Source organism: Oryctolagus cuniculus, chromosome 2 (genome assembly GCF_051225735.1).
Source record: "Oryctolagus cuniculus isolate XC-2025 breed Fujian yellow rabbit chromosome 2, ASM5122573v1, whole genome shotgun sequence".
Taxonomy (NCBI): domain Eukaryota; kingdom Metazoa; phylum Chordata; class Mammalia; order Lagomorpha; family Leporidae; genus Oryctolagus; species Oryctolagus cuniculus.
The window spans coordinates 89,409,295-89,481,383 of NC_142868.1; the positions used below are offsets into that span (position 1 = coordinate 89,409,295).

Sequence of the window (72,089 nt, forward strand, 5' to 3'; positions counted from 1 at the left end):
GTCTCCCACATGGGTGTGGGGGCCCAAGGACTTGGGCCATCTTCTACTGCTTTCCCAGGCTATTAGCAGGGAGCTGGATCAGAAGGGGAGCAGCTGGGACATGAACCAGGGCCCATGTGGGATGCCGGCATCTCAGGCAGTGGTTTAACCTGCTACACCACAATGCCAGCCCCGAAAAGGCTTTTTAATAGGTGCTGTGACACAGCAGGTTAAAGCCCTGGCCTGAAGTGTCAGGATCCCATATGGATGCCGGTTCTAGTCCTGGCTGCTCCTCTTCTGATCCAGCTCTCTGCTATGGCCTGGGAAAGCAGTAGAAGATGGTCCAAGTGTTTGGGCCCCTGCACCCATATGGGAGACTCAGAAGAAGCTCCTGGCTGTTGGCTTCAGATAGGCACAGCTCCAGCCGTTGCAACCAATCAGGGAGTGAGCCAGCAGATGGAAGACCTCTCTCTCTCTGCCTCTCCTCTCTTTGTAACTCTGTCTTTCAAATAAATAAATCTTTAAAAAAAAATAGGTGCTCATTAAAGATTTCATGGTTAAATGCTTTGAAGAAATGTTGGCCTAAATAAGTTCTTTACTGCAGGACTTCTCAGAGCTTTTACTGTATTAATGTGTACTATGTGGGGTTTGGGATTTTTTGCCTCTAAACATTTTTTATTTATATTTTATTTGAAGTGGGGAAGAGATCATCCATCCACTGGTTCATTCCTCAAATGAGTGCAACAAGTGCAACCCAGGCCAAAGCCAGAACTCAATCTAAGTCTCCCACACGGGTGACAGAGACCCAAGCACTCGACCCAGTGGGAAGCTGGGCTGGAAGCGAAGGAGCCAAGACTCGCATCAGGCACTCGGACATGGGATGAGGGGTGCCCCAAGCGGAATCTTAACTACTGCATCTAATGCCTTCCACTCCTAATGTGCACTTTGTTTTTTAAGATGTTTATTTGAAAGGCAGAGTTACAGAGAGGTAGAGGCAGAGAGAGAGAGATCTTCTATCCACTGGTTCACTCCCAGATGGCCACAATGGTCAGAGCTGTGCCGATCCGAAGCCAAGAGCCAGGAGCTTCTTCCAGGTCTCCCACATGGGTGCAGGGGCCCAAACACTTGGACCATCTTCTACTGCTTTCCCAGGCCATAGCAGAGAGCTGGATCAGAAGTGGAGTAGCCGGGACTCAAACTGGCGCCCATATGGGTTGCTGGTGGGCAGGCAGATGCTTAGCCCACTGCACCATAGCACCGGCCCCCTTAATGTGCACTTTCAATCTCCAAGACTGTATCTCAATATTTTTAAACCAAGTAGTCTTATCATACAATGTATAGTTATATACCTAGGGACACCCATCTTTCAAGAAACACCATTTGGGAAATGCCTATCTATAGCAATCATTTCAAGAATTTTATCTTAATGAAGACAACTTTAAGAAATTGTTAATAATGACTGAATTAAGAGCCGGTGTTGTAGCATTCTGGGTAAAAACTGCCACCTATGACACCCATATGGGTGCGGATTCAAGTCCCAGCTGCTCTTCTTCCAATCTAGCTCCCTGCTAATGCACCTGGGAAAGCAGTGGAAGATGGCCCAAATGCTTGGATCCCTGCATCCACATGGGGGCCTGGAAGAAGCTCCTGGCTTCAGCCTGGCCCAGCCTTGGCTATTGCGGCCATTTGGGGAGTGAATCAGCTAACGGAAGATCTCTCTCTCTTTCTCTCCCCCCCCCTTTCTTTCTGTGTCTCTGCCTTTCAAATAGATAAATAAATAAAGCTTTAAAAAAATACAAGAAGACTCTTGCTAAATTTCAGACTTGACCCACCCGCCGTCAAGCATGAAACAGTGATCATTCTACTTACTTCTCTTTCTTCCACCTGAAGACCCACAAGGGCCGAGCTGCAGGCAAGCAGCAGCAGCTTACCAGGAAATCTGGAGGAACCCAGGAAGAGCGCAGCTCTGCAAGGCCCCGCAGGAACTGGAATAGAGAGTTAGGAAGGCCCCGGGGATGAGGAGCCTGCTCTCCGCCCCGGCCCCTTCCTCCAGCTACGCCTGCTTCCCCCCACCTGGGGCTGCTTTATACGCTCCTCGCCACGTCCTGGCCGCACCTGAGTTCGTGGGCAGCTGCCTCACGGTGGCTGCCCATCAGGTGCCTCTGCCAGGTGCTCAGGCTCGCGGCTTCTCTGGCACTGAGCGCCACGGGCGGCTTCGCGCCCTCCTGTTCTCAGGAAAGTGCTGACTGCAAAAGTCTGCTTGTCAGGGCTAGAGGCTTCATTTTTCTCCCTGAGAAAAAGCATTCTGAATCCTGGGAACAGAAGGCAGATTTTGAAGTCCTTTTTTTTTTTTTTTTTTTTTTTTCCCTATCTTGCAGACTCAAGTTGGCTTCAGGTGCAAGCATTAAAGGTTCTCGCTCCTGGCGGGATCTCTTCCCTTCCAAGCCCTTCCCCCACCGCAGCTTCTCGAAGCCCCTGCTCAGCCTCCCCCTGCCCCCCAACCACTTCCTATGGCCTTCCTTCAGGCTCTCACATTTGTGCATTTGCGTATGCCTGGAATTCTCGCCTTCCCTTGCTACCTGGTTAATTTTGGGTCACCTGAGCTCTCATCTCAGTCCTCCCTACCATGAGCTCTCTGATTCTGGTGAAACCCTCACCCACCACTCCCCACTCGCCACAGATTCTGAGGGCAGGCCACTGGTCTCCAATTTGTCAGAGAGGTTATTTCATAAATGCTTTTCCCTCTCATTCGCAGGTCAATGAGTCCGAAGCTCCAGCACCTCATGGTCTGCTATTAAATATTTTGTTACATCCATTCCATTCTCCAGCGGTCACTTCTCAGCTCTCTAATTAGTCTTTCGTAAAAGCATCATCCTTGTTTCATAATTTTCTGTTCTTGTTTCATGAATATAATGTCCTCTATTATCTCCTCAAGGATGGTCAATATATTGCACTTGGTTTTGCTATAAAGGCCTGTGTTGATGGCTCTATCTCCCAGGTTTCCACCTGTCTAAGAACCAGCTGGTCTTGTTTATCACCTCGCTCTCAACGTGTTTTCATCGAATTTTCCATAAAGTGTTCATCTTCTGTGGCTGCGGGTTCTCACACGTGGCCAGAGGGCGTCTCCTCCCTGCAGTGTCAGGACAGGGTCGCTGTTCATTGTCCTCATACTCAACACTCCGCAACACTTCCCTCTCACATACGTTACCTCCATTTGTCTTCAACAGAGCAGAGAACCCTAGCAGCAGACAGGACAAGCACCACAGTCATCTTCATCCAACAACCAAATAAACTCCAGTTCTGAGAGACTGAGTCTCTTCTAAATCAAGCACTTCGTAGACTGCCAGAACCAAACTCAACCTGGACCACTTGACTAAGCATCCCACGCCCACCACACACAACACAGCTGCCCCTCCCGTGGCTCTGCTCAGAGGTTGGGTTGTGAGACAGGGTTTCCGGTGATAAGTGGCAAAAACCCAGTCCAAGCTAAGAGAAGCAAAAGAGAACTCACAGAACCCAGGAAAGGCAGAACCTGACTATGACGTTGGCTGGGCCCTGGGGCTCCCACGCTTTCAGGATCCTCCCTCTCCAGCTCATGCCCTCTGCTTCACTCTCTGCTCCCTCATGGCCTCTCAGATCCGAGCACCCACACCTCACCAGCTCTGCCCAGCCACTCACTCCCACCCCACGCCATGCCCCAGGAGAAACCTTCAGCTTTTAAAACCCTCATTGAGGGGGCCGGCACTGTGGCGCAGTGGGTTAGAGCCCCAGCCTGTGGCGCTGGCATCCATATGGGCACTGGTTCATGTCCCTCTTCCAGTCCAGCTCTCTGCTGTGGCCTGGGAGAGCAGTGGAGGATGGTCCAGGTCCTTGAGCCCCTGCACTCGCATGGGAGACCTGGAGGAGGCTCCTGGCTCCTGGCCGTTGCGGTCATTTGGGAAGTGAACCGAAAGAATGGAGGACCTCTCTCGCTCTCGCTCTCACTCTGGCTCTACCTCTGTCTGTAACTCTGTCTTTCAAATAAATAATATAATTATAAAAAAAAAAACCTGCATTGAGGACTCAGGTTGGCCTTGCTTGTGTGTCATACCAGACCCCCCAAGTCCATCCCTGTAGTGCTGGAGATGAGATGACACCACTGGCCCTGATCCAGATCCAGGCTCATCTAAACGTCGGTCCCCTTCCCAGGCCACCTAAAGGACTTCTCGAAAGGAGAGCCCTAGTCTGCCCTTCTCCCAGTGGGCCATCTCGCAGCATCTGTGTTGGATGGGGAGGAGCAAGGGGTAGCAAACGCGTGCAGAGACAGAGCTGTGTGCTATGAGCGCTGGCCAGGCTTCAGCCTGGTGTGCTGGGCAGCCTCTGGACAAGCATCAGGGAGACTGTAGGTTCGAATCCCAGCGCTGTGATGTAAGAGTTGTATGAACTTAGAAAAGAGACTTAGCAGGAATACTAGAATATTTGTTATTCTCTTGGGCAATATATTTGACTTGGCAGATAATAAGCACTCGGCAGTTGCAGCTCTATCCCCATTAACAGCTGTACGCAGTGTGTTTCCTTGCTAACTCTCCGGAAAGCACTGGTTCACAGCCGGGGCTGGGGGGCATCCCCAGGAAAGTCTTCAGTTATTTCACGATTTGTCATGAGAGCCTAAAAAAAAAAAAAAGTTTAACAAAAATTAGTTTAGTTCTTTTAGCTTAAAAATGATTCTATCGTGCAGTTCTTTAGGAAAAGGGGGACAGGATATCAAATAAACAGAAGCAAATAATGAAAACAGGTGTTCAGGACTTGAAGAGTGTCACCCCACTCCCACCCCACCAAAATGCGTCCAGTAGCTCAGAATTTGACAAGATTTGTAGACAGGGCTTCACTGTGGTTAAATAAAGTCATATGACTGTGCCTCAATCCAATATGACTGGCATCCTGATCTAGGACACGGAAGAGCCACCCGGGGCACAAGTCCCCAAAGGGACAACCAGGTAAAGAGGCAGGGAGAGACTTGACTAATGACAACGCCGCAGGGTAGACCAACTTGATCTTGGACTTCTAGCCTCCAGAGTTATGCGAAAGCTCTCAGGGCCTAAGCCCCGTGGCCGGTGGTGTTTTGTGTGGCAGCCCTGGAAGACAGCTGTACGGGTGTCACAACGCTAACCAAGGTAACAGCACTGCCGTGGTTCAAGAAGGCCGTTTCGATGCAAACCCTACCACACAGAGCTCAGATCCCGCCCCCACTCCCTCTCAAGTCCCTTGCAAACTTTAGTTACTGGGGAAATTGCTACAGCCGGCTAGCAGGCTGTCTATGTGAGACTAAGCTGCCTCCATTAGCCACAAGGGTTGCCTCTGAGCATCTCCTTTTAGCCTCTTCTTGTCCTGGCTTTGTCATTCCCAACATCCGTAGAGGCTTCACCCAGTGTCAGGGCCAAGGGATTGCTCTTCATGGGCCAGGCATGAGTTCCTCTATTATCAAAGGTTGGTTTGTCTATTTGAGAGGCAGAGTTACAGAGAGAAAGAGGGAGAGACAAAGAAAGAGAGAGAGGTCTTCCATGCACTGGTTCACCCCTGTGCAGCAACAGCCAGAGCTGGGCCAATCTGAAGCCAAGAGCCAGGAGCTTCTTCCGGGTCTCCCATGCATGTTCATGGGCTCAAGCACTTGCGCCATTTTCCCCTGCTTTCCCAGGCCATCAGCAGAGAGCTGGATGGGAACTGGAGCGGCTGGGACTTGAACCGGTGCCCATAGGGAACGCGGGCCCTCAGGCGGAAGCTTAACCTACTATGCCACAGTGCAGGCCCCTTGTTTCCTTGTTATTAAGGGGCTGTGCCAGCAGGAGACCCATTGCTTTCCTTATGCACTCATCTGGTGATGGACACCGTGGGTGACCAGTAACTTCTTGACCCTTCTTTCCTTTGTGAAGACAGTGAGAGAGCAGCCTCTGCTGTAGATCACCAGTACGAATTATATGCAAGCACGTGAGTGTCAGCACAGTGTGTGGTACATTAGGTGCTCAAACACTGGGGGCTACCGGCGCTTCTAGCCTGGACACCACAAGTCACACGAGGAGAAGGGACAAGGACAGTGGCTTGCAGCGTGTCAGTGTCCATGGATTGTGTGTGCGCCCCCACTGGTGCAGCTGGGGGCGGGACAAGGTGATGCCCAAGTCCCTCCCATTTAGACATCTACCATCAAGAGCGGCCTGGGACCACCCAAGCAGGCGAGACAAAGATCAGTCCAAGGAGATGGAGGACAAGAGCGGTGTGGGGACACTGAGGCTCGGCAACCTGTGAGACCTCCCCCAAGAAAGTCGCAGGGTCCCCCCCCGGGGGGGCTTAGAGACTCCTGGAGACCAGTCCTGCGTCAGGGCACAGCAGCCCGTCCTCAGCTTCTCTGCTCTCTATAACGGAAGCTTCACGACGATGTCAGCTTGCCAAGGAAGGCACTGAGGCTGGCGGAAGCCCAACAGCCTGCCCAAGACCACCAGCGCAGGAGTAAGAATTGCAACCCGCATCCGTCTGCAGCGGAAGCCCGAGTTCCTCCCCGTGGGCCCCGGGCTGCCTCGCACGCTGAGCGGGGATGCCTCTGCAAGGCTGTCTCTGGTGGCCGCAGAGGGGAGCCAGGAGCGCCCCCGAAGCGCGAACACTCAGGGGACCACGCCCCAAGCCCCGAAGTTGCCCAGGAGCTTGGGACTAGAGGCGACCTCAGCTTCCTCTCCTGGCACCATCCTTCCTCATGTGTGGAGGAGTGAGGGGCGCCCAGGCCAGCTCCAGCCAGCCTCCTCCGTGCTGTCTTTGTCTCTCTTGCTGAAGGCGGTGCCGCTGCCGCAAATCCCTGGGGCTTTCTCTCCGCAGAAATCACCTGCCTGGCTGCCTGGCTGCCTGCCCGCGCCCCCCAGGGACCCTCGCCGGCTTCCCTGGGCGAGGCCATGGGGACGGTGCTCGGCTTCCTCTGCGCTCCCGAAATCTTTGAAGTGATTTTTCTCTTCCACTCCCCGAGGCCTTCGCTCTGGCCCTGGTGCTGTCGGAAGCTGTGGGTGAAGGTTTTCCGTTTAATTTCATTTTTCATCATTTCTACCTCTTTCGGATGGTTCACATCGGAGGGCCTCGGTGGATTAACTGGCCAATCAGATTCCATTATGAGCCCAAGTAGTTCTTATCATTAAACCTGTAATTTATTTCTTCTGTGTTTCATAAAATGTGAAATATGACCGTTCTCCGGGAGCTTGAAGAGTGGAGAGACGCTCCATTAAGTCCAGCATAGCTCCTCCCGTTGAGGCCGTAATTATATGCGGGTTTCTTTTCACAGCTAAGTTTCTACTCGCTGATGCTAACAAAAGAAATAAGCTTTTAATCCAAACATAATTAATATGAATTACCTCCCCAGTACACCCTAGCTTTGCACCATTAAACTTAATTTTTGTTTTGCATGATAATTGTGTTAGCATTACCGTTTATAGGAGAACTCAGGGACCCTCACCTTTGCTTTCAGTCAAGACCAAAGGGACCGGAAACGACTTGGTCTCCCCCGGGGCCAGCCCGAAGCCTGTCCCCAGACCTCCTGGCTGGTCCCATGCAGGCTCTGAGGCTGGGGGACGTCGGGGCCGTGGGCTGTATTGCCGGCCGCACACCTGGCTCCAACAGAAAAAAAAGACACAGGTTCCTCCCACATTGGAGGATTTGCTTCGCAGGAGACAGGCTCAGCTGCCCTAACCGTGCACGCCACCGCCACCACCATCATCATCGCTACCGTCACCGCCGCTGTCATGACCACGATGGCTATTATTTTTCCTAACACTAATGAGGATCTCCCTATTCCCCTGCAGCACGCCCAGCTCCCCTGCTCCTGGTGAGTTTCCACAACTCTGGGGACTCTGGGCTCTGAATGATTGAAGCAGCGCCCTGCAGAGGGAGCCCCAAAGCCCAGGTTTCTTTTCCTGTTGCACTGGGGAGACACTGTTCCGGCGGGTTTCCTCACCTCTCACTTCCGGGCACCGCCGGCTGCTTTGTCTCCCGTTCTACTTGATGAGGCTCACTCATTTCTGGTCGTCTCAGCAGTCACAGTCTTTCACTCATGAAAGACTTCTTGAAATACCTACTGGGGAGTAGGACCTGTAAGGACTGATACAAGAATACCACCAAGAGTCCACGTAAAACAGTGAAAAGGTCTTTATTTTGATACAGAAACAGCTGGTCCATGCATATTTTTCATACTATTAATCTTCCATAAGCTATTTTTTTTATTTTATTTATTTTTTTGACAGGCAGAGTGGACAGTGAGAGAGAGAGAGACAGAGAGAAAGGTCTTCCTTTTGCCGTTGGTTCACCCTCCAATGGCCGCCGCGGCCGGCGCACTGCAGCCGGCGCACCGCGCTGATCCAAAGCCAGGAGCCAGGTGCTTCTCCTGGTCTCCCATGGGGTGCAGGGCCCAAGCACTTAGGCCATCCTCCACTGCACTCCCTGGCCACAGCAGAGAGCTGGCCTGGAAGAGGGGCAACCGGGACAGAATCCGGCGCCCCGACCGGGACTAGAACCCGGTGTGCCGGCACCGCTAGGCGGAGGGTTAGCCTAGTGAGCTGCGGCGCCGGCCCCATAAGCTATTTTTAAAGACACTTATTCATTCACTAATTTATTTATTTGAAAGGCAAAGCAGCAAGGGAGGAGACACACACACAGACACACATACACACACACACAGATCTTCTATCCGCTGGTTCAGTCCCCAAATGGCCACAGCAGCCACGTCTGGGCCAGGCAGAAGCCAGGAGCGTGGAGCCCCATCCAGGTCTCCTATGTGAGTGGCAGGGGCCCACGTCCTGCTGTTTTCCCAGGCACATTAGCAAGAAGATGGGCAGTAAGCGAAACAGCCAGGACTTGAACTGGAGTTCTGATTGGGAACATGGGGGTCGCAAGCACCAGCTTAACCCACGGAGCCACGACCCTGACCCCGCCATGAACTTTGTGAAGACCCTTTTTACAAAAAAAAAAAAAAAAAAAAAAACACTTTCCTTCGCTTCTGCGTCCTTGGCTTTCTGCACCGTCTCTCACACCCAGGAAGCAGCCTTTCTTGATGCCCACATTTTTCTGACCTGTGGACAGCCCCCAGGGCTGGAGGTGGCCTGGAGGGGATCTTCAGCCTCTCCCCCTGCCTCTGGGCAGCCCCACTTAGTGAGGCCGGCCCCTGAGCCTCGTCCACATTGCCATCTACAGTCATCCAGTCCCAAAATGCTGTCAGGAAAGACGCACCTCTTACAGCACCCCCTTGAAGAAAAGCCAGAAAATAAAAGGAATATGGATGGAAAAGAAAATATCCTGGAGGCAGGACGCAGGACATCTCAGTGGAGTCTGCAGAAGGAGCTAGAGCAGCCAGCCCAGCTCCTGGCCCTTGGCGATCGGCACTGGGGACCCAGACCCCTTGTCCGCACCTGCCTTGCCTTCTCCCCTGAGCTAAGGCTATGGCCAGAGGAAGCGAAGACCCACACCTTTCCAGCTTACCAGGCCCAAGAGGAAAGGGTCCAGTGCTCTCCCTGGCAGGAGTGGATTTGTGTCCCGTGTACATCGGCCGCTGTGAGGTGCTGTATGCTGATGTCCCTAGGCCCCTGTGCAGGAGAGGCACTGGGTATCCACAGAGAGTTGGTCTCTGAAGATGGACACTTCAGGAGCATAGACGAGTCACCGCACCTCTCTGGCTCAGTTAACCCACTGTAAATGGGAGCAATTGTACAACTTACCTTGGGGAGTTGCTGTGAGTTTGCATAAGCTCACACGTATAAAGGAGTCTGAACAATGCCTATCACGCCTTTATTAGGTAGGCAGATACTAGGTCTTTTTATTTATTTTTTATTTATTTTAATTTTTTTGACAGTCAGAGTTAGACAGTGAGAGAGAGACAGAGAGAAAGGTCTTCCGTTTTCCGTTGGTTCACCCCCCCCCAAGTGGCCACTACGACCAGCGCATTGCGGCCGGCACACTGCGCCAATCCGAAGCCAGGAGCCAGGTGCTTCTCCTGGTCTCCCATGTGGGTGCAGGACCAAGGACCTGGGCCATCCTCCACTGCACTCCCGGGCCACAGCAGAGAGCTGGACAGGAAGAGGAGCAACCGGGACAGAATCCGGCGCCCCAACTGGGACTAGAACCCAGGGTGCCGGTGCCGCAGGCAGAAGATTAGCCTAGTGAGCCGTGGCGCCGGCCAGCAGTTACTAGTTCTTAAAACACTTTTTCTATTTGTTGGCAATGAACTGGGTTTTTCCCAAGTTCACTTTCATATTTTGAAATTGCCATGATGTCAGGGCCAGTGCTGTGGCTTGGTGGCTAAAGCCACGGCCTCCAGTGCCGGCATCCCATATGGGTGCTGGTTAGAGTCCTGGCTGCTCCATTTCTGATCCAGCTCTCTGCTATGGCCTGGGAAAGCAGTAGAAGATGGCCCAAGTCCTTGGGCCCCTGCACCCACGTGGGGGACCCGGAGGAAGCTCCTGGCTCCTGGCTTCGGATCAGCGCAGCTCTGGCCATTGTGTTATTTGGGGAGTGAACCAGTGGATGGAAGACCTCTCTCTCTCTCCCTTTTTCTTCCTCTCCCTCTCTCCCTCTCTTTGTAACCCCGACTCTCAAAGAAAATAAATAAATGTTTAGAAAAAAATGTCATGGTGCCATAGTAAATACTAGGCCATCAGACTCTTATCATACATCCTATTGCATAAAGACCCAAACTTGTTTAGACAGGGACTTTAATGAAATCCTCTTCTTAAAAAAAATATGTTTGTTTGCTTAAAAGGCAGAGATACAGAGACAAATCTTCATCCACTGGTTTGCTTCCCAATTGGCTGCAACACCTCAGTCTGAGCAAGACCAAGGCCAGGAGCCAGGAACTCCATCCAGGTCTCCTACGTAAGTGGCAGGGCCCCAGGTACTTGCACCACTTTCCACTGCCTTCCCAGGCACATTAGCAGACTGCTGGATCAGAAGCAGGGCAGCTGGGACTCAAGCCAGCCCTCCAATATGGGATGTCAGAGTGGCAAGCTGCAGCTTAACTCACAGTGGTGCCACAGTGCCAGCCTCTTTCTAGTAAAGTAGGGGTCAGCATTGTGGTGTAGTGGGTAAAGCCCCAGCCTGCAGTGCCGGCATCCCACATAGGTGCCGGTTCAAGTCCCAGCTGCTCCACTTCCCATCCACCTCCCTTTAATGGTCTGGGAAAATCAGTGTAGGATGGCCCAAGTGCTTGGGCCCCTGCCACCCACATGGAAGAACCAGATGAAGCCTCTGGCTCTTGACCTTGGCCTGGCCAGGTCTAGGCCATCAGCCATCTAGAAAGGGAACTAGTGGCCGGCACCGCGGCTCAATAGGCTAATTCCCTGCCTGTGATACCAGCACACCAGGTTCTTGTCCCAGTCAGGGCACCAGATTCTGTCCTGGTTGCCCCTCTTCCAGGCCAGCTCTCTGCTGTGGCCTGGGAGTGCAGTGGAGGATGGCTCAAGTGCTTGGGCCCTGCACCCCATGGGAGACCAGGAGAAGTACCTGGCTCCTGGCTTCGGATCAGCGCGGTGCGCCAGCTGCAGCGGCCATTGGAGGGTGAACGAACGGCAAAAGGAAGACCTTTCTCTCTCTCTCTCTCTCTCACTGTCCACTCTGCCTGTCAAAAAATAAAAAAAAAAAAAGAAGCATCCTATGTGTTGCCATTTCCCAAAACTCTGTTCTGCACAAACGTTAATGCTTGGGGATGGTAATAGATGATGATGGATAAAGGACTCCAGGGTGAAATAAGCTGAGAAGCAAAGATTGCGCCACACAACTGCTCAGACCCTCCGCGCTCACACAGCTGTGCAGAGGGCCTTGTCAGGGCCGGTGCTGTGGCGTGGTGGGTCAAGCCACGGCCTTGCCTACGGCACCAGAGATTTCCCAAACACATGTGACACGGATTTGAGTAACATCCCCCAAAACACACTTGGAAAATCACCACTCCACAGTTTGTATTCTCCCTATCATAAGCATGTCTGTATTCTCCATACACTCCTTTATCGCATCCTTTTAAGTCACTCACTGTATAATAATCCACTAAGAAGATGTGACCCAGATTAATTAACTACTCTGCGGTCATTAGGCATGTAGGTGAATTTCAAGTGTGTGCCAATATGAACAAAGCTACAACTGACATTGCTTTTTTCTTCTCCTTCTCCTTAGGCTCAACAGCAATGCAACCATGTTCAGGTTTGATTTCCGGGGCCAGATTCCTGGAAGAATTACTAGGTCAAAGGAAATTGCCTGGTGCCGATGTGTGTTCGGGCAGCTCTGTATCCATTTTCGCTCCCCAGCACTGTGTGACAGAGCCCACATATCACACCCATGGGGAAGCAAGTGGCCAACGGGCTCCAAGTGGGGCGCTGACGGTCACTTTCAGCACCCTTCATCGGCACCGCCCCGATGACAGCCTCTGCAGCTGTCAGAGCCAATGCCAGCCCTTCCCCGTGCGCGTGCTCCTCAGTCTCTCTCTCCCCCAGAGCCCAAGGCACAGACACGCAAGCAGCTCCAGGTTCCGGGTTGATCCCACAGGGTGAAGCCTGCACCAGCATCAGTGTTCAACCCACAGCAAGCCAAGGGGGAGAGACCCTGATCAGTCGCATCCGCCCTCTTCCGTGATGTAAATTCTCCCATCTGTCTGTGCAAGGTCTCTGAACTTGGCCTTGGGAAAAGAAGTGCACCACAGGCTCCATGGCTCCATACCCAGGCCTGGATTCTGCACCCACACCCCGGGTTCCAGGATGCCCCAAGCCTGGGCTGGAGTGCTGCCTACTCATCCAGTACGGGACTGCAGCTAGATTCGCTACTGAAGTGGATGGGGTCTAACAGCCAAGGACCCCGGCCCAGAGACACCTTGACCTGTGTCATCAACTCAGGCTGACCAGCCATGCAGCAGCTCTCTCCCCCTCCCCTCCATTCTGGCTATGACGTGCCTCCAGCCTCTCCTCCTCTTCCACATCACTTTGACACTCACGGGGCTCCCGACCCCACTTTTTTTGCTTCCAGTTTCCCACGGAGCATTTACCCCAAGGAAATGATACCACATTCAATTTTACTAGAGAACTACTTAGGATAAGCTTTTTATGGCATACTCTCTCGCTCGCTCACTCTCGCTCTCGATTTCTTTCTCTCTCTCCTCTGCCTCCTCCCTTGCAGGTGCACCCGTCTCCTGATCACTCAAGCCTGTGGGTGGACCCTGACCCCCTGCTGCCTTCCATTCCTGGGACAGACCAGGTACCGCTGTCCCCAACTCAGCGTGGCCAGCGTGTCCTTAACTCCAGAGCTGACACTGTCAGATTTCAACCGAATTCTTAGCCGGAACACCTTGCTGTGTGCACCACCCATCTAGCTAGATAAGCCACAGCTTCCTACTCCAAAATTACCGCTGGGATTCACCCAGGTCCCTTGGGAACCCCTGTTGCCACCCAAGCCCTGTCATGAAGGCCAAGTGGAGTCTCAGCAAGAAGCCGTCTCGCCAGCACAGCACACCCTTTGGCCGGGGGGAGAAGGGGGTCTCTGCGTCTTCCCTTGCTTCTCACAGTCAGTGGGGTCCACCTTTGAGGTGTGGTGTGTCCACCTCCGCCAGGAGGAATGGCTGGGATCATGGAGGAAGAGGGCAAAAGCCAAGCAAACAAACACAAAGTTCAGAGTGTTACAGGCCTAGGTGCCTTGAGCTTCATCCCAGGTGCTTGGCCCTGCAGAGGCAGGCTTTCAAAGCTGACGCACACATACAGTACACAGGTAAGAGCAGCGTTCATTTAAAAGGAAAGGAGAGTGACTACGCATTCGGGCAGGAGTGTGGCTGCCCCACACTGAGAGCCACCTGTCTCTAGTAGGTCAGTGAGATGCCTGGGAGGATGGGGTGGGGGTGGGGGAGGGGGCAGAGGAGGATCCAGAAGCCAAGAGCAAAAGGAGCCCCCCCCCCCCGTTACCGGTCTTTTTCATGAGCCATGGGGTGGTCCCCTGATTGAATATACAAATGGGGTAGTGTTTACTGTGTATGCTTCTGGGGTCTCATGTGTGGTGGTTCACTCCCAAGTGGCCATCATGGCATCTCTTCCTTCCTAGGCCTGGATGATATGCAGGTGCATCATGGGAAAATGGGAGTAGTGGATTGACAGGTAAGGAGGGGGAGTTACAATACAGGGCTGGCAGATATTGGGATTCCAGCTCACCTATTCCTACCTAATCTTCCTGCCTACTTCCCCCATATCAAAAGGAAAAGGAGAAAATGGAAAGGCACAACATGAGAGGGTCTCCAAAACAGTTCATAGAAAAGGTGTACTGGGGCCGGCGCTGTGGCATAGTAGGTAAAGCCACCACCTGCAGTGTCGGCATCCCATAAAGGGCACTGGTTCAAGGCCTTGCTGCCCCACTTCCAATCCAGCTCTCTGCTACAGCCTGGGAAAGCAGTGGAAGATGGGCCAAGTCCTTGGACCCCTGCACCCACATGGGAGACCCGGAAGAAGCTCCTGGCTCCTGCCTTCGGATCGGCACAGCTCCAGCCATTGCAGCCATCTGGGGAGTGAACAGGTGGATGGAAGACCTTTCTCTCTCTCTCTCTCTCTCTCTCATTCTCTCTCTCTGTAACTCTTTCAAATAAATAAAAAGATGTACTATGAAAATAGTTTTCAAATTTTTAAAACAGATTTATTTATTTGAAAGTGAGATTTACAGAGAGAGGCAGAGGAGGTTGGGGGAGACAGAAATCTCCCATCCACTGGTTCACTCCCCAGATGGCTGTGACAGCTAGAGCTGATCTGAAACCAGGAGCCAGGAACTTTTTCCGGGTCTCCTACATGGGTGCGGGGGCTCAAACACTTGAGCCATCGACCACTGCTTTCCCAGGCCATCAGTAGGGAGCTGGATGGGAAATGGAGCAACCAGGACTCAAATAGGTGCCCAGATGGGATACTGGCTCCTCAGGGAGCAGCTTTACCTGCTACACCACAGTGCCAGCCCCTTGAGTTGTTTTGCACCATAAACTTTTTGGATTCCATATAAACTTTTTTTCCACGAATTTTTTGAAGCACCCTGGTAAGACGTATCAGAGGATGACAGCATGTTTGTGAGGACCCCTACTATCCCACTGAGAGTTCTAGACCCTAACAAACAGAACGATGACTGGATTACTTTTGGGGTCTCCCAGGATCCACACCCCAGCGGAGTGCTCTGTTACCCATCCAAGGATGCGTAGGAAAGAGTTAATGGCACCGTGCGTGCGCGAAAGCAGGGCGGACGCCTAGCAGTGTTACAAGGCAGCAGATGGAGCCCCACATTTTTACCGAAGGCAATCTATTCTGGGCTCGGCCTCAGTCTGCGAGTTGCTCTTCCCCCAAATCTGGTGGAGCTCAAACACCTCCACCCTGTGGCAGTGCAGGGGCACCGTGAGGAGCAGCGGGCAGGCAGCAGGCAGGGAGAAGCCAGTGCTAGGATCATGCAAATCGAAACCCCTGGTAAGAAGCGCCCGCGGTATTGGGCCGTGGAGGAAGCACCTTTCCCAGAGAGTGTCAGGGCCAAAGAGTCTTGACCTGAGCAAACCTTAAGGCGTCGCACAGGGACAAGGAGATATCCACAGTCAATACCAGGAACAGAGTGTCCTGCCTCTGCACAGCGCAAGTCACGAGAGAGAGAAAAAAAAAATGTAGCATACCCTGGAAAGAGAAAAACAGAGTAAATCATACCAAACGCCATCCCAGCCACACATGGTTTGGTTAATTCCTTAATGAGGATGGATGGTAATTAATATCAGAACTACACTGGATAATCATTGCATATAATTATGCTTGAGTTAGCCGTAAAGTAAATCACATATAGTTTGCATTGCATAGTGTTGAGTTTTCAATTCATCTTCCTGGTGGGGGTGGGGCACTTTTTGTAGGGTCCTTCATTGAGGCTCTCTCTCAGGAACACATACGTCACACGGAGCCCCCTGAGTGTGTCGCTCAACACTGCCGTGCTCAGAAGTGCCAACCCCAGGAGTCGCAGCCACGTAGAATTCGGCTTCACAGACTCATTCCTGCCTGCTAGCCCAGCCCAGAGCACAAGCTGCCGATGGGAATACAGGAGAGGCTACTGTCTGGGCCGCACCTGCTCTAACTTCAGGTCCCCACCTGTCCCTGGGTCTCTGGCTGCCAGACAGTTTCTGTGGACATCTGAGCCCTCACCTCGAAAGGCTGAGTTTTGACCTGTGTACCTCTCTTGCCCACTCCCCTTCGTCCATCTCATCCCCTGCCACTCCGCTGCTTCCCAGGGTGGAATCCCTGCACCAGTGATGTCCATAATCGGTTACAGAAGGAGTACTGGCTTCCGACTGTCCCAAAATGCAAGTCATAGATACAACGGGACTTCAAAAGGCTTGAGGGGAAATGGAATTAGAAGATAAGTCCAGGGGCCGGTGCTGTGGCTCAGTGGGTTAAGCCACCACCTGCAATGCCAGCAACCCAAATAGGAGCACTGGTTAGAGTCCCAGCTACTCCTCTTCCAATCCAGCTCCCTGCTAATGCACCTGAGAAATCACTGGAAGATGGCCTGAGTGCTTGGGTCTCTGCCACCCACATGGGAGACCTGGTTGGAGTTCCAGGCTACTGGGCCATGCCCAGCCATTGCTGCCATATGGGGAGTGAACCAGCAGATGAAAGATTCTCGCTCATTCGCTCTCTCTTTCTGTGTGTGTCTGTGTATGTGTGTGTCTCTTTGCCTTTCAAATAAAATACATCTTTTAAAAAGCAAAGGAAAAGTTGATTTAGATGCAAAAAATTGTGAAAGCCGTGAACTGCTTTTTCCTAATACACATTTTTTCATGCACTTTTGGAAGACTCCTCATATGCATGGATTTCACAATTTTTTACACCAAAATAAATTTATCTTTTAATTCCATTTCCTACCAACTTTTTAAGTACGCTTGCAGTTAATGAAATTTGGACTTCATATGAGACAGTGTGTGTTTTGTGCAGTGTGTGTGTGTGTGTGTGTGAGAGAGAGAGAGAGAGATGGAGGGAGGGAGGGAGGGAGGCAGCAGGTGCCCTATGGAGAGCCTGGAGGGTTTGAGGGGCAGAAGGAGCTGGACAGCAGGAGGAGACCTTTCCCTTGCCCCCCCCACCATGGCCCTGTGGAGCCATCTCCTCTGTAAGGCCTCAGCCACCCCCCTGGAAACACTGCGGAGTCTTCCAGGTGCTGCCTCCATGCCTGGCACCACCCTCTCCTCACACGGAATTCCCTGGGGTGCTGGGAGACGTCTCTCCAGGAGCATTGATCCAGGGCTTTATCCCAACAAGCGGAATTTAGTAATTCAGTCTCACCCACGGGCCCCTTCTCTCTAAGCTCTGGGAAAGTCTCCTCCCTCCCCCCAACCAGACTCTTCCTCCACTGTCCTTCTTGTTCCCCCTCCCTCACCCCTCCCCCACTGGGCTGTCTACTGCTTTAGGGATGGGTAGCTGAGGTCAAGCTGCTTACCTGTAACTCAAACAGGAACCCCCGCCTCCGCCTGCCCACGTTCACATCCTTGACCTCCTTCAAGAACTACCCACGCTAGCACCTCCCCCACCACCTGCACCCCGGACCTAAGAGGCCTCAGAGAGCAGGGTGCCCTGCTCCCTGGTACAGCCCCTAGCACCACCACCAGGAGCTCCCCACATCAGGAGGAAGCCACCTGGCCCTATCCCAGCCTCCTGTCCCCTCAGCCAGCTCTCAAAGGCCACCCTGAGACAGAGCTAGTGACACTAAAACCAGCGATTCTCCCCCAACCCCCTCCACCCCCCGCCCGCCCACTGATAATAATGGACCAAGACACTTTTATTATCATTATTAATTAGCACTTTCAAGCAATGGAATTAAATCAATATGGTGGACTGAAACTAATTTTAACAAGCCATTGAGATCAATCATTGGGACTTTTATCTACATAAATGCCACTAAACTCAGCTCGTTAGTGTAACATTAGCTGGAAAGAAAAAGAAGGGAGACTGGCGGGGTTTTAATTAGGAAGACATAAACCGAGCCACAATTTTTCTTCTTTGATTTGCTTTTAATCTCGTCTGCAAAGCTCTCTGGTGCTGCCCAGGCGGATTTTCAGTCCCAGGCCGCTGGAACAGGAAGGGGAGGGGCCGCGAGAAGAACCGCAGAGGGCAAGCGCCAGCAACGCCACGAAGGGCCCAACCGCAACACGAGCCAGGGCCGCACCTGTGGCCCCTAACTCTCCACTCTCAGATTGGCACAGTCGAAGCCGACCACTGCTCCCTTCCCAATCACCTCGGCTTAACCTGCACTCCGTGGAATCTCTTATGATCATCGATTCATCCAAGGAACAATGGATGTGCACTTCACATATGCCGCATACTCTGCTCACTGTTCTAGAATTTGCTGCCCCAGGAACCTGCAGTCTGCTCTTTGTCCCCCTCAATGTGGAGACCCCCTTAGAGAGCAAGGACTGTCACTGCCCTCTTGGTGTGTCCCCATCCCTGCACCTCCCATTAAACACAGTCCTCAATCCCATTTCCATTTCTTAAGAGTATTTATTCATATGAAAGGCAGAGTGAGAGAGAGAAAGAGAGAGAGAGAGAGAGAAAGAGAGAGAGAGATTGATTCCAAATGCTGAGTCACTCCCCCAGTGCCCACAACAGCCAGAGACCCGGCTTGGCTGAAGCCAGATGCCTGGAACTCCATCCGGGTCTCCCACATGGGTAGCAGGGGTCCAAGTACCCGGGCCATCTTCTGCTGTCTTCCCAAACACAGCAGCAGGGACATGGATGAGAGGCAGAATAGCCAAGGGCCAAACCCACACTCTGATAGAAGCCAGGGTTGCAAGCGGCGGCTTAACACCAAAACACTGGCCCTCTACCCTCTTCTGTGTTCATAGGTCACTCTCCAGTGCCCAAGGGCCCTATACCTGGCACACCAAACCTTCCCTGTCCCTTGGACACGAAACTGCTGCCCTCTGCCCTGGCTGTCAGTCAGTCCTACACCTCCCTTATCCCCTGGCAGCTGTACTTTCTTCTTCAAGGCAGAGTTCTAAGCCACCAAGCAGGTACCAGATGGTGGGCTTCCCAGCCGTCCCTTCTTCCACTGTGACTGTGTTCTTCTGGCTGATCCCGCCTGCCTTCTCCAGGCCTCTCTGGGCACCTTGGAGATAGGCACTGTACTTCAGCAGCTTTCCATGGCCCTTGTCGCCCACCTGCCTGGCACAGAGCCAGCGGACACGCCGCGGTGTTATGGTCCTCACATGGTCTGGGTGTCCTCCAAGGGTCCATGTGGAAGCTTGGCTCTCATGATGGCAGCATCAGGAGATGATGTGGAGCCTTCAAGAGGTTAAGACGCAACGAGAGGTCATTGGAAGGCCGGTTCCAGAAGGCATTAAAGCAGTTCTCACGAGAGGGTTGTTCTAACAGGAGCAAGCTTGGCCCCGCCCCCCTCACGCTGCCTCCTGCCTGGCCATGTGATCCTCTCCTCTGCAAGTCCTTGGGCAACCACTAGGGGGCCCTTCCCAGAACCTATATCACAGGGCATGGACTTCAACTTCCAATATCGTGATTTTTAAATAAATTTCTTTATTTCATGAGCAACCTGTGTCATTAATTTAATTATTATAGTGAAAAGTTGACTAATAGCGATGGGTTTGACCCAGCCATTAAGACATTGCTCAGGATGCCCGTGTCCCACATTGGAGTGGCTGGGGTTTGAGCCCTGGTTCCGCTTTCAATTGCAGCTTCCTGCTGATGCACCTGGGAAAGCAGTGGAAGACGGCTCTGGAAAGCAAATCATTCTTCAGTGCAGCAGAGCTCTGGGGTCAGGTCCCAGCTTCACTGCTCATTACATCCATGGCTCCGGGAATCACTCCTCCTTGCTCTACCTCAGTTTCTGCACCTGTGAAGTAGGACCCAAGGAGTTCCTACCTGGGGCTATGGCAGAAATCACACGTGCCAGTTCTCACAAGGCATTTCACGTCGTACCTAGTACATGGCAGGTGATTGGTGTGTTTGCTATGATGATCATGGTTGCTCCAGTTGTTGCTGCTATTCTTGTCCATTTGTGTCCTCTGACTTCATTCACCCAGCAAAACCACTGGTTGTAATTTGGCTTTCCACGTGATGGGTAAACCATCAGCACATTGGTGTTTCTCAGTATCAATTAATAAATTGAACTTTTAGGGTGTATCTATCAGGCCCTTATGAGTTAGGTCAGAGTAAATCAATCCTAAGTCCAGTTCACCCTGCCAAATGCTAGCAAGCCTATTTCTGAGGCTGGGGTCCCAGCTCGTGGGGACCACACGAAGGCACCACCAATCTGGGGCTCTGTGCAGCCAGTAAGTCCTCATGAGTGCATTCTTTCACCTCTTTAAGCAAGTCTGTTAAACTCTGCAAGCTTTGGTCTCCTCCTCTTTAAGTCGGCAGGATGTAGTAACACCTGCGTGAACCAGGATTCAAGGAGAGAAGGCACGGAACGCTCGTGACCGTCACACACAGACAGGTGCGCAGTAGTTAACTCCAAGAGCTACCAGTTCCCATTGGACCTCAAAATACCTTCTCATGCTTACAACAAAAACAGAAACACTACTTTATATTAATAAGCCCTTGTGTCTCATTATAAGCACTGCTCCCTAACAGAGAAGTAAACTAGGAACCCACTGATCATACTCAAGCTACCCTAGCTTTTTGAAGCCCTGGATCAAACACTCACCCACTTGCTCTACGGTGAGCAGGCAGTGTGGGCCATGAGGCTGAGACCTGACCAAGTCCATTCTTGTCCTTTGGCCCTTTGTTATGGGCTTCTTGCCCTGGGGGGACCTTGGGGTCACTCCAGCGTCTGCTAATGAATGGGACTAGCTGGCTATACTGAGACGGTCAAGCCTTGGGAGCCAAGGGCAGCACCTGGAATGCCTCCCTGGGTGGTCGAGTGCGCTTGCCTTCCCTTTTGTAGCCAGGCAAGCCACCATGTTCTTGCTTTGCTGTAAAGTAGCTTGCTTTGAGAATCCTCTCTGGAGAATCCCTGCATCTGGCTTTCCCCAGAACACACAGTGGGTGGTGGTAGGCTTTGATGGGAGAACCCCCGAGGCAAATTGCAAACTGCCCTTATGATTGGGTCCATAGGCATCGCAGTCATTGCCTTACAGTTCCAATCTCATCCCGATGCTATTTTTTTTTCTTAGAAAATGGACACAACAGCTGGGGCTGGGGCTGAGCCAGGCCAAATCCTAGAACCTGGAACTCCATCCAGGTCTCCCATGTGGGAGGCAGGGGCCCAAACCACCTGGGCCATCTTCTGCTGCTTTCCCAGTGCATTGGCGGGGAGCTGGGTCAGAAGTGAGGCATCCACGATGAGAACCAGCGCGCATATGGGATGCCGGCATGGCAGGCAGCAACTCAACTTGCAATGCCACAGCACCAGCCCCTGTCCCCAGGACTTCTTAAACCAAACTCACCACCATCCCTGCCCCCTCCCCATCATCTTCCTGTCCCCAGAATAAAGGTCATAACTGCTTCGTGTCCACAATGACACTGCATCCTCAAGGTATCCCAGACTCAACACCCCACAGTTTTTTCCCCCCGGTTCCTTCACTGTCTTTCTCCAAATTAAAATTACACCAAGTCTGGGCGTAGACAAGGCCATGTCTACTAAGTGTAGACTTTTGCCATGGCCACTCTCATCCTGGGTTTGGAAATCTATGGAAATTCCCAAATTTGCCTCTCCCTTGGTGGCATCCGCCCTAGTCAGTCATTCCAAATCAGAGGCCAAGGAGCTGCTTCTGTGAAGGGCACGATGGTAAAGTGGGTATTTGAGGACTGAACCAGAGAATAAGGTCTCTCTTTCTCCCCCTCTCTCCCTCTTCTCAAATAAATACATTTTTTAGAGATTTTTTTTTAATTTGACAGGTATAGTTATAGACAGTGAGAGAGAGAGAGAGACGGTGAGAAAGGTCTTCCCTCTGTTGGTTCACTCCCCAAATGGCCGCTACGGCTAGCGCTACACTGATCCGAAGCCAGGAGCCAGGTGCCTCCTCCTGGTCTCCCACGTGGGTTCAGGGTCCAAGCACTTGGGCCATCCTTCACTGCCCTCCTGGGCCTCAGCAGAGAGCTGGACTAGAAGAGGAGCAACCAGGACCAGAACCTGGTGCCCATATGGGATGCTGGCGCCGCAGGTGGAGGATTAACCAAGTGAGCCAAGGCACTGGCCCCTCAAATACATAAATTTTTAAAAACATGAAGAAAAAAGAGTTCTGAAACTCAGACCCTACAGAATATGTTTTTAAAAAACCTCAAATCTAAAAATTATTAAATCCTAAAGGAGGCCGGTGCCGTGGCTCAACGGGCTAATCCTCCGCCTAGCGGCGCCGGCACACTGGGTTCTAGTCCCCGTCGGGGCGCCGGATTCTGTCCCAGTTGTGTTGCCCCTCTTCCAGGCCAGCTCTCTGCTGTGGCCCGGGAGTGCAGTGGAGGATGGCCCAAGTGCTTGGGCCCTGCACCCCATGGGAGACCAGGAGAAGTACCTGGCTCCTGCCTTCAGATCAGCGCGGTGCGCAGGCCATTGGAGGGTGAACCAACGGCAAAGGAAGACCTTTCTCTCTGTCTCTCTCTCTCACTGTCCACTCTGCCTGTCAAAAAAAAAAAATCCTAAAGGAAATAAGCTTCAGCAGAAATATCAAAGAACAAATTCATATACCTCAACAACTCTAAATATTGGGTTGTCAGTGACTCTAACTACTTAGGAGTTATTTAAAGAAAATAGATAAAATTGGAAAAATAAACCAAGCGCAAGAGAATATCAAGAAGGGGCAAGGTAAATTTTTTTAAAGTAAAATGAAGACAATAGTTGAAATTAAAACCCCAAAGGAGGGGTTAACATCACGTTAGACACTCTGGAAGTACTAATAAATTATGTACAACTCAGCATAGAGTTATAAGTGGCAGAAAATGGGAATGAGAGAGAGATTAAGACACATAAAGGACAGGATCAGGAGGATTACGTATGATGGACCATGTATGTAGTTAAAGTTATAGAAATAGTGGATGGCACTGAGACAATACTCAAAGGGATCATGACTAAGAATTTTCTAAAATTTGTAAAAGACATAAACCCATACATTAAGGAAACACAACTGTTGAAGTAGAAACACAGAAGGAGAGGCATACCTGTAGACCTTGCTGTGAAACTGCACAACAGAAAAGACAATGACAGGAATATTTTTAAGCACCCAAAAGGAAAAACAGATCACCAAAAACAGAATTACAAAACAGAAAAAGGAATCGGCAACTAGACTCACAACAGAACCCTCCCGCCTCAAGTCTCAAGGCTTTCGTGTGTACCTGCCACACTTCCTCTCCCGATTGCAGCTGAAATCTGTCCAAATGGGAGTCTGGAATTTCCAGCAAAACAGAGCTCATTAAGAAAGATGTTCAGGACAACAAGCTCATACCTCAACAACAACAACAACAAAATTATGGATTATCATGTACTGCGGACCTTCAAAACTGCACGCAAAGGACGAACCTGTCATTGCCCAAGGTGTGCTGGGCTGAATTAGATGCCCAGGGTTCTCAACAAGTCTCTCCATGTCAAACTGGGAGCCTGAGTCCCATGACGCTCAGTCCAGCGCTTGCCTCGTTCACTCCCCTACATGCTCCCTGATGCGCTTTACTGAAAGTCCCCTTCTCTTCTGGGAAACCCCATAAACAGGGTCCTGGTAAGACAGCAGGAGTCAACACAGAACACAATGGGAGGAAGACACAGTCCGTGGGAGCTAGAAAGAAGCGGGTGAGGGTGAGCTTGAGGCGGACGAGGTCAGATCTTCTTGGACTCTGTTTGCCACCAGTGGAACTCAGTGATGATCTATCCTAAAGTCCCTCCTAGGACCAAGGAACAGGCAAAGGAGAGAGAGAAAGAAAACCTGGGAAATGGACAGTAAGGAAGACAAGGGGAGGGGAGACACATAATAGGAATAAATGACCAGCATGTGATAATAGTATAGGATGTGTTCTTATTGCAGTTAATCAGCAAAGATCTAATTATGAGAAAAGTGAAAGGTGCAATAGGCAAAACAGAGACAGCTGGAGAGGCAGATGATGGGCAGAGAAGAAAATTGGGGCCCCTCCCCCCTACCGCTGACCCTAGATGATCCTATTTGTCCCAAAGATTGGATTATTCATTAACCAATACCTTTGCCAATAGATAGCTGGGAAGTGTGGGATGTTCATTCATTCATTCATTCATTCAAGAAGCATTTGTTGTCTGCTTTGTGTCTGGGGACATAGCAGTAAACAAAACAGAAAACAAAACAAATAAAATCCCTTCACTTTGCTGGGCTTGTAAAGGAAATAAGCAGCTCCATTATATCTTATCCTGGAAGTTGACAGACGCCCTGGAGAAGGACATGGAGGAAAAGACATGAGCGTCCTGAGGCCAGGGTGAGGACCTCCGGTACACGAAGGCAACCTTTCAGCACAGGCTCCCGGAGAAGGAAAGCAGGAGGAAGCAAAGAATAAAGAATGAGCGAGTGCAAAGCCAGGATCTAGTTGCCGGTGGTCCCCACCTAGCCCGCCAGGCCCGATTCTTCCCACTTTTCCTTGAAACAGGAGGATGACAAGGACAAAGCGCTGACAAGGCAAAGTTGCAGGACTGGCGGACCCTGGCGTTAGCAATCACAAGTGGTAGCAGCACACCCTGCCCCTCGAGAGCAGAGGCCTCCTGGCCGGGACTCCCCCTTTCAGAGCCGAACCTGGGACTCCTCTGATGCTTTCTTCCTCTCTCATCCTGATATCCCACCCTACACACTGCACACCCACACACACCACACACTACACACACACACTGCACACACACACTGCACACCCACACACCGCACACACACTGCACACACACACACTGCACACACACACACACTGCACACCCACACACACTGCACACTATATGCACACACCACACACACTGCACACACACACTACACACACACTACACAGACACACACTACACACACATACACTACATGCACACACTACACACACTGCACACACACCACACACACACTGCACACACACACTACACACACGCAGTACACACACACCACAAACACACTGCACACACACACCACACACACACTACACACACTACACACACACTACACACACTCACACACTACACACACACACACCACACACACTACACACACACTACACGCACACACTACACACACACCACACACTACACACACGCACCACACACACACCACACACATACACCACACACACACACACCGAACACACACTACACACACCACACACACACCACACACACACTGCACACACTCACACACTACACACACACCACACACACTACACGCACACACTACACACACACCACACACTACACACACACTACACGCACACACTACACACACCACACACACACCACACACACACTGCACACACACACCACACACACACACCACACACATACTACACACACACACTACACGCACACACTACACACACACCACACACTACACACACACTCACACACTACACACACACCACACACACACACTGCACACACTACACGTGCTACACACACACTGCACACACTCACACACTACACACACCACACACACACTGCACACACACACACTACACACACACACCACACACACACCACACACACACCACACACACCACACACACACTGCACACACACACACTACATGCGCTACACACACACACACACACCGCACACACACTACACACACCGCACACACACACTGCACACACACACACTACACACACACACACTGCACACACACACTACACACACACTACACACACCCCACACACACTGCTCACACACACACTACACGCACACACTACACACACACCACACACCACACACACACACTGCACACACACACCACACACACACACACCGCACACACACTACACACACCGCACACACACTACACACACACACCACACACACACTGCACACACTCACACACTACACACACCACACACACACTGCACACACTCACACACTACACACACACCACACACTACACACACAAACCACACACACACTACACACACACACACACAAACACCAATTTGTGAAGCTTGGAGGCAAGCTCTCATGACTTGCATGATTTCACCAAGCTACTCGTGGGTTAAATCTATCAAGGCCAACGAAATTGGTTGGAAAGTCAGGGGCAGGGCTCTTTCAACACAGACAGTGCAAAGCCCTCCCACTAATACAAAAGGTAGAGAAAATAATCTCATCAAATTAGCCAGCCATTCTGAGATTAATCTGTGTCTGGGAACTAGCCAGGTTCCTACAATGTGATCTGATAAGGTTCAAAAGGGACCACAATGTCACCCCTCTCACCCTCTGAACCCATGGGGTCCCTCGTCTGTTTTCCATGGAAACAGCGTGGACTTTGGAGTCAGACTGGATTCACATCCCAGCTCTGTGTTGTACGGAAACTTGCTTGGGGCTTAGTTTTCTCAAATTTTTTTTCTTTCTTTACAGCATAATCTCTGTTCCCTGCCCCCTCCCCACATCCCCAGAGAAAGATCTGGTTGGCTGGAGTGACTTCTATTAGTCCTACCTCTTGAGAACCCCTAGGGGCATTGTGGAGTGACAAGGGGTGGCCCCACACTGTTCCCTAAGGGCTTTCTCTTTCTCTCCTTACCTGTGTCTCAGACTTTTCTCATACATACACACTGCCTCTCATCCAGACTTCCAACACTGTCACCTCAAAACATTCAGTTCTGGCTCCCGTTGCACATCTTGCCCAGAAGAGCCCACCTTTCTACTTCATGATTTCAGCAAATGACTTGCAAACTCAAGGTCACCACCAGGGCCGAGGTGGCATTGGAGTTCAAGCCGTCACATGCGTGTTATTCACCAGGAAGAGAAAAAGCAGAACAAAGTCCCTCCAACTGAGTCGATTGCTAGGAGAAGCCCGTCTGGAAGTGTCCCAACGTCCCCGCCACTTATATCCCACTGGCTCGAACTTAGTGACAAGGGTCCGCATCACCGCAAGAGAGACAGCAAGTATTTAAAAAAGGAGGACCTGCTATCGAGGAGGAGGAGGAGGGAATGGATGCTGCGGTGGACCACCAACAGTCTCTACCAAAAATCGTCACTAAGTCCCGAGTGCCACCAGAAAACAGGCATGGGCACGGGAAGTCACCCACATGGGGATCCCTGACCAAATGAGCGTCTCCCACCCTCATCACCTCTGCCCATGCTCATATCTGCCCGGAGGCGCCTCGGCTCTTCTGTATCTACCTCTACTCCCGAGGTTTATTTAACATCTATTTATTTATTTATTTACTTGAAAGGCAGAGTGACAGAGACAGAGGAAGAGATCTTCCCATCAGCTTCTCTCCCCAAATGGCCACGACAGCCAGGCCTGAACCAGGATGAAGCCAGGAACCAGGAACTTTGTCTGGGCCCCACACATGGGTAGCAGGGGCCCAACCACTTTGGGGCCATCTTCTGCTGTTTTCTCAGGCGCATTACCAGGGAGCTGGATTGGAAGTGGAACAGCCAAGACTCGAACCAGCACTTTGATGTCAGATACTAACATCGTAGGCAGTGGCTTGACCTGCTGTGCCACACTGCTGGCCCCTGCGCTTTCTCTAAAATGCAACATTTGGAGGCCAGCATTGTGGCATACCGTGAACAGTGATGCCAACATCCCATATGGGCTCCGGTTCGAGTCCTGGCTGCTCCATTTCACATCCAGCTCCCTGCTAACGGCCTGAAAAAGCAGCAAAAGATGGTCCAAGTGCTTGGGCCCTGACACCCATGTAGAAGACCTGGGTGAAGCTCCTGGCTCCTGGTTTTGGCCTGGCTCAGCCCTGGTCATTGCAGCCACTCGGGAAGTAAACCAGTGGATGCAAGAGCTCCCTCTGTGTGTCTCTCCCTCTCTCTCTTTGTAACTCTGTCAAGTAAATCTTTAAAAAATAAAATATAATAAAATGCAACACATAGATAGCTCCAGAATATCTTTCTTATCCATCATCCAGTACCACCCCCACTCTGTATTTTGCCCATTGTAGCACTTTTCTCGTGATTAGCTTCAAGACTACATCCGTGTGCTCTATTCCATACTGATCATTTATTTTTATTGTCTCTCCCACCCCTTGTCTTTCCCACTGCCCATTCTCCATGTTTTTCTTTCTCTGTCCTTTGCCTGCTCCTTGAGTCTACAAGGGGCACTTAAGGTGGGTCACCACTGGATCCCACCGGGGTCTTTAACAACAAAGAGGACTCTGATCTCAAATCTGTTATATGGACCCAAATCTGTTACATGGACGCTCCAAGACCAGAAATGGGTCGCTAATGGCCCTGAAAAGGCCAGTACAGCTCCAAGTTAACTTACTCTTAGGAAATGTTTTTTTTGCCCGGATACTGTTATCCAAACCGTGTCATGTCATCATCCTCGACCCCACAAAACGACAGTTATGGGACACCCTGACAAAGAGTGCGGCCAGGGAATAACGTAACACTGCCTGCTTTGCAAGTTTCATTGGCTGTGTGGGGGCCCTCATGCCACACAGCTGGCTTTTCCAGGCTAAGTCGCCACGATCCAGGCAGGGCATCAAGGCACAGCAAGAGACCTCCAGTCTGGGACGAGTCACTGGGACACAGGCCTAGCTTGGTGAAGCCCTTCTGCACCCAAAGCTCGCTGCTTGTCACTCAGCTTTCCTCGGGAGCTGAGCAGGGGCAGGGGTGGGAGGAAGGGGGAGGGGGAGGTGTGGATGAGCTGCTAGGTGATAACTGCACACCTCCCTCCGGTGGAGAAAGGCCAAGAAGCATGAAGGAGGAATTGCTTGAGAGCAAGGGCTAGAGCTACAGAGGACTGGCCACTTCCTAAAAGGCAATTATCAAATTCCATATCAATTGCTGGGCTTATCTCGCTTTTATTACTCCTAAACATTCCTTACTTATCTTTGCAGGCTGTGCAGTATACAGGGAGAATTCTCAGGTCAGTACTTGGCTGGAGGGTTAAAGAGGAAATCATTCCTCCCCCTTCCCTTCCCCCGCCCGGGGTCAAGGTGGTATCTGAAACTAGAATTGCTGGGAAGATGAGAAGGGTTTACTTTTCCTAAGGAAGGCAATGTTCTAGGTACAAGAAAAATAACACAGGCTTGTCTGTTAAGAATTAACCAGGGAAGTACATTTGGTGCAGCTGTTAAGAGCTTGCGTGGGACGCCTGCATTCCATATTGGAGCACCTGGCTTCACGTCCCAGCTCCACCCCCAATTCCAGCTTCCACTAAGGCACACCTTGGGGGGGGGGGGGCACAGATGATGGCTCACATGGTCGGACCCCTGCCATCCACGTAGGAAACCCAGATTAAGGTCCCAGCTCTTTGTTTTGGCCTGGCCCAATCTTGCCTGTTGTAAACGTTTGGGGAGTAAACCAACAGATGGAAGTTCTATCTGTGTGTATGTGTGTGTGTCACTGTTTATCTGCCTTTCCAATGAACAAAGAGAAGAATTTACTAGACTACAGTGGAAAAACATCTCCTATTTTGCGTCTGGACCCTAGTTCTGCCACTTTCTGAATGACCCAAAACCAGTCACTTAAACCTTCCGCAGCCCAGTGTTCTCAACTGTAAAAGCGAGAGGGTAAAATGTGCTTCGCAATCGTGTCATAAAGACCGAGTGAGATCTTAAGCTGTAAATAGAAGTGGCGTGCCGGGTTTGAGAGCAGGTATCCATAAACCCTTCCCGGAGCCTGCTGAGACTGCAAGAGCAGCTCCTGCAACAAAGACCTCTAGGGTCCTTCCCTGTAGCCCCACCTCCTCTCACCCCCTGGAACATCAGCCTCCCTCCCACTCAACCCCTCCCCGCAAGTGACGTCAGTCCTGGGAATACCTCTGGATACTGCCGCAATTCACAACACCACTGAGTCACAAAACTACCCAGTCATCTTGGACTAAGGAAAGCACTCCCAGAGCCTTAGGGGCAAAGACTCTGCCCGCATTCTCTGGGCCCTGCAGATGTCGTGGGGAGTCAAGACTGAAGCTCTGAGTCAGCCAGCAAACCGCCACTCCCACTCGGAGGAGCCCAGTGGGGATTCCGCCTCTTACTGAGTTATGCCCATTGCCTTAGGGTGCTGTACTCAGGGCCTGGGGAGAAAACCACACAGAGGGCCCTCCACAAGAGGCATTGAAGCCAAAACTCCATTTGTCACCTGATCACCAGGTGACATATTGACTGGTAGATCCCAGCAGCATTTTAATGTCAATTCAGAGACAAAGAAATACCAAGTAGGGGCTGCACCTGCCGTACTGGCATCCCATATGGGTGCCACCTGCAGTGCCAGCATCCCATATTGGCGCCAGTTCAAGTCCCAGCTGCTCCACTTCTGATCCAGCTCTCTGCTATGGCCTGGGAAAGCAGTGGAAGACGCACAAGTCCTTGGGCCCCTGCACCCACATGGGAGACCCGGAAGAAGCTCCTGGCTCCTGGCTTCAGATCGGCTCAGCTCCAGCTGTTGTGGGCAATTGGGGAGTGAACAAGCAGATGGAAGACCTCTCTCTCTCTCTCTCTGCCTCTCATTCTCTCTGTGTAAATCTGACTTTCAAATAAATCTTTAAAAAAAAATACCAAGTAAATGCCTAAAGCTCTGACATTTCTTGTCCCCCAGCACACAGCAGCCCCAGTAAGTGGCCAAGCCACTTTGGGGAAGACAGGGAGGGACATTACGAGAATGTGGCTGCAGCCGTGCTGTGTTCTTCCTCAAGGGCTGCAGCCTCCCTCAATCAAGGGACTCAGCATCTGAGATCTAGCTGTGCCAGCTCACTAGGAAGAGGCTGAGACCCTCCATGGTGTCCAGAGAACTCGTGTTTCTGGACATGAGACCAGAGTGTTTGTTATAGATAATTAATAGCTGAACAGGCCGCCCATCTATTTCATTCCCAGGAACACAGCCACCAATTAGGCCCTGCTAAATATTCCATCATGTGGTTCTGTTGACCTCTCTGTCCCTGCTGCCCATTGCATGTCATTGTGTTGACCTTGACCCTGGCGATCAAGAGATACACCTTAGGGACCAGCGCCATGACACAGTAGGTTAATCCTCCACCTGCAGCACCGGCATCCCATATGGGCGCCGATTCTAGTCCCGGCTGTTCCTCTTCCAATCCAGCTCTCTGCTATGGCCTGGGAAAGCAGCAGAGGATGGCCCAGGTCCTTGGGCCCCTGCACCCACATGGGAGACCAGGAAGAGTCACCTGGCTCCTGGCTTCAGATCGCCACAGATCTGGCCATTGCAGCCATCTGGGGAGTGAACCAATAGATGGAAGACCGCTCTCTCTCTCTCCCTCTCACTGTCTGTAACTCTACCTCTCAAATAAATAAATAAAATCTCTCTAAAAAAAAAAAAAGAGAGAGAGAGAGAGAGACAGATTCGCCGTAGCCACTCCTCGCCAGGATCCCCGTGGGGAGCAGGGCCCACATCTGGTAGTTGTACCTCTTCAGGTGCACACAAGAAGCACCATCATGCTGTCACAGACGCTGGTCCTCCCAACACTGACGCAGTTCCCAACTTCTCCCCCTGGATAAAGGCAGCGTCTTCTGGGATCTGTCAGAGAACGCAGTGAGGATGGGCCCTGCAGTTTACAAGCTACCCACTCTCTCTATGATTCCTCTCTTTCTTGTCATCTTTAGAGTCAATCTTCTGCATTTTGCCTCCGCCGCACTGAGTAGAGACACTGCGTAGCCCAGCAATCCGGTGAGCTAGTTTTCAGTTTCACAGCCACTGGTAGCATCATCAGCTATGCCATCTCTGCGAAGTACATGTGTAGCATCGTTTGGCTGGATCACGTTTTTCAACCTGTCTTTCTTGTCTTAAGACCCTTAGAATCCATTGCCACATGTTTTCCCCAGATTTACACTGATACAAATTAACAACATTTATTTTTTTTGAAATATAAACTTCTTCATGTCAGAGAGAGGCAACAAGGTGTTGCATCTGGGAAGCCTGAGGAAAACAGGCCTCCCTGTGCAAGGCACCTGCTCCTCATTCTCTCCTTGATAGCTCACTGTTTTCTTGTTGTGTTATCAGCCCTCCCATTGTGTAGTCAATTGCCTATATTAGTATGTTTCTGTTAATATACCTACCATGATCTAAGTTCCTGGTTAGACCCTGACTGGCCCAATATTTGGGAATGGAAATAGTCTTAGGAAAAAGATCCTCAAAAAATGTCTGGGTTAGTTTATTATTTTTTTTTCCTCTCCTTGAACACAATGCTGAGATCCATGCTGTTTGTCACCTGATCACCAGGTGACATGCTGACTAGTAGATCCCAGCGGCATTTCAATGTCAATTCAGAGGCAAAGAAATACCAAGTAAATGCCTAAAGCTCTGACATTTCCTTTCCCCCAGCACAGAGCAGCCCCAGTAAACGGCCAAGCTATTTTGGGAAAGTCAGGGAGGGACATTATGAGAACGTGGTAACACAATATATTGTCACCTATGGCTTCTTGTGTTAGAGTGTTTATTGCACCAATGCCTTGGGAACCAAGTAGCTACTGCACTTGACCAGTATCGCAATAATCATAATAATAATTACAAGAACTCTAGTGTAAGATGGATGCTTCCAATTGCGTTGGAGAAATCACAGTAGATAATGACAAAATTTGGTCTTATGTTTCCAACTCAAAAGCTCAGACAACCGGAGAGTTCTGTAGAGACCCTAGAAGAATCTCTTTCCAGGTATAGGGCCAATGTTGGTGAAAATTAGAGTTGGCACTTATTTGTGTGGGTTGCAGAGCCTTAACTTAATTGGAAGTCACAGACATACCCAGTCTCTACCGTAACTTGTTTGAAACTGAGACTCCCAAATCCCGCTAAGTCTACCTTGTTAAGGAATACAGCCTCCTCAGGTAAGGTAGACCCAGTAATATCTCATCTAGCGCTTCCACAGCCAGGGCTGGAGGACAAAGGGAAGATGAGAAATTTGATGTAGGGTCTTTAAGAGCCCGATTCTCAAGTCACTAAGGACAGAGCACACTTGGATGTTACTGCTCCTCAGAAGTTCATAACAGGAACTAGAATTGGGACTTAGACCCCAGAGAGGGTCTAGAAGGGTCATAAGGAGACTGGCCATGGGAGGACTGAAGAGAGCTGGAGGATAGGACTCATTGCCAGCTCCGCCATGAAACGTTCCCCGTGAGCGTTGCTGACAGGTACAGGGTCAATAAGAAGGCATCCCCTTCTAAGGCACTCCCCGCTGTGGAACCTTTCAGGAATCCAGATGACAAAGGAGCAAAGTTGTGTGCAGAGTCTCAGCACTGGCGCCACGGAGCAGAAGCTGAAGCATAATCTTGTACATGCAATCCAGCATCCTGGTAGGAAGGGTAGATTTATCATGCTAAAACAGACACAAGGAAAATGGAAACCTGTATGTCCCATTCATTAAGTAAGTTTCATCAGAAGTCAAAAGTCTTCCTCCAAAACAACCTACAAGCCCAGCTGACTTCACTGACAGCTTACAACAATTAGTCAAGGAAGAAGTCATTCCAATTATAGAAAACCTCCTCCTAACTCACAAAGCAAGGCTAATATAACTTTATAGCAAACTCAGCAAGAACAACACAAAAGAAAAATTATATTCTCATCTCATTCATGAACATAGATGCAAAAATCTGAAACACAATATAGCAAATGAATTCAGCAATATATTTAAAAGGATAATAAATCTTATAAATTTGGATTTATCCCAAGAATGTAAAGTTGAGTAAATGTTAGAAAAATCAATTAGTATAATTCAGCTCATTAACATAGTAAGGTAAACATCATTTGAACATCTGAATATATGAGAAAAATACTTGATAAAATTAACGTCTGCTCATAAATCTTGGAAATACTTTTATTGACAATAAATAGAAGTAATTTTCCTAGTATGATAAAGTTTATCTAGCAAAACACCATAGAGAATATAATAAGGCATTTAAGAGTTATACTTTGAAAGCATTCGCTTTGAGACATAGAACAAATACAAGTCTTCTACCATCATTTCTTTTCAACACTGCAGTAGAGGTGCCTACCCATACAGTAAAACAAAACAGGAAATAAAAGATATTAAATGAGGCCGGTGCTGTGATGTAGCGGATAAAGCTGCCGCCTGCAGTGCTGGCATCCCATATAGGTGCTGGTTCCAGTCCCGGCTGCTCCACTTCCAATCCAGCTCTCCACTATGGTCTGGGAAAGCAGTAGAAGATGGCCCAAGTCCTTGGGCCCCTGCACCCATACGGGAAACCTGGAAGAAGCCCTGGCTCCTGGCTTCTGGCTCCAGCCATTGCAGCCAATTGGGGAGTGAACCAGTGGATGAAAGACCTCTCTTTCTCTTCTCTCTCTCTCTCTCTCTCTCTCTCTCTGCCTCTCCTCTCTCTGTGTAATTCTTTCAAATAAATAAATAAATCTTAAAAAATCAAATGGAAAAGAAGAGATAATACTGTCCTTATACACAGACAATATGATTGTATACATAAAAGATCTAGAAAAATCTACAGATGAATTAATAGAATTAGTAAGAAAAGTATACACACACATGCAACTTGTAGGAACCACTCTGGCATAGGAGAGAGAAATATGCTTTGGACTAATTAATACTACAGGTAACATTTTAATACATGTTTTAAAACTCAACTATTTGAAGTTACAGGAGGACATCACGTATCATCAGAAACTCATGCAGAGAAAACCTTGAGAGAAGAAAACTTCTCTAGATGTGTTTTTGCCCAAGAATACTCTCTAGTCCATGTGGCATGAAACAGCAAGAAACCAGAAAGAAAGCTTCTGGCTGGTAGGCTCAAGAAGTCAAAAAAGGGGGGAGGGGGCTCCCAGAGCAGGTATATAGCAACAGAGGAAACCCTGGAAAAGGATAATGTGAAGAGAGCCCCCAGACCTCCCTGTAATCCCACCCAGATCCTTGACCATCCTCAGAACTGCTCAGACATGGCGGAGGTGCTAAGGAAATCAGTTGTAAGGCTACTAGACAACATATAGTAAGGCTGTTAAAAACTAGTGATGGCTAGATCATCTTGAAAGTAGTCAGAAGAAAAAATATTTTGTACAGAGAAGCAACAAGAAGAACTATAATCAAGTGTCTCATACAATGAAAACCACGGGACAATAGAAAGACATCTTTAAAGAACAAAAAACGTGGGAGAGGGAATCACCCAAGAATTCTCCATCAACAAAATATTTTTTAAAACATGAAAGTATGGGGGTCAGTGTTGTGGAACTGCAGTTAAGGTGATGCAGGAATCTCATATCAGAGTGCCTGTTGCAGTCCCGGCTGCTCCATTGCCCATCCAGCTCCCTATTAATGTGTCCAGGGAGGTAATGAAGAATGGCTCAAGTACTTGGCCCCGTCACCCACGTGGGAGACCCAGATGGAGTTCCTGCCTTCTCGCTTCAGTCTGACCCCAGCCCTGGCTGCTGAAGCCATTTGGGGGATGAACCAGTGGGTGGAAGATCAATCTATCTCTCTCCCTACCCCTGTCCCTCTTTCTGTCTGTCAAATAAATTAATACATCTTTTTAAAAGATAATTTACATCAAATAATACATATGTGGATGTTTGATATGTGACAGAGGTGCCATGCAGATTAATGAGGGCGGTACTGAGATAATTACACATCCACTTGGAAAAAAATACAGTAAGTCCCTTGCTCACACTGTACACAGAAGCCAATTCAGGATCAATTAGACATAAGTATGAAAAGAAAAGAAATAGAGATTTTCCATCAGGATTTAGGGTCATGAATCCCAGACAATGCATTGAGGTGTCCTGAGATACTGCAGCCAAATTCACAATAGTGTCATGGGAAATTTTAAATTTTTGAAGAAAACAGAAATATTGACATCTGCCAGACACAGCATAAATGACTGGCTCTGGACAGTTTCAACATTAGACCACGCCACAGTCTCTTCAACCACATCACTTTCTTGCAAACCTGGATATGGGAGTAGAAGTGAGTGCAGGTAACAGCCAGTCTTATTCCATGGTTGGAGAAGTTGTGCAATGCCCAACATTTGCATGCATCCCCTTAGTAATTGTAATTATTTAAGAATGAAAAGCTACATTATCTTTTCTTTCAATATATGTATATTATTTTTCTACCAATTTGTTAGAACATAATTTTTTTTTTAAAGCAGATTTTATTTAGTTATTTGAGAGGTAGAGTCACTGTGAGAGGGAGAGACAGAGAAAAAGATCTTCCTTCTGTTGGTTCACTCCCCAAATGGCCACAACAGCCAGAAGCCAGGAGCTTCTTCCCAGTGTCCCACATGGGTGCAGGGGCCCAAGCACTTGGGCCATCTTCCCAGGCCACAGCAGAGAACTGGATTGGAAGAGGAGCAGCCAGGACTAGAACCGGCGCCCATATGGGATGCCGGCGCCACAGGTGGAGGATTAACCTACTGCACCACGGCACCAGTCCCCATAAATGCTTGTTAAGCTGTTTGGAACCAAATACCTGATAAACGGAAGTGCTAGGCGTTTGTTTTGGCCTAAACATACCTTGCAGAAATAACTGTCGTAAGGGCACTGTGAGTTGACAAAGTTGAGAATACAAATCTGTTCTCAGGATAGGGAAATGTTTTGTAAACAGGAGACATAAAGTAAAAATCATAAAGGAAATAAAATATGAATTCAAATTCCTCTAAGTTAAGAACATCTCTTCATCAAATGATACCATGAAGACAAGTCACAGAGTGAATACATAAACAGTGAATAGAACTGACAGATCAGGAAGATAGACAATCCTGTAAATAAATGGACAAAAGAGACTTAGACACTCTACAAAATAAGAAATCCATACTTATGAAAAGTGCTCATTCTCTTCAGAAATCAGCAAAATGCAAGTTAAAAGCACAATGAGAATATAAACCTGTAAAATTTCTAGAAGAAAACATAAGAGAGAATTTTTTCATGATTTGGGATAAGCAAAAAAATTAGATAAGGTACAGAAAGCTCAAACCACTAAAAAATTGATAAGTTGGACTTCATCGGAATTTAAAATTTCTCTTTGAAAGACAACCTTAAGAAAATTAAAAACAAGCCGTGAAGTGGGAGGAAATATTTTTTAAAATACATACCTGGTAAAGAATCCGTAAGTAGGGGCTGGTGCTGGGACGCAGCAGGTAAAGCCACCACCTGCAGTGCCGGCATCCCATACAGGCGTCAGTTCAAGTCCCGGTTGCTCCACTTCTAATCCAACTCTCTGCTATGGCCTGGGAAAGCAGTAGAAGATGGCCCAAGTCCGTGGGCCCCTGCACCCACATGGGAAACCCAGAAGAAGCTCCTGGCTCCTGGCTTCCAATCGGCGCAGCTCTGGCCGTTACAGCCATCTGGGGAGTGAACCAGTGGGTGGAAGACCTCGCTCTCTGCTTCTGCCTCTCTATAACTGCCTCTCAAATGAATAAATAAATATTTTCAAAAAAAAAATAGAATTAAAAAAGTAAATTAAGTAACTCTTAATTCCATTATAAGGAAACAACCCACTTTAAAAATGGGTAAAAGATTCAAACAGACATCTCACCAATGAAGACACACAAAGGCCAATGCACATATAATGAAGACACTCAAATCATCAGCCACCACGTCACATCATGTAAATGTGCACTAAAATATGAGCTATCAGTACATACATACACACACACACACACACAAGTAGCTACAAATTTAAAAGTCTGGGTCTACCGAGTGTTAGAACACTCAGAGACTGTTGGTATATAAATTATAAAATGATAAAACCATTGGTGATTTCGAATCAAGTTAAAAATGCACACACCCTAGGTGGGTAGTTAGCTTAGTGGTTAACATACTGGCTAAAACACCCATCTTCCACATCAGAGAGCCTGGGTTCAGTACCCGACTCCAGTACTTGACTCCAGCCTCCTGCTGATGAACATCCTAGAAGGCAGCAATAAGAGCTCAAGTCGTTGAATCCCTGCCACCAACGCGGGAGGCTGGACTGAGATCCCAGCTCCCGGACTCAATCTAGCCCAACTCTAGCTGTTGTGAGTATTTGGGGAGTGAAACAGACGACGGGACCCTCCCTCTCGCTCCCTCCTCCTTCCCCCTCAAATAAATAACACGCATACCCTGTGACCCAGCAAAGCTGCTCCTGCACATTATTCCAAGAAAAATGAAAATATATAGCCACAGAAAGATTAACTGTGTGTTAGAAGTCTCATCCGTAGCTGCCGAAATCTGTAAACACCCAGTAACCTCTCAGCTGGAAAGCGCATGAACTGTGCTATGTCTCTGTAACTACTCTGATGCTACTCAGTAGTGAAGGACCTAAGTACAGGTGCATGCCACCACGCAGGTCAGCCTCGCTCACGCGGAGTGGAAGGAGCGAAGGGGTATATTCTGGATGATTCCATGGACTGGACATCTGGAAAGGGCAATGTTACAGCAGCAAGATGCAGATGAGTGCTGGAGTCGAGGAGTGACTGCAAATGGGCATGAGGGGTCTTTTCAGGCTGATGGAAATGCCCCATGTCTTGTTGGTGGTAGGAACCACATGAGAGTACATGTCCAAGCCTATCAGCTGTGAATTTCAAAGGGGCAATACAAGGCCGGCGCCACAGCTCACTAGGCTAATCCTCCGCCTTGCGGCACCGGCACACCAGGTTCTAGTCCCGGTCGGGGCGCCGGATTCTGTCCCGGTTGCCCCTCTTCCAGGCCAGCTCTCTGCTGTGGCCAGGGAGTGCAGTGGAGGATGGCCCAAGTGCTTGGGCCCTGCACCCCATGGGAGACCAGGAGAAGACCTGGCTCCTGCCATCGATCAGTGCGGTGCGCTGGTCACAGTGCGCCAGCCGCGGCGGCCATTGGAGGGTGAACCAACGGCAAAAAGGAAGACCTTTCTCTCTGTCTCTCTCTCTCACTATCCTCTCTGCCTGTCAAAAAATAATAATAAAAAAAGAATTTAAAAAAATAATAATCAAAGGGGCAATACAGATTTTTCTTGTATGGAAATTATGCCTCAATTTTTTTAAGATTTATTTATTAATCTGAAAGGCAAAGTGACAGAGAGGGAAGGAGACAGACAGACAGAGAAAGACCTTCCCATCCACTGATTTACTCCCCCAAATGGCTGCAATAGCCAGGGCTGATCCAGGCCAAAGCCAGGAGTCCAGAGCTCCATCCAGGTCTCCTGTGCAGGTGCAGGGGCCCAAGCACTTGGACCGTCTTCCACTGCCTCTCTCAGGCACAGTAGCAGGGAGCAGAATCAGAAGCGGAGCAGCCAGGACTCAAATCAGCACTCCCCTGTGGGATACCGGCATCCCAGGCAGCAGCTTAGCTCACTGAGCCACCACACCGATCCCTATTCCTTGATCATTTTACATTTTTCTCTCAAGATTTAATGATAAATGTTTCACCACAATGAGCTGTCTTTCAATAGCCACCAGACTAGCAAAACGGTAGAAGTCCGTTGATGTCAAATGTTGCAAGGAAGATGAGCCCCGGGGGCAGCCGCAGAGCGGGCACTCAGAAATCAGGGGTTAAGCCAGAGTGTGCTGCAGGTGTTTGTTAGGGCTCAGCTCCTGTGAAAGGGACGGAGCAGAAGCAGGGAGAAGAGGGCTAAGTCACAGACCCGATACTGGATGGACAAGGCGCTCTGCGGCAAGTCAGGCTGTGAGGTCTCCACACAGTCATCAGATCCAGGCTGTCCAGGGAAGGAGGGGGCCAAACCCCAGGTGGCTGAGCTGCGCAGCCAGTCTTCCTGGAAGGAGCATCTGTGTGGCACACCTCGGGGTCTACCCCAGGAAGATACACACTGTCTTGATGGCTTGTAGCATAGCACAAGCATCTGGACACCAGTTTGGTAGAACTGAAGATGAGCGTGCTCTGTGCACCAGCATTCTGCTCCCAGGTATGTACGTACGCTAGTCACACACATGTCCCCGCACACCAGATAGATGTGTCTACCACAGCACAGTTCCCACGAGCCCCAAACTGCAAACTCTAGTCCCAGCGTTCATCAGTAATAGAACGCATTTACAAACATGGCTGCATTCATATCCTGGGATAATTAACACACGATCGTGCATCAGTAAAACCCATCTACATCTATGTAGAATATGGTAAAAAAAAATACTATATATCAGTAGAAATGAGCGTGCTACAGGAACAAGCAAGAACACAGATGGGTCTCATTGCCTTAGCCCATTTTCTGTTGCTGTAATGGTCAAAGAAAAGGGTTTTGTTTAGGTCTCGTGCAGCATCAACACACGGCAGGAAGCAGAAGGCAAGTGGCACATTGCAGACTCTCGCCACAGCTAATGCTTCCCTCTACAAAGGCATGAACCCATCCCCTAAGGTTCCACTCCCACGACCCAGACCCCTCCCATAGACCCACCCTCCCAACACTGCCACACTGAAGAATTCAGCTTCCAACGTATGAACTTTAGGAGAATTTGCTCAAATAGGGGCCGGCATCACGGCATAGCAGTTAAAGTCACTGCCTGCCACGCCAATATCCCATATGGGCACTGACTGGGTTCTTGGCGGCTCCACTGCTGACCCAGCTCCCTGCTAACATGCCTGGGAAGGCAGCAGAGGACGGCCCAAGTGCTTGGGTCCCTGCACCCATGTGGGAGACCTGGATGGTGTTCTGGACTCCTGGCTTCAGCCTGTTCCCACCCTGGCTATTGTAGACTTTGGGGGAGTAAATCCTCAGAGGGAAGATCAGTCTCTCTCTCTCTCTCTCTCTCCCCCTCCCTCCCTCCCCTCTACCTCCAGATGTCATATAAATAAATAAATCTTTTTAAAAAAAACTTGCTCAAACCATAGCACTCATGAACAAAATGCTGAGCATAAGAGAAGGCACAAAAGAATATTTACAATATGATTTCATCCAATTGGCAAAACTGAGCCATGTGGCTTGAGAATGGATTCATAAATTATAAATCTGTGAGGCAAAGCAATGAAACGATCCACACTGGACTCAGGAGCACAGTGGCTCTGGAGGGAGGGCCAGTGCTGAAGGGAGCAGTAGCACCAGAGAAAGCTCCCAGCGTTTTAACCACGCCTGGGCGTTCACTGTATGATTATTGATCAAAACATATGTATGGGGGTCGGTGCTGTGGTATAGCGGCTGCAGGGCTGGCATCCCGTATGGGCGCCAGTTCAAGTCCCGGCTGCCCCACTTCCAATCCAGCTCTCTGCTATGGCTTGGGAAAGCATTGGAAGTTGGCTCAAGTCCTTGGACCCCTGCACCCAGTGGGAGACCTGGAGGAAGCTCCTGGCTCCTGGCTTTGGATCAGCACAGTTCTGGCTATTGCGGCCAATTGGGGAGTGAACCAGCAGATGGAAGACCTCTCTCTCTCTCTCTCTCTCCGCCTCTCCTTCTCTTTGTGTGTAACTCTGACTTTCAAATAAATAAATAAATCTTAAAAAAAAAAAAAAAAAAAAAAAGGCCAGCGCCGCGGCTCACTAGGCTGATCCTCCGCCTTGCGGCGCCAGCACACCGGGTTCTGGTCCTGGTCGGGGCACCGGATTCTGTCCCGGTTGCTCCTCTTCCAGGCCAGCTCTCTGCTGTGGCCAAGGAGTGCAGTGGAGGATGGCCCAAGTGCTTGGGCCCTGCACCCCATGGGGGACAAGGATAAGTACCTGGCTCCTGCCTTCAGATAGGCGCGGTGCGCCGGCCGCAGCACTCGGGCCGCGGCGGCCATTGGAGGGTGAACCAACGGCAAAGGAAGACCTTTCTCTCTGTCTCTCTCTCTCTCTCACTGTCCACTCTGCCTGTTCAAAAAAAAAAAAAGTACATATGGGTTTGGAGTACTTCCGTGGATGTTACATGAGAATACATTGGCAAATTCCTGGAAAATTGAAATAAAAGATACATTTATTTTGAGTGTGAAAAAAAAGTTTTGAAATACATCCACTGAGGGAATCTCTGAAAAGTTCACAGAAAATGCAAATGCAGACTTAAATGTCTGGGGCACCAAAATAAGCCTACCTTTTAATTCCACTTTTCCACAAAATGTGGAGGTACCCTCGCACTTCACAATAACAAGGAGAATCGACAGTTCCAGGAACTGGGCAAGTTCGGCCTGAACTAAAGGGACGGATTAGGGGTGGTATAGTGGTCCCCAGTTATCTGGGACCTCAAAGAGGAAGACTCCTAAGTGATTCAAATGCATGAAATGGGCCTCCAGGCTCAGCAACCTGTCCCTGGTCTGGTGCCAGCTGAGGCTGAGGTCAGGCCTAGCGCCCTCCACACCTCTCCCAGCTCAGAAGCCCTGAGGTTCAACGAACTGGGCCTAGGCAGGTGAGTAGGGAGAGGGCAGGCTGCCGAAGCCAGGAAGCCACTCCAGGCAGAGGACCAAGGGCTAGATGAGGCCAGGCTTCCTTTTTCAACAGAGGTCAGCTAAGGGATCCTTGCGACGTGAGCACCATGACCCTGCCACCCCGACCTGGGCAGCTTCCTGCACGTTTGCACAGGCAGAGTGCGGCTTCCAGCTGAACCTGTTCTCAGATGCCCTGCGGAGGGGAGGCCCAGGTCTCCCTGAGAACGATAACAACACTGGGCTTGCTCAAAGTGGTTTCCAGCCACTTGAAATCCACTGGGCACTGGGCAAGGTCTTGTCTCCCAAGCACCGCCCCAGGCTGGTCACAAGCCAGCAAGACAAAGAGCAGGTTGCATAAGCCAAGGCCCCTGCACCCGGCTCCTCCGACAAGAAGGAATTAGCAGCAACAACCATCTCCAGCCCCAGGTGTCAAAGACCAGCACAAGGAATTTAGTGCCCTGCTGGCCCAACAGCAAGGCAGCTTGTTCCCCTCCGGGTGACGCCAACACAGAACACACGGACAGTACAACCGGCACCTGAGCCAGGAGCCCAGGAGTCAATCTCGACTGTTCCTTCTCCTTCCCACCCTCCACATCCTTCAGCTCACACAGAGTCTCACTGAAATTGTCAAGCTCTGTGAAGGCCTTCAATCCGCAGCGCCACGATCAATTTCAGCAATGAGGGAGGGGTCAGGCAAGAGAGGCACACGCCTCTGGACCACCTCCAGCATGGGGTGCAGGGGGCTGGTCCTCATTCTAGACTAAAAGGAGCAACCCGTGTGTCGCTCCCCCTCTTCGTGGAGGAACGACACAGGACCCTGCGCTGTTCTTTCGTCTGCTCGGCCCTCCCCGGGTTTGCTGCTGGTTCTTCCCGGGTTGGCTATCGACCCTTCCACCTCCGTGGAAGGGCGGTTCCCCCTGCCACTTTCCCCACTTCCGCAGGGGAGCGGCACACCGCCGGCCGGCTCTCTCGGGGGCTGCACAGGTGTTCCTTCAGATAGATGTTCCTCTTAGATGTTCCCTGGTGCATGTTGTCTCTCTCCTCCTTTATAGTCCTCTTCCACCAATCCCAACTCTGCTACCCACACGCCGAGTACGCTGCTCTCCTCCAATCAGGAGCAGTTTATTGGTTGAACTGGAGGCAGCTGTGTAGAAGCTGTTACTCCCTTCTCAGCGCCATATTGTGGGAGAGCAGATGCATAGAATAAGTCTTAATTCCAGTAACTTAGTCTAGTCCGAGTTGCTCCCAGTTGCTCCCCACACCCGTGGTCTCCTATGCCACCCCTTCTCAACTCCGCACCTGTCAACGACAACCTTCTCTACCGGTCCCCATATCACGAACGACATGAAATTAGCATCAGTGGGGGAGACACAGGGAACACTGAGTTAGCCCCCAGTCCCCCACTGCTGTGCCAAGCCCTTTCTCCATGGAAGAGCCACTCCCAACCCCTCGAGGTCCTTGCCTCACCTATGAACCAGCATCACCGTCCTCCCGAGTTTCCTTAGTTGGAACCAAGACATCGTCTCCATTCTGCCCCACCAGAAGCCTTTCTTGTCTGCTGACATGTAACTCACTATCTCTCCCTGCTCCCTTCTTGGAGACCCTTGGTGGTGGCAGTGCATAAACCTCCCCTCCAGAGGCTCCACCCGGCCTCATTTGCATGTTGGCTCTGGGAGCCGCAGAGAGAGCAGGTGCACAGCAGCCTTACTGGTCCGAGTCAGAGAGAGCCGTAAAACCTCGGCAAGTCACCAGACTCACAGGAAGACTATTGTCAAGAGTTTACCGCTGGTGCAAGGGCAGGGCACCCGGCAGGTGCACGCACCCCGGGTGTTGCACGCCAGACTCTCTCCCGGGGCTGGGGACACAATCCCACTGGAGCTGGGGCTGCGGTGGCCTCTGTCCTGCCCCACCTCCCCACCCGCAAAGCACAAGTTCCTGTTCACACGGGTCTCAGCAACGCCAGTCAGGCCCTGAATCACGCGTGTGACTCACTGTCAGCCGCTTTCTCTGCAGAAAGCTCTTAGCAGTTAATTTCTGGCTAATTTATTATCCTTCAGCTTAGCCCTCCTAGCACCATTAGCTAGGAGCCTGACACGACTGAGTGAAATATTGTCTAATTTATTATCTTATTACTCCTCTGGAACAGGATCAATTAATTACCCATTAAAGGATTTCAGCCGCCGAGATTTATTACGCGGCCCTGCATTTTAACAGATGATTAGTTATACATGTTTGTTTGCTTGAAGAGCAGAGGGCAGCAGATAAATAGAGACGATGGAGAGAAGGAGCGAGGGGACGGTGCAGCAGGACGGAGCTAATGGATCTCCTCTAACTCCGTGAAAATGGAGCGGTCAATGACAAGAATTATCGACTCATTCACTTGCGGTTTTGAGATAACCATATGTACAGGGGACGGGGAGGGGGGGCGGAGAACAGCCCGCACCCAACTGCTTTTTCCATTCAATAAATTCGCTTCAGAATATATTGGATTGGGGTTTGATGGCTATTTCGTGTTTTGCAGAGTGCTGACACTGGTATGATTCAGTAATTATTGTTTCTTTTAAGTTATTGCTGTAATTTTGCTCTCTAAGATCCCAATCAATTTCTACCTCTCAAGGGCACGCTTGAAAAACGATATTTGAAAACAGCCCTCTGATAGATGGTGCTGCTCGACGGTGGCGGAGACAAATAGCCTAATCTGGCACAAATTAGCTTGGCTTCCACAGATAGTTTTATACGGCCATGTAAATTATATTGTCAGGCCCAGTCACTTTCCAGCCCAGAGTGCAGCTAACAAGGAGCCGCAGAGACATTATTGGTGCTGCTGTGCACTCCCGGGGCTGCTGCAAAGCCATTTGTAAGGGGGGAGAGAGGTGAGAGAGAGAGAGAGAGAGGGAGAGAGAGAGAGAGCGCGACACATGCAAGGTAGACACGCAGATGTGAGCTGGAACCAGCAGGTGCAGATCTGGCGCTGTGCTCTCTCTGTGAGGACTGAACCAAGCCGCTGGAAGGGGAGGCTCCTAGGTGTGTGATGGGCTGGTCCGGTCCCTGGGAAAGTCAGGGAGAGGAGTCGCAGGCTCTGGGGGAAGTAGCAGCCAAGAGGAAGTGACCTGAACCCCAAGCACCTCTGCTTCAAGCGGTCGTCTGCCTGGAACGGAGTTGGGGGACAGATGAGCAGATGAGCTGGGCTGAGCTGCGGGGCCAGATGTGCTGGCAGAACAGGTCGGCCAGCTGTAACAGCCCTCCTCCTCCTCTCCCTCCTCCTCCACCTGCTCTGAGCAGCCCAAGGGGTGGGACCGCTGTGGAGGGAGAGGCCACCCCGCCCAGGTGAGCACTTGCCAGTGCCTCTGTCCCTAGCATCCTGTGGAGGTGAGGGCTGGCTGAGCTGGGAAAAGCCTTGCTTGGTTGGTGGCCTTCCACGGGAAGCAGCTGGTGCCTTCCTTGTGCCTGCAGAAGCCGGCCCCTCCCACCTCACCCAGCTGCGGTCCCCATCTCCTTCTCACATTCTCTTGAGCCTGGTCAGGTTCGGCCCCAGCCTCCTCTCCAACACTGGACACCCTGTGGGACAGCTGTGCTTCTCCTGGTTCCCCCAGACCTGGCCGTGGACCTTGCAGTCATTTGCCATCTGCCTGGCCAGAGCCCAAGTCCCCAGGGGTCAACCCCGAGCACCTTGTGTGTTGGCCTAGGAGTTGACTCTGCCCGGAGGCAGTGACCACAGCTAACCTACCCAGTCCTGGACCTCTGCAGGCCCCAGGGACCACAGAACCCATTCTAGGTGGGGACGGGGGGCCAGGTTCTGTCTGTAGGTAGTCTCACGTGATGAGTGGGAACAGGGTCTAAGGCAGGTAGAAATAAGGTGCCAGGTGAGCTAGAGGTAGTAGGGCGGGTGGCGGTGAGCTCAGAGCCGGCACATCACACATACATATCACATACCACACACACCACACACATCACACACACCATACATGGGCCTGTTTCCTGCTGCCCTGAGCCCCGGAGCCTAAGGGGATTGCTGAGTGTGGGTTTTTCGAGTGCCCCTTGTAATCCTTCACGCTCCAGGTTCTAAGCCTGCTCTGAAACTCCGCTTCGTGGTCAAAGGCGCACCTTGGTGCATGACTGATGATGCCTTGGGTAGGCTTTTCACTGACACACTGCGCAAAGGGTTTCTTTATTTTTTTAAGATTTATTTATTTACTTGAAAGTCAGAGTTACACAGAGAGAGAAGAAGAAGCAGAGAGAGAGAGAGAGGTTTTCCATCTGCTGGTTCGCTCCCAGATGACTCCAGTGGCTGCAGTTGTGCTGATCTGAAACCAGGAGCTTCTTCTGGGTCTCCCATGCAGGTGCAGGGGCCCAAGGGCTTTGGCCATCTTCCACTGCTATCCCAGGCCATAGCGGAGAGCTGGATCAGAAGTGGAGCAGCCAGGACTCAAACCGGCACTGCAGGTGGCTGCTTTACCTGCTACACCACAGTGCCAGCCCTGCAAAGGATTTCTAAGGGAAGCCAGCTCCAGCCCCAACCCCCTGGCCTCCTTGCCTGTTGACGGCCTGGTCCAGAAAGATTCTGTTTCGACTTTCATTTAGTCTCCCCTGGACTTGCTGAAGTACTCCAGCCACCTGCTTTCACAGCCCTGCTACGCGCCTGCTTACTGCCCAGGGCCCTGGGAGGGAGGTTGGGTGTTGTTACCTCTGCCTGATTTATCTGGGAAATGAAAGTCACGTGCGTAGATGACAAGAAACATGCAATAAGCAGGAAGGAGATTGACTTTTCATCCGATCTGATAAAAATACTGTTGTCAGGCACAAGGGCACTTTTATTTATTTAACCCTGCCCTGGTGACAGATAACACACACCAGATGCTTTACGTAACTTGTGCTTTCTAAATTAATTAGATAATGTTGTAAAAATAAACCCGAAATGGGTGCTTGATCAGACCTGATAGAAGTGTATTTGTCATTCATGCTGATGTGAAAACGCTATTCCTCACGCATGGGGTAGCTCTCCTCCCAGTGGGGATGCAGGGACCCAGCATCTTGCATCCCTGGCTCTGTCAGCTTTTTTTAAGATTTATTTTATTTATTTGAAAGAGTGACAGAGAGAGGGAGAGAAAGAGAGAGAAGGAGAGAGGTTCCGTCCACTAGTTCACTCCCCAAATGGCCACAACAGCCAGGGCTGGGCTAGGGTGAAGCCAGGAGCCAGGAACTCCATCCTGGTCTCCTACATGGGACTGGAGCCCAAGCACGTGGGCTAGCACTTCCTGTATTCTCATGCTCATTTGCAGGGAGCTGGATGGGAAGCAGAGCAGCTGGGACTTGAACCCATGCTCCAGTATGGGAAGCCAGTGTTGACAGCAGCAGCTTAACCAGCTGCACCACAATGCACCCACCAGCTTTCTATGCATCACTTGCAAACTTGCTGTGTTCTTCTGCCTCAGGTCTGAAGAAGAACACGGAGCTTTGTCAACAGTGTGTGTGTGTGTGTGTGTGTGTGTGTTCCCGCGTGCTTTCTGGACTAAGCCTGGAAAAGCTGATGAGAGCTAGTCCTAGATGCTCTCCCAACGCCCTAGCTCTGACTTGGAGGCTCTCAGAAACTCCTCTGCTGTATAGAAGAGAAACGAGACTCAGTCGGTCTGCTCTGCCACACAGTCTCAGAATGATTAGCCTTATTTTACAGATAAACAGGTGTCATGTCCACGGTCACACAGCTACTCAACACAGAGCTGGAACTCAGCTCTAGGTCTGTCCTACACCAGCTCCCCTGTGCTTATTCCACTCTGACAGATCCCATACAGGAAAGCAAAGTGAAATCAAGGGCATAAACTTTGGAATGATTGCCACCAGACATGAGGAGTCAAGTTGGCGATTGATTTTAAGATACCTGCTGCTAAGTGATGTTAAAGTCTTTCCAGAGACTTCAGAAAGTTCATGGGACAATGGAATGAAAAGACAAGCACACAAATTTTATTCCTCCACAGAAGATCCGTCAAACTCACTGGTGACACCAGCCGCTCATTCTATAAGAACTCCCTAAAGAACTGGGGGTCCTGGGAAACTAGCCACATCAGTGCCATCTTTTTTATGTTTATTAACTGAAGGAAAATGGGTGCCTTCAGATTTTTTTAAGGTAAGAAAGCAAAAGAAGTCAAAATTAGCCAAATCAGGACTTTAAAGTAGATGCCTAATTATTTCCTGCAAAATTGCTCACAAAATCGTCCTTGTTGGATGAGGGGAATGAGTGGAAGGACCCCGGATGAGGCTATCCTGAGCGACTTCCTGCTAAAACTTTAACTAACTTTCTGAGAACACTCTCCTCATAAGCAGATGTTCTTGCTTTGCCCTACGGAAAACCAACAAGCAAAATACCTTGAGCATCCCCCTCCCCTCCCCCTGCCATGACTTTTGCCTTTGACCCATCTGTTTCTGCATTGACGAGACCACTTCCACCTCTTGGTGGCCATTATTTTGATTGTGCTTTGTCTTCAAGATTATACCGGTATAGCCATGTTTGTTTCCTCTCCCATTAAAATTCTTCAAGGAAACACTTCTGGCTCTTGAACCCACTTGTTTAAACTTTCCATGAAAAATTCTGCTCCTGTCTGCTGATGATCTGGTCACAGCAATTTCAGCATCCATCAAGCAGAAAGTTTTCCACTTTAATTTTCAGTCAAATCATGTATCCTGAGTCTGTTGAGATGCCTATGGCATTGGCTGTTTTGTCTGCTGCTAACCACTGATTCTCTTTAATTAGTGCATGAACAAAATTAATCTTTTCCTCACAAATTACCGTGGCTGGTCTACCGCTGCAAGCTTCATCTTCGACAGCATCCCATGCCTTCATAATATGCAGTATGCATTTGTACACCGCTCATTCCTATGAGGATACAGTCCCCACAAATGTTTCATAAATCATCAATGACTTCACCATTCTTCCACCCAACCTTCGCCTTAATGTGGCGTTGGGATTTGCTTCCATTTTAGCAGAATGCATGTTGCTCTGATAGGAGCTGTTTACAAACTAATGTCGTGTTCTTCTTAGGGTCCCAAGCGAGATTCTGTTCAAACATGCAAAACCAGTTAGTTCAACTTTATTTTGATGCAAAAAGAAATTTGAAATGCATGCATTCTTTTTCATAATACACATTTTCCACGAACCTCTTGAAGACTTTCTGGGTGTGCACAGCTGAACCAAACTGGACCTGGAACTCAGAAAAGAGAGCTGGATTTGTCTCCTTTAAAAGCAGTGGCCAGCCAGCGCCGCGGCTCACTAGGCTAATCCTCCGCCTTGCGGCGCCGGCACACGGGGTTCTAGTCCCAGTCGGGGCGCCGGATTCTGTCCTGGTTGCCCCTCTTCCAGTCCAGCTCTCTGCTGTGGCCAGGGAGTACAGTGGAAGATGGCCCAAGTCCTTGGGCCCTGCACCCCATGGGAGACCAGGATAAGTACCTGGCTCCTGCCATCAGATCAGCGCAGTGCGCCGGCTGCAGCGGCCATTGGAGGGTAAACCAACAGCAAAGGAAGACCTTTCTCTCTGTCTCTCTCTCACTGTCCTGTCTCTCACTCTGCCTGTCAAAAAAAAAAAAAAAAAAAGCAGTGGCCAAGATTACTGCCCAGTTCTTCCAGTGATGAAACTGAGACGCAGGTGGGTTAAGTGAACTGCACAGGGTCATGGGGCTTAGCCAGAAGCAGGCAGGACAGAAACCTGGTCTTATCACTCCAGCTCAAGGGCATCATCTCCACCCCTTGTACCTCAGTGGGCCTTTCACACCACGGCTGGAAATGAATCAGTAGCATCCCCCTCTCCATGCTGTGAGTCTACCTGGAGCACCTGTTACCCACTATAGGAATCTAGAACAATGCGTGTTTCAGAGTCAACCACTATCTCTTCCCCTAGTTGGCCCCAAAAGGACAAGATTGAAGACCCTGCTGGTGTAGAGATGGGTAGAGTCTCCATCAATTCCTGGGGAAGGAGAACAGAGCTCCTTGAAGCCAAGACTACATCCTCCTTACTTATATCCTCAAAGCCTAGTCTAGTGCCTGGAACATCTGGCACCTGTGCAATCAATGTCTACTGGATGGGTGCATGTCTAAGTGAGAAAACGAACGCATTCCCCAGTTTCCCACCAACAACTAGTAATCCAGATGTCGCTCAGGCAGAGAGGAACAAGGGAAAAACAGTCCTTCCTATGTACTTACTGGCTTGTTCTATAACTCACTGCATTTTTTGCAAAGTTCCATAGAACCAATTAATTAACCCAATTTATGATGGTAATCGTTAATTCTGGACTCCCACATAAACTCATCCATTGCATTATAATTTTGTGTTTTCTCTTAATACGCATTCTTAATTTTTCACTATCTAATTAGAATTAATATTGCAGCTTTTCAGACAAAATGTAAAAACATTGTAACTGTATGAGTCCCTGTACCAACTCTCCCCCACAATTTATGCTGCAGCAGCCATATGTATCGCAGATACCCCACAGGACAATGGCATAATTTATGCTTTAAATACGACATTCATTTTAAAGAAAGAAGAGATAATATTTTGTGTTTACCTGAGATAGTTACCACTTTTTGATGCTCTTTATTCCTCCCTAAAGATCCACTTTTCCATCTGGTATCATTTGCCTTGAGCCCAAAGGACTTCCCATTACTATTTATTGTGGCGTGGGTCTGCCAAACTTAAGTTGTTTTCCTTTATCTAAAACACAGGTACACGAAACAATGCTTAACATCACTCCTCATCAGGGAAATGCAAATCAAAGCCACAATGGAATATCGCTTCACTTCAGTAAGATTGGCTATTGTCAAAAAGACAAAGAGGATTGGGTGTTGGGGCACAGCATGTTAAGCTACCAACTAGGACGCCCACACCCCATACCAGAGTGCTAGTGTGAGTGTCAGCTGCTCTGTTTCTGATCTAACTCCCTGTTAGTGTGCCTGAGAGGCAGCAGGTGATGCTACAAGTGCTTGAGTTCCTGCCAAACACGTTGGAGACCTGGATGGCGTTCCCGTATCCTGGCTGCAGCCTAGCCCAGCCCCAGCCACCCAGGTAGCCAGCTAGCGCAGCAATTTGGGGAGTAAACCAGAAGGAAGACCTCTCTCTCATAAATAAATAAGTAAAATTTTTTGAAAGACAGCAGATAACAAGCATTGACAAGGGTGTGGAGAAAAGGGAACCCTTGCATACTATTGATGGGAATATAAATTAAGGCAGCCGTTGTGGAAAACAGTATGGAGAATCCTAAAAAAACCTAAACATAGAATTACCATGTGACCTGCACTCACACTAGTGGGTATAGATCCAGGGGAAATGCAGTCCATCGCTCTGTACTCCCATGTTTGTTTCAGCACTATTTACAATAACCAGAAAATGGGGGGGGGGGGTTTCCTAAGTGTTAATCCACTGATGCGTGTGTGAAGAATGTGTAGTACATACGCACTATGAAACATTACTCAGGCATGAAAAAGAAAGGATGAAACCTTGCCACTTACAACATGGATGTAGCTGGAGGTCATTATGTTAATAAGCCAAGGAAAGAAAGACACACATCACATGTCACCACAAATATATGGAGTCTAAAATTTAGGTGACCTCATCAAAGTTAAAAATATAATGGTGGTGGGGCCGGCACTATGGCGTAGTGGTAAAGCTGCTGCCTGCAGCGCCAGCATCCTATATGGGCGCTGGCTCAAGTCCTGGCTGCTCCACTTCCCATCCAACTCTCTGTTGTGGCCTGGGAAAGCACTAGAGGATGGCCCAAGTCCTTGGGCCCCTGCACCAGCGTGGGAGACCGGGAAGAAGCTCATAGCTCCTGATGGCCAACTGGGGAGTGAACCAGCGGATGGAAGACCTCTCTCTCTCTCTCTCTCTCTCTCTCTCTGCCTCTCTGCCTCTCTTTCTCTCTCTGTGTAACTCTCAATAAATAAATAAATCTGGTCCCATGGCGCACTAGGTTAATCCTCCACCTGCGGCACCAGCATCCCATATGGGTGCCAGTTCTAGTCCCAATTGCTCCTCTTCCAGTCCAGCTCTCTGCTGTGGACTGGGAAACAGGGAAGGATGGCCCAGGTGCTTGGGCACCTGCACCCATGTGGGAGACCTGGAAGAGACTCCTGGCTCCTGGCTTCAGATTGGCGCAGCTCCAGCCATTGCAGCCACTTGGGGAGCGAACCAACGGAAGGAAGACCTTTCTCTCTGTCTGTCTCTCAAACTGTCTGTAACTCTGCCTGTCAAATAAATAAATAAAATCTTTTAAAAAAAATATGTATAGAAATGGTAATTGCCAGAGGCTGGGAGGGAATTGGGGAGGGTAGGATGGAGAAAGTTTGATTGACAGGTAGCAGGTTGTAGTTAGATAGGAGTAAGAAAGGCCAGCGCCGCGGCTCACTAGGCTAATCCTCCGCCTTGCGGCGCCAGCACACCGGGTTCTAGTCCCAGTCAGGGCGCCGGATTCTGTCCCGGTTGCCCCTCTTCTAGGCCAGCTCTCTGCTGTGGCCAGGGAGTGCAGTGGAGGATGGCCCAAGTGCTTGGGCCCTGCACCCCATGGGAGACCAGGAAAAGCACCTGGCTCCTGGCTCCTGCCATCGGATCAGCGCGGTGCGCCGGCCGCAGCGCGCCGGCCGCGGCGGCCATTGGAGGGTGAACCAACGGCAAAAGGAAGACCTTTCTCTCTGTCTCTCTCTCTCTCACTGTCCACTCTGCCTGTCAAAAAATAAAAATAAATAAAATAATAAAAAAAAGAAATTAAAAAAAAAGATAGGAGTAAGAAGTTCTGTGGTTGTATTTCACAGTAGGGTGACCATGGAAAATGTTAATTTACTACATATTTCGCTATTAAAAACTAGAAGATAAGATTTTTGGATGCTTTCATTACACAGAAATGATAAATGCTGAAAAGATGAATATATGCGCCCTGATTGGCCATTACTCAATGTATACCTGTAAGGAAACATCACATAGTGTCTAATAAATGTGCACAGTTATGCGTGTGTGTATATGTTTTTTAAGTTAAATAAATACAGGGCACATCCCATCCTGGAGTCCCCGGCTTGCTCCAGGGCTCTGGCTCCTGACTCCATTTCCTGCTAATGCCAACCCTGAAAGGCAACAGGTGATGGCTCAAGTGTAAGAGCTCCTGCCACCCACATGTGAGGCCTCGACCGAGTTCCCAGCTCCAGTTTCAGCCTTGGCCCAGTGCCGGTGGGTCCAGGCAACTGGGGAGTGAACCAGCAAATGAAAGCACTCTCTCTTCATAGCCTTGGAAACTCATGACTGGAGCATAGGGAGATTACTGATGCCATAAACAGGAGTGTCAATTTGTAAAGTCAACAACAGGAGTCACTGTGCACTTACTCCTCATGTAGGATCTCTGCCCTTAGTGTGCTGTACATTGTGATTCAATGCTATAACGAGTACTCAAACAGTATTTTTCACTTTCTGTTTCTATGTGGTTGCAAACTGTTGAAATCTTTACTTAATGTATACTAAACTGATCTTCTGTATATAAAGAAAATTGAAAATGAATCTTGATAAGAATGGAAGGGGAGAGAGAGCAGGAAAGGGGAGGGTTGTGGGTGGGAGGGAAGTCATTGGGGGGGGTGGGGGAAGCCAATGTAATCCATAAGCTGTACTTTGGAAATCTATATTCATTAAATAAAAGTTAAAAAAAAGAAAGCACTCTCTCACTCGCTCTCTCTCTTTTTCTGCCTTTCAAATAAATAATAAAAATTCCAAAACATATATAAAAACTGGAATGTCTCTATTTTACCTTCATTCTTCAATGATATTTCCACCATATGTAAATTCTGAGTAGAGAGGTATTTAATATTTCTCTTATAACTTTGAAGGTGGCCTTCCCTTGTCCTGTAGCCTCCGCTAACTCACAGTCTCCCTTGATGCTATGTGTCCTTTCTCTTAAGATTTTTTAAGATTTCCAGCCTGCACTGGGGCACAGGGGGTTAAAGCCCTGGCCTGCCATGTAGGCATTCCATTTGGGAGCTGGTTTGAGTCTCGCCTACTGCATTTCTGATCCAGCTTCCTGCTAATAAGCCTGGGAAATCAACAGAAGATGGCTCAAGTGTTTGTGCCATTGCACCCATGCAGAAGACCTGGAAGAAGCTCCTGGCTCCTGGCTCCTGGCTCCTGGCTCCTGGCTTGGGATTGGCCCAGCTCCGGCCATTGCTACTGTTTGGGGATTAAGCCAGAAGATGGAAGACCTCTCTCTCTCTCTCTCTCTCCCTCTCTCTCTGTAACTCTTTTTTTAAATTTATTTATTTTTATTTATTTATTTTTTAACAGGCAGAGTGGACAGTGAGAGAGAGACAGAGAGAAAGGTCTTCCTTTTGCCGTTGGTTCACCCTCCAATGGCCGCCGCGGCCAGTGCACTGCGGCTGGCGCATCACGCTGATCCGATGGCAGGAGCCAGGTACTTATCCTGGTCTCACATGGGGTGCAGGGCCCAAGGACTTGGGCCATCCTCCACTGCACTCCCTGGCCACAGCAGAGAGCTGGCCTGGAAGAGGGGCAACTAGGACAGAATCCGGCACCCCGACCGGGACTAGAACCTGGTGTGCCGGCGCCACAAGGCGGAGAATTAGCCTAGTGAGCCACGGCGCCAGCCTCTGTAACTCTTTCAAATAAATAAAGTAAATCTAAAAACAAAACAAAAAAAAAGATTTTCAAGATTTCCTCTCCACATTTTGATTCTTCAGAGGTTTGGCTATATTGTACTAAGGAATGGTTTTCCACTTTATTTTCAAGACTTATTTTATTTATTTGAAAGGCAGAGTGACAGAGAGAGGGAAAGAGACAGAGTAAAAGATCTTCCTTCCACTGACTCACTCCCCAGATGGCTGCAAAGGGCAGAGCTGGTCCAGGCTGAAACCAGAAGCCAAAAATTCCATCCTGGTCTCCCACGTTGATGGCAGGGGCCCAGATAACTGGGCCACCATCCACTGCTTTCCCAGGAGCATTAGGAAGGAGCTGGATTAGAAGCAGAGCAGCCAGGACTCAAACTGACCCTTCAATATAGGATGCCAGCGTCATAGGCAATGGCTTAACCCACCGTGCCACAACACTGGCCCCAAGGAATGGCTTTTTTTTCCCAAAGAAAGCTTTCATTTAAGGAATACAAACTGCATGCATTTCATAAGTACAACTTTAGGAATATACTGATTCTTCCCACCGTGCCCACCCTCCCACCGCCTCTCCCACCACCCCGCCTCCTCCCTCTCTCATTCCCAGTCCCGAGGAATGGCTTTCTTAGTATTTATTCTGCTTGTGCTTTGCTGAGATTCTTGAACATGTGAATGTATATCTTTCAGTTCTGTTTTGCCCTTTTTTATAGTTTCTCCAATGAGATTTTGTATTTTGTCACTTAGCTCAATCATATTTTCTGCTGATAAATATATGATGACTACTTTGAGATCCTTATCTGCTGATTCCAACATTTGGACCAAGTAGGTAGGGGTCAGTTTTCACAGATCGTGCCTTCTCTTCTCTTTTCCGTGTCGTGTATTTTCGGATTACGTTCTGGACATTGTGACTGCTGTGCTAACTCCTGCTCTGTACTCTGAATTCTGCTATATTCTGCTGAAGAGTGTCCAGTTGCTGTTGCTGTGGTTGCTATGGAGAGCAATCAAGTTGATTGGACTCAAATTACAAACTGTCTCTTGGGAAGCAACTCAGCACTCAGCTCAAATCTTCTCTCTTTGGCTGGGCTGCTCGGATTCTGCCCCACATAAAGTCTGATTCACAGGTCAACCAGATTTGGGTGGGATTTATATTGAGCAGCTGTGGTTACCCAAAACCCTGCCATTTGGCTCTTCTGGGTAGAAGGACTGAAGCTTCTTTTAGGAGGTTCAGCTGTCCTGCAGGGTTCTGGCTGAGCTAAGGGCCATTGCAGACGGGAAATGTATCCCGTGCCCCCCCACCTTCCAAGAGCCAGCGCCCCTTTGGGACATGCTTGCTTTTGCTCACCCTGCAGTGCCTTCAGACAGCTGCTCTTTTTCTTTTCCTGTCCGAGTTTGAAATTATCGCTTGTTTTCAGAGAGGTGGTATGAGAAGAGCCTACTTGGCCATAGCAGAAGCAGAAGTCTCTCAATGTATTTGGAGAGGGAGGAAAAATCCACTTGTTTCAACAAGACCACTTCACAGAATTCCTTAGCCTACCCATTTCACCAAATATTCCACAAGTGTCAGAGGTGAAAGGATTACGTGTGTAGTGGAAACCACGGGGGCTGGACGCAAAACTCCAAAATCAGGCATTGCTGGATCTTTCTTGTGCATTACTGGGTGCCTTAACATTGCAGCAAGCACTAAGTGAGCATCCACTCTGTGTTGACCAAGGAATTTCCAACCAGGGCTCCTAACGGACAGCACAAGCCCAAGCTCCGCCAGCTCTGATACACATGAATGTATAGGTTGTCCTGTGCTGCCTGAGGCATAACTAATAACAACAGCTGCTGTTTGGGGTGCTAAACGTATCACGCCCTGATTGGAATGACCTCAACAACAAGTCATCAGTTTTGTCATCTCTATTTCACACGAGCAGCATGATGAAGCAGGAAACATACAGTGTGGGAGTCAGACCTGGATTCTGAAGCTTAATTTTGACACCAGATAAATGACCACATCCTAAGGCAACCTAGTATCCATGGGCCTTCACTAACATGCCCATAGACTAGGCACTCAGCGTCACCATGGTAAGAAACAACAGGAATGTAATATAGAGAACTTGCTCATGATGGCTATTATTATTTTTACATATAAAAATACTTAGAGCCTTCAAGTAATCGCTCATAATTGGAAAGTTATTTCACTACCTAATCAGTGGATTTCAACACATCCATGCTTTTCCTTTACAATTGGCTGTATCAGCTCCATAAGTCCCATTAATCATTGTGTATTTGCTATGTCTTAGTATTGTAGCAGGTGTTTTCTGTACCTGGAGCTAACCCTGAACTTAACCCAAAGGATTAAAAATGGGAGATTCCACCATCAGGTGCCTTTCCCTCTGTCGGCATCACTAGGACTGTACACCTTTAAGACAATCGTTACTACCCCAGAGTTGGGGGTCTTTCCTTGGAAGAAGCAATGCTTCCTACGGGTGCCATTGACACCCCGATGCACAGGAAGACACTCCGCCTCCTTTCCTAGAGAGTCGGAGCTTGGTCAGTGGTCTCTTGGTACCCATGTCATTCAAGAATGCGTTGAGTTGCTCAGATGGGGTGGAGGAGGGGAACAGAGTTTGGACAGAGCGCCTCTGCAGCCGCTGCCGGGAGTGTCCCCTCTGTGCCTTCCAGGACAATCACGCTGCGCACCACTCACACACTTCACATCCTGCATTTCAATCAAGTCCCGGCTTATGCTGAAACTTCCTCTGCCAGGCCTGTCATGAGTGGACTGCAGATCCTCCAGGAGCAGGTACAGGCCTCCCACGCCCACGCAGTGGTTGAAAGTGACCCCCGAACTGGCTGGAGAGCAGTGATCTCTGCTGGCCGCGTCCCCGCCTCCTTCCCCACAGTGCAGCGGGTGTACAGTTTCTGTTTTTCCTCCTGTACCTCTTGACTCCCACGTTGGTGTAAAGTCCTAATGACACTGTCAGACGTACTAATCTAGATGTGTTTGCATTTACTTGTTCAGCAAGTGATTATCAGCCACCTGCCTGTGCCAGGCTCAGAAGCTGCAGACGGGTACAGTCGTGTTTCGTGTCACCCACCAGGACCTGACACAGCAGGCAGGGCCCCCGCTCTGAACTCAGACGTCTGGACTCACACTCACTCCTCTCGTTCCCAAACCAAGGACTCCAGTTAGGCGCTTAAAGTCACCGAGCCTCAGGCTGTGCACCTGTCAAGTGGGACTCGTTCGGATTTGATATCTCTGACAGGGTCCTGGAAGGGTCCTACAAAGTTATATAAGTAAGAGAATTAAAAAGCCATATAATGTTATTATAACTCAGTGTTGCACTTGTGTTTGTTACTAATTGTTTCTTTTGCAACACATTCCCAATCACCTTCATGAACAGAAGCTGTTCGGCAGAAACTAGAGGCTTCCCACGGCAATTACCTAAGTTGGCCAAAGGATTCACCTCGAGGTACCTGCAAGCAGCCAGCAACCCTGGCACGTTTAGACTTTGAATGCACATTTGTGTTCAGATTCCGGAAGTTCATACATGTGGCATTTTGAACGAGCATAGAATCTAGCTGGGGTTTAGGCACGGTTTGAGTAAGTAAGTTCAAGAGCCCAGACCCTACCAAAGCAGAGAGAAGAGGCACGGCTGGTGGAGAAGCCCTGATGAATAGAAACAGTTCCGGAACCTCCAAAGCTGGGGGTGCAAAGAAGGTGCCGAGAACTCTCACCTAACCAGCCTGGCGCATAAACCTTGTCCCTGTGCCTCGGGTCCTTTGACCGCATTTGCTGCCTGTCTTATCTTTCTATCAGGGCTTCAGGAAGTCCAGGGCCTCCCTGCTTATCTTGCCCCTGGTGACTTTCTCCTTGGGGCCCAGAAGCGCCTATGGGAAGGAAGTTCCCAGCTACCGACGGCGCTCTGGTCCTGGTGCCGGCTACTGCTTCAGCTCGAAAGCCCCTGCCGAGCCCTGGCTCCCTGAGTTGTTAGTCTGTTCGCCCTCTTTGCAAAGGACACACAGACAGTCCCTGGTGCCGTATGTTCCTCTGGTCAGGGTCACTGCATGGAGTCCCTCGCAGGCAAAGTTCGGGTGACGTGGTCACGGAAAACCCCACCTGCCTTCCGGAACAGGACAGACAAGTGGCTGGGAGCACGGCACCCTCCCACTCCGAGGGACACCATCCACCCTTGTCCCTTCCTTCTGCAAACAGGGAAGCCGCAGCCCAAGGTCAGGCAGCCCCGGTCAGCAGCAGGCTGGGACTGCAATCAGAGCTCCTGACGCTGGGGCAAGATGGAGACAGCAGCCTCTTCACAAGCCTTTGGGGTGCGGGAGGGGGCAGGCATCCCTAGCCAGAGGCCCTGATTTCTTTCCAGGTAAGAATTCATTGGGGCAGCATCTGTCCCCGGGTGACATAAACTAACGTCCCATTTTTGCATCCTGTAGTTTCATGCAGGCGCCCCCAGGAGGTCACATAACTTGGAAACCTCAGTTCAGGACCTTTCTCATTAGCGTCTCCACGGCATCTCTCTCCCCCGTCTTAAAACATGAAGGCCCAGATCCCAACCTGCCTGCCTCCCTTCCCAATTTGGTAATCCACCCTCTCACAGCAGGACTTCGAGTCCCCGCTCTGGAGATGACCAGGCTGCCAAAGCATACCTTGGAAGCGGTATCTGACCTTGAAAGCAAGTCACCAGTCTAGGGTCCCTGAGTCTTTCAGGGATTCACACACATTAATTTGCATGCACGTATGCACACACATGTATACACATGCATGTACACACCCACACCTACGCATGCACACAGGCATGTGTTTGTGTGCACACACACATACACACACACACACACACGGTCATCCAATAAGCCAAAAGGAGCAAAAGGCCCACACAGGAGAGGAGAAAATGTCCCCTTTATATCTGCAGGCTTCCTCCGGCAAAAGCACTCCTAAATACGATAGGTTAAATCTATTGCTGCCATTACGCTCTACAAGAAACACATTCCATAAAAACGAAGGTGCTGTAAATTACACAAATATGATGCTAACAAGCCAGGAAACGCGCCGCTAATGAGGTCAGCTCCAGCTCTCCCGCGGCGCTGCAAATCATGTGCCAATCCCGGGCGGGGGGCACACCAGCAGCACTAGGTCAGCATTTTCTGAGCGTGTTTGCAACCTGCTGTTCGGTGTACAGTTACGCAGGTAGATGAAAAGGCCTGCGCCCCTCCCCCCGCCATGTTTATGTGTCACATATCCAAGCCACCAGACAACCACGCTCTGCATTAATGCACCTGACTATTATGCCTATTGTTCTCCAGCTCCGAGTGGAGAATTAGTCACTTAGATGTGTAAATATTGGTTACAGTTCTGAAGCATGCAAGCTCTGTGTTTCTATCAGCCCCGTTCCAGGAGGAATTATGCATGCTGTTGGCACCAGGTTTTGTACACACTGTATTTGCTAAAGCTCTAAAAATCAAATAAACATGTTCTCGGCTCCTGAGTTATGAGTCCATTCACCCTCTTTCCCCGTTGAGGAGGGGGTGACAATAAACCCGCCGAAATGTGGCATTTAGGAACTGCAACAAGATTTCTGCTTGGCATGTACAAGTTGGAGAACAATCGAACCAGCCTGCCTGCGCCTTTGTCACGCAGCCTTCAGCACACAGAGAGCCAGCGCTGAAATAGCTCCTGACCTCCCGGTGAGTGGGACCTGCAGTGTGGGTGGTGGTGCAGGGAGGGGGAGGGGCGTGATGCTGCTCCCGGCCGGGAGGCAGGGCTGAAGCCTAGGACCTGGACCTCCAGGAAACCCAAGCCTCCCAAATGCAGAAGCCAGAGTAGCCCTGTGTGGAGCATCCTGGCTTCTCCCTTGGAGAGTTCTCTTATGGCAAACCCAGCGTTACGTTGGGCAGGCTCAAGACGGACTTTGAGTGGTTGGAGACACCCCCTATGCCAAAGATGCCGCAGAATGGCAGTCGGCGGGGAGCGGCCAGGGCCCCCAGTTCGGTAGGCCAATTCCTGAATTTCTTGGCATATTTTCCCCCATGCCAGGATCCAGGGCAATGAAGGTTTAAAGCCACGGAGAGCGAGCGAATGAAAACGGGAGAAGTTTACTGTGAGATGCTCCGAAGAATCTAAGCGAGCCCCGAGCAGATAAAGAGGCTCACAACACATCCCTCCGCCTCCCCAGGCACCACGCCGGGTGTTTACGGCCGAGCCTGGCTTCAGAGCCAACCCCGGGCGTGGGAGGCGGGTGTTTTGTGAACCTCGTCTCAGACACCTGTTTATGCTGCCTCTCGAAGGCTTTCTTCAGCCTGTATGTTCTTCCCAGTGCAGGGGCCCCTGCGGTCGCATCTATTTGTATACACGTATCGCAGGTTTTGGAAATAACTTGAGCACATAAATGCCATTATTTCCAACAGAGTTGGTGTAAACCATATTTACTACCCAAACACCCGGCTTAAAATCAAGCGGCAGGAACACGGTGGAGGCGGCGGAGGCCGCGGCGGCAGCCACAGCAGCAGAACAACAAAGAAACTGGTGACAGCCACCAACTACAGCCACAAATCAGACAGATGGGGAAGGTGGCCCTGAGGCAGGGGTGCGGAGCGAAGACCCAGTGAGACAGCAGGCGGCAGCGGCTGTGGGAAGGAAGTTAAAGTGCTCAGCCCAGCTCTGAATTAAATACAGACCTCGGGTGGGGAGCACACGGGGAGGCCGAGGGAGGAGGCGACGTGGGGAGGGAGGGAGGCACCAGACAGTGAGCACTGGCTGTTCTCGCAGCCCTAGAAATCTCCATGCGGCTGCAGATCGGAGGCCCTCGGGCTCCCACAGTGAGTGCTGGGTCCTTACTGGCACCCACCCACTGCCCAGCGGGCAGCCCCAAGGAACACGGAGACCTTGGAGACAGAGCTGCCCTGCTCCGCACTCCAGTCAAGAAATATTTTTATAAGACTAATTTATTTATTTGGAAGTCGGAGTCACAGAGAGAGAGAGAGAGAGACCTTCCATCCGCTGGTTCATTCCCCAGATGCCCACAACAGCCAGAGCTGAGCCAGGCAGAGGACAGGAGCCAGGAGTTTCGGAGTCTCCAGCGCAGGTACAGGGGCCCAAGCACTGGGGCATCTTCTGCTGATTTCCCAGCCCATTAGCAGGGAGCTGGATCGGAAGTGGAGCAGCCGGGACTTGAACCAGCGCTGAAATGGGATGCTGGCACTGGAGGCAGCGGCTCACCCTGCTATGCCACAGTGCTGGCCCCCAGTTAAGAAATTTAAGGCAATTACAATAGACCATGTCCCCTCTCAAGTGGGAATTTTCATTCATTTATGTTTCCAACAAGCATGCATGAAGCACCTACTGTTTAATAGACAGTAGGAGCGTTGTCTTTGGCATATCTATAAAAGACAGAAACATATGAAAGACATTATTGTCTAATAAAAGAATAAGGAACATTACATGGCAATTGAATATGAAAATGACAATAACTTTTAAAAAAATGAAAAAAGTGGTAGATGGATGGCCTTGTCAGAGAGTGATATCGGCCCTCACAGCTGGCCAACTCCCTAGTAGAGACAGACTGCAATAGGGCCAGCACAGTGGCATAGAGGTAGAGCCGCCACCTGCGGTGCTGGCATCCCATATGGGTGTCAGTTCAAGTCCCAGCTGCTCCACTTCCAATCCAGCTCTCTGCTATGGCCTGGGAAAGCAGTAGAAGACGGCCCAAGTCCTTGGGCCCCTGCACCCGTGTGGGAGACCTGGAAGAAGCTCCTGGCTCCTGGCTTCGGATCACCTCAGCTCTGGCAGTTGCGGCCATCTGGGGAGTGAACCAGTGGATGGAGGATCTCTCTCCTCTGCCGCTGCCTCTCTGTATCTCTGCCTTTCAAGTAAATAAAATAAATCTTAAAAAAAAAAATAGAGAAAGAGGTAGAGACCATAGGTTGGAGCAATCCAGAAAAGCTACCGAAAGGAGGTGGACCATGAAAGCAGTTGGAACTGAGTTGAGCTGAAAGAGAGACGGACAGACAGACAGATGGATTCAGTCACGTTGGAGACACGAGCCTGGTTGAAATTGCCTGCAGTGCACACTAGAGATCTGTCGGTAGAAGGCTGTGGCCTCGGCCAGCAGCAGGGAGAGACAGCACACCCCTGGCGAAGCAGGCTCAGGACTGGCTTGGGAATGCCATGCCTCTGTCTCCTGCCTGCGTGTCCGTCCTCAGCACACGTACTCCGTCCTGGAAAGCACTAACCAGGCACAGAGGACTCACCCACAGCTCACAAAATGGGTTTGGGCGGAGCGAGGAGGGCATGTGGGAGAGGGAGGCAGAGAGATGCGGCTCTTCACGGCTGGGCAGAGGCACTTGAACTCCGTGGGAAGGGCGGTTTGAGTGGAGACTCACCGTACCCCAGAGCAAAGTGTGAAATATGCATTCTTCTCTTTCATTTTACACCCTTTCTACAAGACCTCTGTGTAGATGCAGCAAGAAAAGCCCTTGGCTAGAGCCCTGTGGGGTTGACAGATTTATTACAAAAAGTGGGGGGGGGGGGACAGTTGAGCTGTGTGGCCAGGTAGAAGGGATTATCCCTCCTTGAAAGACGCACAGGGCAGAGAGAAGGACCCCTGCTCTGCCCTCTGCTGCCACGGAAGCCGCCGCTAATTCTGCAGGCGGCTCTTAGCCCCACCGAGCCCGCTGGCGGGTCCCCCAGCACCTCGCTGTCTCGCTGTCTTCACGGTGCAATTGCTGGCTTCACACAGACCGTGGATTCCTCCACCTGCCACGGGCAGGGAGAGGACCCAGGCCTAGAAACCACCCCCCACCCAAGGGATGGGGGGAACAGACAGGGGACCCTGGGTCGGGGGCTGCAAATCTCCCAGAGACGCTCTGAGTTAAGAGCACCTGTCTGGGACATCACCCGGACCTGCCCCCCTCCCAGGGCTGAGCCCAGCCTCACCTGGAGCAAAACCGTCAGAGCACCCAGCAGGCTGTCCAGCCTGAGCCTCACTCTTCCACCTGCGTCGTCTGCTTTGCCTGTTTTTCTGCTGAGACAGCCTTGAGCGCACAATTACTATGTGTAGACACTGCGCCAGGCACCTGTGCCAGACGCCACTGGGATTTGCACAGGCCACCGTGCTGGGTCACCAGGCCATCTAGGCAGCAGCTCTAGAATGCCTGGGGCTGGGGAACTTAGCAATGACAGGAGTGTATGGCTCACAGCCCCCGAGACTGGCAAGGCCAAGATCAAGGCTGTGGATTCCGCGTCTGGTGAGGGTGTTCACGGTGCCCTCTTGCTCTGTCTTCCCCTGGGGGGGGGGGGCCCTCCTAAGGTTGCTGATCCTGTGCACCACTCTCTAAGCTTCTTTCCCAAGCCTGCAGTGAACCAGGGAGCCTGGACCCCTTGTCATGGCTCCCACCTGCCAGCCCGAGCCCTGCCTGTCCTGTGTGGCCACCCTGTGTGAGCTCCTCGTGGCCCCCTTCACCTCCCAGCCCCCCAAGGAAGTCAGGATTTCGCGTTTGCAACGTACCACAAGGCAGGAAAGATCCGAGAACTTCTAGTCCACAAGAAGAGAGCCATTTTAATTGAAAAACGAAATCACAGATTACACGCAAATCTTTGCTGGCAAATTTCAATTACCTGCCACGTTGAAGGCATAGCTGAGCGAAGCACTTTGTGCACAGTGCAGGACACTGTGGAGCCTCTCCCAGGCATGCGTCCCCAGCCGTCGGAGGAGGCGACGTGACAGGTGCTCTCCCGCAGGAGGGGCCCTCGGGGGCTAGCCGCCCGGCACCCCCGCATCCGGACCTGAAACAGGGTTATCTCGGCTGGGAAGTGGCCTGACAGGGCAGGAGAAGGGGGCTGTTCTCACTGCCTTTCCTCCTTCTGCCTCCTTTCTTCAAAAAAGCAGACAGCAGCAAAGGGAAACCAAGCAAATACGCCACTAATAGCAGTACTGAAAATGACCTTGTCTCTGTTACCTGACAAATAAAGCTCAGGCAGCTAGCTACAGACTGGGACAAAGGTATAGAGTGTTCAAGCCCGGAGCCGGATTTCATGCCTCCAACACCTCACTAACCCAGGACTGGGGATGATGAGTTCATTGTCAGAAGCTAGTGGGTGCAGGGGGCTGGGTCAAGTGCTTTGCTCCAAGTAGAGTATGAGAACGAAGCAGTAGAGCTGCACACACGTGCCGGGGGTGCTATGATGCATCGAGCACTGGGAATACAAGGCCGTGTCTCACCGGACAGCAGACTGGGCAATCACCACACCCGAGACCTGTGTGGAAAAGAGTTCTAGGGCCGGTGCTGTGGTGTGGCGGGTAAAGCCGCTGTCTGCAGCAATGGCATCCCATATGGGCACTGGTTCGAGTCCCAGCTGCTCCACTTCCAATCCAGCTCTCTGCTATGGCCTGAGAAAGCAGTGGAAGATGGCCCAAGTCCTTGGGCCCCTGCACCCATGTGGGAGACTTGGATGGAGTTCTGGACTCCTGGCTTCCTCCTGGCCCAGCCCTGGCTGTTGCAGCCACTTGGGGAGTGAATCAGTAGATGGAAGATCTCTCTCTCTCTCTCTCTCTCTGTCTCTCCCCTCACCCCGTAACTCTGACTTTCAAATAAATAACTAAACATTAAAAACAATCAATAAATACATAAATAAAAGACAGTGCCTCCAACCAGATGGGAACAGTGCTCCAGAAAGAACTACAGTGGTTCATCTTTACACGTCTACTGTCTGGCCCCAGAGTGCTCTAAGGCCCCATTTGCCCATATTAATAGAAAGTCACACTAAAGAAATTTTAAAAGTTCATGGAAATGGGTTTAAAATATGTTTATTTTTGTGCCAAAAAAATCTTTTTGTGCCAAAAAAATCTTTTTGTGCCAAAAAAACACATAGGTCTTTTCCATAATGCGCATTTTTCACAAACTTTTTGCAGACCCCTCCAATGTAGTGATTTCATACTGAGGGAGGTGTGGCTGTTTGGCACAGGGTTGTAGAAGCCGGGGTGCTTGGGGTGTTCACATGCTGTATGGGAGTGCCTCTTCCTAGTGCAGCCACTCCGCCCCTGACCCAGCTTCTTGCTAACCCACACCCTAGGAGGCAGCACATGGCTGATGGCCCGAGAATCTGGGTCCCTGCTAACCACGTGGGAGACCTGGAATGAGTTCCTGGCTCCTAGCTTTGGCCTGGCCCAGCCCTGGCAGTAATGGACACTTGAGGAGTGAACCAGTGGATTGAAGATTCTCTCTCCTTCTCTCCACCCACCCCCTAGATCATCCATATGTGTGTGTGTGTATGTGTGTGTGTGTATTGTTTATACATTATATACATACACATACACATACATATATATGTATATATGCCTTTTTTTTAAATACACTTTTTTTTTTCATTTGACAGGTAAAGATATAGACAGTGAGAAAGAGAGACAGAGAGAAAGGTCTTCCTTCCGTTGGTTTACTCCCCAAATGGCCACTACAGCCGGAGCTGTGCAGATCCAAAGCCAGGAGCCAGGTGCTTCTTCCTGGTCTCCCATGTGGGTGCAGGGACCCAAGCACTTGGGCCATCCTCCACTGCCTTCCCAGGCCACAGCAGAGAGCTGGACTGGAAGAGGAGCAGCCAGGACTAGAACCCGGCGACCATATGGGATGCCAGCGCCGCAGGCGGAGGATTAAGCAAGTGAGCCACGGCGCCAGCCCCTCTATATGCCTTTTTAAATAAGATGAAAATCTAAAAAATTTTATAACATTTTTAAGTATTTGCACTAAAATAAACAACCTTTTCATTCCATTTTCCATGAACTTTTTGAAGTAGCCTCTTCCACATTGGAAAGAAAACTCTAATATCATGACTGTAATTGCTCAAAAAGAAGGGACTGTCCAGCGAGAGTCTCCCAGATTAAGGGGAGCCCTTAAAGTTGCCTTCCATCCGAGCAGGAAGTGTCTCATCACCACGAGATTATGTCAATGCTGGCCAATACCGGAGTCTGCAGAGCTCCCACTGGGGTGCGCCGGCTAAGCAATAGTCCCGCCCATCACAGCATCTGCCTCGGCCTGGGGCACCCCTGCTCTTGCCTGGTGTCAGACTCCAGAACCTTCCGCGCACCTGGGGTGGGCAGCTGGGGCGGGATGGGATTGGGGGCCGAACATTTTGAGAGCTGTCACAGCCGCCCTACCCAGGACTCCTTGACCAGGAGGGTGTGACAGGCCCTGGGGTTGGTGAAGAGAAAGTCCCCTCAAAGCCCCCCCACTCTGTGGCCTCTGCCTGGGACTCTGCCCCCACAGAGCAAGTGGGTTCTCGTGGCCTTATCTGCCAGATGGCTCCCGGAGGGGATGATTTATGAGGTGCAGAAAGCTCGCTGATAAATTCTCCTGCAAGGCCCCGGCAGGAGACTGGGGGTAGCAACAGCCCGGCACAGGCAGCTCTAATGGAAAGTGCCGTCAGCAAAGAGCACACGTTATTTATGACTGTCTGTAATGCCGCTCCGGGCGATTCATCACCGCCTCCCGCTCCGGGCACACAGGGACAGCAGCGCTGGGGGCGGGGAGCACAGGACAGGTGGGGACCAGCCAGCGTTCCCTGGGAATCTGCCAGTGGGAGCAAGGCCATATTTTCTACAGGGGACCCATCTCTCCCTTCTAAAGCGCCCCCTACCCCTACCCCTACCCCTACACTAGCCTCGACCCCACCACCCTCTGCCACCCACACAGAGAGGAGACAACAACACAGTGGCATCCCTTGCTCTCTGCACAGATTCTTGCAAAGGGGACCCTGCCAGGTAGGAGAGACCAACAGGACCACCCTGGACCCCACTGAGCTCAGAGCAAGACACAGGAGGTCCTCCCGTGTCTCAGCTGCCAAAGAAAAAAACCCAGGCTTGGAACAAGACGGTGGTCAGCTCTGGTCCCTGACAGTCGGGGCACGGGACCCTGGTGGCACCCTGTTGGCACCCAGCCGGGCACTGGGATGCCCTGTGTCCTCGGGCTGGATGGAGACTTTTGGAGGACACCCTGTCCTAGCCCACGGCCCGCCGCCGTGTCAACAGGTGAGGTCCCAATGCCTGTTCTTCCTCCTTGTATACCCGGAGTACTCACACATTCCATCTGACTTACCTCTGAATTATTTATGTCTAAATCAGCCTCCAGGATCAAATTAAGTGGTCCTTGAAGGCAGGGTCTGTCGCCTATTCATTTTAGTATTCCTCCGAGCCGTAATCAAAGTTCCTGGCACACGGCAGCCTTGATGAACGCCTGAGAGTAAAACTACACTGACAGACTTGAGATGAACCGGGCTGGTGGCCCCATGTGTCCTTAGGCATCTGTCACCACGCTGGTATTCATAGCGTGGCAAAGGAGCGCGTCCCCACGCACGTGTCTGTCAGCACGGCATCATGGAAAGAGCACGGGATTAAGAGGCAGGAGGGCTGGGTTCTAGCGGGCAGCCACTCCAGACGGTCTTTGAGGACGCGATGTGGGCCAAATCCGATTTCGCCGCTGCCGCACGGATTCGACGGGAAGCTGCGCTGACTCCTGGGGGAGCAGAGGAGTAATAACGTTTGCTGGTCCTTACCAGGCTGCTAGGGCACACCAGTCAGGTGGGGAGCAGGGCTAAGGTCTAGGGCGGAAGGCAGAGACTTGTGGCAAATGCTTCCCTCTGCCAAGAACTATGCTCCTCTGCTCCAGGAGGGGTATCTTTTTATTTTTCCAAGATTTTATATATTTATTTAAGAGGCAGAGCTACTGAAAGAGGGAGGGAGAGACAAAGAGAAAGGTCTTCCATCCACTGGTTCACTCCCCAGATGGCTGCCACGGCCAGAGCTGTGCCGATCTGAAGGCAGGAGCCAGGAGCTTCTTCGGGGTCTTCCACACAGGTGCAGGAGCCCAAGCACTAGGACCATCATCCAGTGCTTTCCCAGGTCATCAGCAGGGAGCTGGGTGGGAAGTGGAGCAGCCGGGACTCGAACTGGCACCCATGTGGGATGCTAGCACTGCAGGCGTAGTCTTAGCCTACTACGCCACAGCACCGGCTCCAGGAGTGGTATCTTGTTAACTTCCTTTCACTACAGTCCTGCAAGGTAAGATTTATTCTTACACTCACAATATGAATTTTCAAACATGGCACCAACTTCCTCACTATCAGGCTGGGTGTCCTTGAGTTGAATCATTTTCCCTCTGGGGTGGGGGGGTCTCTGCTGTCACCTGTGAAATAAACCAGATGCTGCGCCAGCTTCAAGCCCCTGTGAATGGGGGAGCCACGTGATCAGTCCCAGCCCATGGCAGGGGTGGGGCGTGAATGGGTGATCAGCATCTCCAAGACCAACCAGCTCTGCATGAGGCGGCTGCTTGAGCTTCTGCTTAAAGATCTGGGATTCCAATTCCCCCCAACAAGGACTATCAAAGAATACGCTGCTAGAACCCACCAGGGCCGTCCTCCTAGGAGAAAAGGATCCAACCACTCCGGGCCCAGAATGCAGGCAGGCCAGAGATCATGGCGGTGGGAGTTGTGCCCAGGAGGTGGGTCCCCAGGGTTGTGCACTCTCTGACCATCCTGATCTGGTGGGGACATTGACCATGGTCCCCCTAATGCAGGCCCTTCTGCCTCTGATGGCGCCATAGCTGATGTCCCTTGCAGGATCATAACATTTTTGACCAGAAGAGAACTCTATGGCCATAGCCCAACAGATTTGTATGGAAACTGATGATCAGAGTAGCAAAACGACCTCCCCAAGATAACAGCGGGCGGAGCTTCATGGAAACCACAGCTCCTGACCAGAGATCAGCACTCCTCTCCAATCGGATAGGCAGCCAGTGCAGTGGGCACCACATGGGTCCCTTCCCTCGTGCACATCCCAGAGTGAACTCTGCGTCCAGAGTTGTCCAAAGAAAGCTACAGGGGCACGGACTGCATGAGCTGGTTTTGTTTGCTTGTTTGTTGTGATTGACAACAATGGTAAAGAAGAGTGAAAGGGGGGCCGGCACTGTGGCGCAGTGGGTTAAAGCCCCAGTCTGTAGCACCAGCATTCTGTATGGGCACCAGTTTGTGTCCCAGCTGCTCCACTTCCGATCCAGCTCTCTGCTATAGCCTGGGAAAGCAGTAGAAGAGGGCCCAAGTCCTTGGGCCCCTGCACCCGCATGGGAGACCCAGAAGAAGCTCCTGGCTCCTGGCTTCAGATTGGCACAGCTCTGGCCATTGCAGCCATCTGGGGAGTGAACCAGCAGATGGAAGACCTCCCTCTCTCTCTCTCTCACTCTGCCTCTCTGTAACTCTACCTTTCGAATAAACAAATAAATCTTTAAAAAAGAAGAATAATGAAAGGTAACTTTCCAAAAATGTGAATTCAGAGCATAAGCTCAACCCAATGCAATTTGACAGATCTGAGTCACATAAAAGCGGAACGTGCTACACCCGACGAACTTCCAGCGAGCCAAGGAGACCAGCGGAACTGAACCATTGCTACTACAGATGGTATGGACCTTCTCGGGCCTGACCTCAGCCTTTAACACCAACGGTGACTCTTGATTTTGGCTACAGCAGTCTCAAAAAATACAATGTTTCTGGGAAACTGAAGCTGGAGCATAGGACATAGGCAAAAGCATGCTGGGGTCAGACAGCCTCACGTTCCAGACTCACATCCAAGACACAGCTTTTCTGATCTCAGCTTCCCTTCCCTGGACACAATGATCGTTTCTTCCCAGGATTATATGAAGCACTGCATCAGGCGATTTGGCTATCATCCCGTGAGTTTTCCTGTTCAGGGGAGATGTACCATATACGGTATTTTGTACAAGTCTGACGTTCAATACGCCAAGTGGACTCAAACATTGACCGAGTTGTGTCCAATGTTATGGTTGTAATGCTTTAGTCTCCCTCAAAACCTGGTGTTGAAGCTGACTCCCCACTGCAATAGGAGGAGGGGCTTCCTGAGGCCCCACCCTCATAAAGGGATTAATGCAGCTGTAACTGGGGCCCGAGGAGTGGACTTGCTCTCCTGTGCCCTCGGCCCCTGAGGGCACCACCTTGGCTCCCCCTTGCCTTGCCGTTGTCCACCTTGGGAGGACGCAGCCAGAAGGCCCTCACCAGACCCCAGACACGGACATCTTCATCTGGGACTTCCCGTCTCTAGACCATGAGAAATAAATTTCCGGTCTTTGTAAGTTACCCGGCTCCAAGCACTCCACTGCAGCAGCATTAAACAGACTAAGACAGCCAGAAGTCCCAGGACAATCTGCCGTCTTGGTGGACACACACTGCTTTCTTCTCTTCTCTCGAGTCCTCTTCAAAGCAAGCCCAAGTGATAACGTGAATACGTCCCACAGCGAGAGCTCCTGAAAGCGGGGCTTATGCTCATCCAAAGGACCGACCCCTTTGGAAACTGTGCCTTGGTTTCCAATTTCCCAATGATCACTCTCTTTCAGGGCCTGGGATGCCATGGAACATAAGGCAGCTTGGCCATGGAAAATCCACATGGTATTTTGCCAACCATCCAAACACACAGACAGAGGCAACGGAGTCTGTGGGTTGATGTCAGGCACACGGCAGAAGAATTTCTCAGAACATGCTGATTTCCAGGTCCCAAGACCAGATATCCTGCTTCAAGCTAAAATGAGGCCCACGAATCTGCATTATAAACAAGCAAGACATTCAGATGTACAAGTAGGTTGGGAACCATGGCTCTAAGCCAGTGTTTATTTTTCTATGTGAATTTTATTTTCCACACTTATTTTATGTCTCTGTGAACTTAATATTTATACCACTGAATCAAAGAGAGATTGGTAAGAAAGAGTGAGAAGATTCGAATGCCAGTCTCATAGCCCCCTCAACAAATTCCGTTTATATTCTGAGATTCTCACAGTACTAGATGCTATAAAATTTCTCCCTGCTTCCAGTCTTTGGGTTTCATAAAAGTGCTACTTAGTATTTAAGATAGCAGTAAAGTTTTAAGACTTTAAAAAGAAAGTGGCAAATAGAATTTATCTGCTGGCGTATGACTGGATGGCAGAGCCTGGCTATGATACCAGGGGATGCACTTGCGGAGGGCCCTGCTCAGGGAGAAGGCATGCGGGGCTCAATTAGTGATGTCTGCCCTGGGTACAGTCAAGGCCAAAGTGAAAAAGCTGTCATTTCTTCCCGTTCCACTGCAAAGCATGTTACCATCAAAGGAGGAAAGAGTATAAGAACTGATTTTAAACTGGTATTTACATTA

At 50.4% G+C, this 72,089-nt stretch overlaps 2 long non-coding RNA genes across 14 annotated transcripts in view; both read right to left on the reverse strand.

Moving 5' to 3' along the window:
- LOC149127884 (uncharacterized) overlaps positions 1–2,069 on the reverse strand; it is a 12,344-nt gene extending 10,275 nt beyond the window's left edge. For all 13 annotated transcript variants that reach the window (XR_016230075.1, XR_016230072.1, XR_016230074.1 and 10 more), the window contains exon 1: positions 1,849–2,069. This is a non-coding gene — a long non-coding RNA (uncharacterized LOC149127884). The remainder of the gene's footprint in view (positions 1–1,848) is intronic.
- Positions 2,070–4,436: 2,367 nt separating this feature from the next.
- On the reverse strand, positions 4,437–43,986 carry LOC149127885 (uncharacterized). Its single transcript, XR_016229621.1, has 2 exons — positions 43,752–43,986; positions 4,437–4,626 (listed from the first exon to the last, which is right to left on the reverse strand). It is a non-coding gene; the product is annotated as an uncharacterized LOC149127885 (long non-coding RNA).
- Between the last annotated feature and the right edge of the window lie 28,103 nt (positions 43,987–72,089).